The sequence below is a fragment of the Erpetoichthys calabaricus genome, chromosome 2, assembly GCF_900747795.2.
Source record: "Erpetoichthys calabaricus chromosome 2, fErpCal1.3, whole genome shotgun sequence".
Lineage (NCBI taxonomy): Eukaryota > Metazoa > Chordata > Cladistia > Polypteriformes > Polypteridae > Erpetoichthys > Erpetoichthys calabaricus.
Window position 1 is genome coordinate 45,996,778 of NC_041395.2, and position 68,027 is coordinate 46,064,804.

At 38.1% G+C, this 68,027-nt stretch overlaps 1 protein-coding gene across 1 annotated transcript; it reads left to right on the forward strand.

The window, feature by feature from the left end:
- The first annotated feature begins 6,430 nt into the window (after positions 1–6,430).
- LOC114645263 (RING finger protein 212B-like) lies at positions 6,431–52,025 on the forward strand. The gene is made up of 14 exons (XM_051922483.1): positions 6,431–6,576; positions 13,979–14,086; positions 17,447–17,499; positions 26,693–26,767; positions 26,966–27,081; positions 27,254–27,314; positions 30,988–31,016; positions 35,060–35,106; positions 40,709–40,739; positions 44,216–44,270; positions 50,024–50,078; positions 50,526–50,565; positions 51,663–51,689; positions 51,959–52,025. Exons 2-14 carry the CDS (start codon positions 13,984–13,986, stop codon positions 52,023–52,025), a joined length of 759 nt encoding a protein of 252 aa, XP_051778443.1. The 5' UTR covers positions 6,431–6,576; positions 13,979–13,983.
- The last annotated feature ends 16,002 nt before the right edge of the window (positions 52,026–68,027 follow it).

The following is a 68,027-nucleotide window of genomic DNA, read 5'->3' on the forward strand; positions in this document are numbered from 1 at the left end:
GACAACCATGCAATTCAAATGCGATGCTGGAAATATTCTGTGCTGACAGAAACCGCATATGTGCAGGTCAGACATTCTCTTGTTTTTTATCCAGCTGATGAGACCATCCAACCAAGTTCTTTCTAAAAGTATAATATACAAAGATTTAAACATTTCAGATTTAGGTTCTGAAATTCACAATTCATATTATTTGGGGATAAAATATTTAACAATATAACAAAAAATCCCATAAATTAAACATTTTGTAGCCATGTAGCAAATAAAATTTTGATACTTAGTTGTATTTGTTTGTGTATGACTTGGTGTATACATTCTTTCTATAAAATGCAATAAATTTGCACTGTTTTGTTTCTACTCAAATTACAACTATGTTCATTTCAGGTATTGTATTTTGATTTTGGAAATATGGTTTTAAAGGCTGTTACGCTAAATAATGATACAGGTGTGTCCTTTTTCTGTACCATGAGCCATTTTAAAATAAATCATCTGTATAATTAATATAATTTAATACAGATTTTTATACATTTGCTTTTGTAGCTTTATTTTCATTCATACAGAACAGGCACAGAGCAGTAACATCAGCTATATGACTTGGCGCAGTAGAGTTGGCTAACCTTGCAATCTAATCCAATGCCATTCCTTAGGAGAGATGCCTAACAGGAAAACAATGTATATCGCTAATTACTTACTCCTTTGCCATATCCTCCTGAATTCTTTAACAAGTTTAATACAGTTGCAAAAGTTCCCAAGTTATATTGTGTTCCCTTACACAGTGGATAACAAACCTCAAAAGTGTAAATGGAGATCATAAGAGATGATATGCTTTAACAGCCAGTTTACCCTGGCCACTACTTGCTGTGTGAAACTCAGACCAAGAGTCTTGAATTTATAATTGTAGCTTAATGTTAATTATTCCCCCTATTGGTCACCACATAGCATTGTTCGAGATCTCTGAAAACTTTAGAGAGGATATTGGTTTTTGGTATACTTTAAATGTTGCACATTAAATACAGATATCATGGAATGAAATTTACATATGCTTAAATTATGTCAATTGCTGAAATGTTGACCAGTGTGAAATGTTCAGTATTCTATATGCAGCTGGTAAGGAATTACGCTGTGTGATGCTCCCACACTATCTTGTTTTGTCCTCCCTTAGATGTCAAAGGAAAGCCTCGAACACAGTTAGTTTGAATTAGAGCGGTCATTTCTTGCATTCAGCTAAAGAATCTGGCAGTCTTGGCTTGTGACGAGGCCTTTCTGTACATTGGCTTTCTTCTTAGCCTGCACTATATATACCAGTTACATAGTACAGACTTACTGTAATTCAGAGTTAATTAATTTTAACAGTCTAGCAGGGTTCATTGGTTGCCACTACTGTCTGACATTTTCAGGTTTGTTGGGTTGATTCTGGATCTGTTGTTGTCTGTTCTCATATATATTTTGTTTGTCCTTTGTGAGGCTCTGAGTCAGCTCCATGCTCCCTTGTTGCTTCTGGGAGCCTCTTCAACCCGTAATTGTCAATAGTCATGTACCGAGATGAACCAGGCAAATGAGGATGCACGCTTTTTGCTTATGCACCTTTGTGCAAACGTGGTCAGTGCTTTTATTAAAATCAATCCAAAATGGAAACCGTGCAATGTTCAATCCATTAAACAAATGAATAATCCATAAAATCAAAAGTGTCCAGTGAAGGTTAAAAATCCCAGCAAGAAACTTATTTTCTGTAAATACGCACAAGCACTGGTGCATCCTTCTTAAACCTGGTGTCACCTCTGCTTACCCCTGATGGGATCCTGCAGCCAGAGGAGACTCCTACCGATAAGCCCAGCCAACCTTTCAACTGGGTTTGGGCTCCTGCCGCCATCTGAAACTCCCAGTTAGGCACCACCCAGGGCCTTGCCCCTCCCAACTCCCGTTGTCATTCCTTGGCCTTATGTGGGAGCCCACTAGAGCAACAAGTCACTCTAGCTACCTGAAGATGCTCTGCCGGAGTGACCCTCTTTAGCCCCTTTGAGTGCTGGCCATGTGCTCCTCCACAGGACTTTACCTGGCTGCCTGTCTCCACTATCCTGAAACGCTAGCTTCTCATGATTGTTGGATCTCGGTCGGTCAGTCAGTCATTATTTCTTTCTGTCTGTCGTCTTTTGTCCCAACCCCTGTGCCATGCGGCTTATTTTATGCTGGCTGAGTGGGTGCAGGTGTGGTACTCTGTCTATTTCAAGGTGTGATTGTGGCATCTGACTCATCCACCTGTGCATTTGTATGAGTACACGATCAGCCAAACACCCCAATCAAACCCGGAGTGAAGCATGCTTGTGTACACCTGCACCTAATTGGAGCCTGCATGCACCAGGATGTGATTGTTTAAAACACGTGCTTTGCCACAGCCCTTGTGTCACAATTTTACAAAAAGTTTACTTAACATGCAGGCTTGGTTAAATAATGTGCAGTAGGTGGATATGTATGCTTGTGTGCCAAACGTCAAAATCAATTGGTTAGTATGGTAATTTATCTTGGGGCATCAACAGATACCACCAAATATACATTGGTAGGTATTTAGGGGTGACCAGTCAACCTGTGATTGTTTGTCCTCAGAATGAGAAAGAAGGTCAACATGAAATTGGGAGAACATGAAAGACTGCATGGAATCAAAGTTGGTGGAGCCCAAGTGTAAAAGAGAGCTGCCGAGGTGAAGTGTGAGTAATTTATTAACTCTCTCTTCTTTTCTTGCTGAAAAGGGTAAAATAATTTATATATTTATACAGTAATTGGTCAATTTATGTCTACCCATCTACGGATGGCTAACCTAAAGTCTTCTAAGGCATAGATTCAAAAAGTCTTGGAAACATTTCCCACAGGATTTTTGTTACATGTTTACTCTGCACCATCATTTAATTCTTTTCAAAGTTTTAAGTGCTCGATACAGTACATACTGTTAGCCTCTTATTATCTCATTTCAAAGACTGCCCATTGAATTGAGATCTAGGGACTGAGCAGGTCATTGCAGAAATCACTGTCATAGCTGTGGAACCATCTTGAGATGATGTCCCCTTCATTTTATCTTACTTGAAAAACGGTGGGCCGTCACCATAAAGGGATACACTTGGTCAGCAACGATGCCAAAGTAATGCTATGGTGCTCATTAAGGCCTAATTTGCTCTAAGAAAACATTCTCTGTACCAATACACTACCACTGTCATCATGTGTTACTAAAACAAAGTAGAATGGATTCATGGTTTTGTGCTGTTTACCCCAAGTTACGACCCTACTGCTTGTAAGTTGAAGTAAAAATTGATATGTCATACCAGGCAACATTTTTTTCAGTCTTTGATTGTGCAGTTGGTTCTCATATGTCCACTGTAGCCTCGTCTTTCAGCTCTTAGGAGTGAACCGCAGCATGGTCTTTTGCTGCAGCAGCCCATATGCTTCAAGGTCTGATGTGTTTTGCATTCTGTAATGCAGTTCTGTACATCACTATTGTAAAGCTTTTGTTAGCTTGTATAAGTCTGGCTGTTCTCCTCTGACCTCTATCTTGAACAAAGTATTTGATCCCTGGAGGTGCCACTTAATATGTGTGGGTGAAATACAAAAAAAATGAAAAATGTAAGTGTAAATCTGACACTACTGCACTTTTGTAAATAAAAACAAAAACAGTTCTGCTAATTTAACACAGAGTTCAAAAAAACAAGAGTACAGTGACTGACTGCTTGAGGAACTGGTTGGAACAAAAAGCTGCAGCCACAGGGGACACCGAGGACCAAACATTGAGAGCCACTTGACTTAGATAACAGATTCTGGCAATTTTAGCACGTAATAAAACAACTAACCCTCTTGAACATGTATCATGCTATATTGCAATTGAATTATTGGCTGTTTGGCAGAGCAGGTGGGCATAGTAAAGTGGCCAAACTGTGCATGCTGATAGTAAGAAAGACAAATGTGTGGACTCAAGATACGGCCACAAAAGAAATTGAAAAGTAAACATACTAGCAAAGGGGGAGCATATCTACTAAGGATCAGACATTTTGACTGCAAGTCTCCAAAGTAAGTAACAGAAAGGCCAGGGTGAAACAGAACAAGACCCACCACATGCAAGTATTTGTCAGAAACACATTTTTTCCGGGTCCTCCCTGCGTGGAGTTTGCATGTTCTCTGTGTGGGTTTCCTCCCACAGTACAAAGACATGCAGGTTAGGCGCATTGGTAATCCTAAATTGACCCTAGTGTGTGCTTGGTGTGTTTCTGTGTGTGTGTGCGCGTGTGCTGGCGCTCTGCCCGGGGATTTGTTCCAGCCTTTTGCCCTGTGTTGGCTGAGATTGGCTCCAGCAGACCCCCATCACCCTGTGTTAGGGTATAGCGGGTTGGATAATGACTGACTCACTTTTTTTTCCCAGAATGCATGATTTCTGTTTCATTGTTCTAGATTTATGGAATCAAAAGTCCAGCCCAGATGCACTGAATCATTACCTGAGAACGAGTCGCATGATTCTCGTTCACTTGAGATTCTGTAATATAACGTTTTATTTTAATTATGCATCTTAAATATGTTGCCATGCTTTGTGAATTTAAATAGGACAATGTCATGAATTATCGTCTTAAATATATACGTTTCATAAACATACACACTGGCTAAATATGCGCAATATAGCAGATAGCATGGAAAATCCAAATAAGTAGGTGGTGCATAAATAACTTCTGCCTCATCGCACATATAACATTACGTGTTTTTGTTGCGATCAGAGGTGGTTCCCACCCCCCGGAGTTTACGTTTGTGCCAGCGTCTAATCCTGAAAATGAATCGTTTCACATTAACGGGTAGTTCAAAAGAATCTAGTATATTGTGAATTAAGATTTTAAATAAAGTTGTCGTAAACCAGATAGCCAAGGTAATTATATGAACAGCTGGGGGGAGCGAAAAGCGATAGATAGTAAATGCGAGTAATAGTGACGGGCGTCTTTTGTAAAAGTTCTGTTTCATGTGTTTTAATAAATCCAAAGCCTTTGTGAGTTCAATTCACGCTGAATCTTTTATTTAGAATAGAATAGAATGCCTTTTATTGTCACTATACACATGTACAATGAGATTAAAAGCAGCTCCTCCAGTGCAGACATATACAGTGTGTAGAACACACAAATAAATAAACAAATGGTGCAAAAAGTTGCAAAAAAAGTTCTGCGACGCTATATACATATGGAAAGAATAATTATTGCACTATTGGGTTATTGCACATTATTTAAATAATATAAAGAAAAGTGCACAATAATGATCATGTGCAGTGAGTAGTGGATGCTGGACCCTGAGAGTAATGATATTGTACAGTACAGTATACAGATATTGCACAGTTATTATCAATACCATTTAGATATTGGATATTGCACAGTTGATGGATAGAAGGAAGTCCAGGGGTTGGGGGGTTAGACTGTGTAGTCAGTGCATGTGTGAGTTGCTTTAGGGAAAAAACTGTTCTTGAGTCTGTTTGTCCTTGTTGTGATGCATCTGTAGCGCCTCCCTGAGGGCAACAGGTCAAACAGATGAGAGCCAGGGTGGGAGCTGTCCTTGATGATGTTTTTTGCTCTGCTGAGGCAGCGGGTGGTGTAAATGTCCATCAGGGAGGGGAGAGGGCAGCCGATGATCTTCTGTGCTGCCTTTACTACTCTCTGAAGCCTCTCCCTGTCTGCCATGGTGCAGCTGCCCTACCCTACTGTGTTACTACTCTCTGAAGCCTCTCCCTGTCTGCCATGGTGCAGCTGCCCTACCCTACTGTGATACAGTACGTCAGTAGGCTCTCGATGGACGAGCGGTAGGAGGTCAGTAGCAGGTTGGAGTCCAGGTTGTGCTTTCTGAGGACCCTCAGGAAGTGTAACCGCTGCTGAGCCTTCTTGATGACTGCTGTGATGTTGTCTGTCCAGGAGATGTCAGCGGAGATCAGGACGCCGAGAAACCGGAAGGTATGGACCCTTTCCACGCACTCGCCCCCTTTGCTGTAAAGTCGGTGCTGTGCCTCCTGAAGTCGACAATGATTTTTTGGTTTTCCTGGTGTTCAGAGAAGTGAATCAAAGCAGCCTTTGCTAGTAAGTACAAGGCAACCGGATTTTTCATGGGACTGTTAATTTGTTTACTACAACAGCAGCATGGAGTGTATAGCAGAAATCGCCCTCGACTGGGTGCCAGATTCTTACATGTTCCGTTACATACCAACACACAACCATACCGGCCCAGGTCTGTGAATCAAATTTAAGTAGCAGGGATGCAAGTACTATTTGAAAAAAGTACGCAGATACAGGTACACAATTTTAACAACATCTAAAAATGATGCAAAATGATCTTCAGGTAGTCCGGACAGCTTTGTTTTGATGCTGCTTGTATTATTTTCTTTATAAATAAAGTTGTTTGAAACAAGGCGCGCGCAGTTTGTCTGGAAGTCGAAAATGATTTGTCACGCCCATTTTACTCTGGTCTGCGAGTAGATCGTATTGGGCGGTCTACAGCAATATCTACTTGTAGCCCGAAGCCACAAGCCGGTCCGGGAAGTAAACAGGTGGCGAAGACGCGGGGTGTCATTCAAATTATAAGGTAAGAGAATAAATGGCACTTACTGTTTGTTTGGGTTTACGGTTCCATTTTCTTATAAGGCAATATTAACGCAAAGTGAGGAAATTACTGGCGTTTTATTTAACAAAGCCATGTGTTAATGACACATTTTACGAAGGTTTGCGAAAGTTGAGCTTTTGCGCTGACTGGTAAAGAAGCTGCTGCTTGTTCTTTTTTTTTTTTAAATGGGGACTTTGATTACAGTATAAGTACAAAAGGCGGATACAGTTGACATTATAGATGAACTCTAGATGGCGCTTTTTAGATTGACAATGAGTATAACACGTCTGTGTGTAGAACTATTAACTGCTTACGCTTCAAAGCACAAAACAGAAATGAAATCAGCAAAAAAATATATATAATTGCAGTGAAATGAAATAATAAAGAAAAAAGGGAATATATAGAATGCATCTGCAGTCATCAAGATGTAAATAACTGCAAACTGAAACATATGAAAAAATATACCGAAGCTAAATAATTACAAATTCAAAAGTAAACTGCAAAGTACCGTATACAACTATACCCTGTATAAAGAAATACATGAATAATAAAATGAAAGGACCAAGTAACATACGTAATGAAGGGAGAAACAGGAGGTTGTAAAAAATAAAAAAGAGTAAATAACAGAAATATGCGCATGTTTATTGTATAGAACAAAGCCCCGGGTTACACTCGGGGGATATTACAGTCCAAGTTGAATTTCAAACCAGAAGCCTCAAAAATGAAACCTGAATTGTGTTTTTCTGCAATTAGTAGTCTGGAATAAGGCTGTGTTCTTAAAATTATTCTGTGCCCAAAATGCCTACATGTTTTGAGAAATCAACTCAAACAGCTTGGCAACACCATTATTAAAGTAAAAATACCTGCATTGTTGTTATTCAAGGAGCAGTGGTGAAGGCCTTAAGCACATGTATCTGGTCCTTTGTAGGGCTCAGCAGCACTGCCAAGCTGTAAAGTGTGTGTTGGGTGCATTCACCTATAAATAAGCGAATTTGACTAAACATTTATAAAACACAAGTATTAAAGGCATTGCTTATTTTAAGATTCAAGGAGGCTGATGATGATATTTAACTTTTTTTTGTTTTGTTTTTGTGTAGTGTAATGAAGCTGCCGCGTTTTGACAAAGGAGCACTCCAATAAATTACTTGCCCATGGTTTGTTAAGAAACTAGGTTTCTGCCTTAACTAAATTATTAACTTTAATCCAGTTGTGTGTGCATGCAAACACACTCATTGCCAGCTTTCAGGTCCCCAAATAAACCCTCAAAGAGACAGAAGAGATGAATGCAGTTAGTTTTGAAGGAAGGTGTACACTCTGGTGACTGGAGGAAGGTCACTTCTATTACAGATCCAGTGCCTGCTTATAGGCATGTTATTTTGTCCATCACATCCAGCCAGAGTGAAATTCATGGTTACAAGCCTAAAATTAATGTCCTTTTGGGCACCTTTTATGTGAAGGAGCATTTACAGTGGTGTCAGTTCAACTCTGATATACATGTTTGTTATCCGATGAAATAGAGGGCTGACCAAAGAGTTGGTGTGAGCTGCAGTTCAGCCATTCACTTAGGAAGTATGTGGGGTGGGGTGGTGGGGCATGCTGCTGGATTCCTGCATTTCTGTTAAATTTGCTGTCTTAACAGGCCTTGTGTGCCACTAAATGCCAGGCAAAATTGGCAATGCCCATTTTGTCCTACAGCACTCAGCAATTTGTTATTTGACCATGAAGTAAGAATGAATGTTGCCTGTATGAATTACAGCAAATAGCATCAATAACATGTTATTTATTTAACTACTATAGTATATTCATTTAGGAAAAACTTGGTAACAATAATGCAGCATCACGGTTTTTACTTTAACAGAAAAACACTATTAATTGAACCCTAATTTTTAGAATCAGTCTGTTAATGCTGTTAAACATTGCTTTAATCTGTTTAACAGCTTAGTCATTAAAAAGACCAATCAAGAAAAGGAAAATAAAATGTAATACCTTCATGTCATCAAAACCATATTTGTTCCAGTGTCCATGATACTTTTTTTCTCTTTGGTTCTATTAAACTTAAAAATGTAAAATTAATTTATCACTCATTGTCAATATATGTGTTTAAGGATGAAGCCACATACCACCAAAACTTTATATCCTGATGATGTTTATATTCTTACCCTATTTCTCTAGGATTGCATTGAATTCCAGCATTGCATACACTTGTGGAGAATAACAAATATAGTGTAAATACATTTGTAGCCTGTAGTTAACATGTGTCAACAGTGTTTATTGTACATGTGACATAACAAATAATCATCATGTGCAAGATCACATCTTCATATGGCTCTGCTTTTTGCTTGTTTATTTCAACCACCTACCTAAATCTATGGACTTTCTGTTTTTTGGATCTTTAGTGTTTCTTTCAAGAAAGATATAAGAATAAAAATAACATTTATTTATATAGCACATTGTCATACATGAAAGTAGCTGAAAATGCTTTACAGTAGTACTAATGAAAAGTACTGTACATAATACTTTGATTCACTTGGAGGAATTCAGCTTTACTTCTAGTTTACCCTTCTGTGTCTACTGGTGTAGGGCTGGGCAGTTGTCCCTCATAAGGGTTAAATAGGAAATTTTTAGACTTACTCAGGTTAGTGTGGGTTGCCAGGCTCAATAAATTGGAAATTAATGGATTTAGAACGTGTTTCCATGAGATCAAGTGATCTGCAGAATCACTTGGAGAATCTGCTCAGATGTTAATTTTAATCATACTTCTGCATAGAAGCAAATAATAATTGTACAACCACCTAATCAAAAAAAAATATGCAATGAGATGTTATGTTCACTAGGGATGTCCTGCTAACCAAACATATTCAATCCATTATTGAATGTAGTAAAGTGACAGGAAATTACCAGAGGTTCCTAGATTTTCTCAAATATCTTGTTATATGAGGGTCTAAGATTCAGGGTAAGGTCCATCTTTTAGTTCTTTTGGTCCATGACACATTGTTTGCAAAGATGTCTCACTATTGCTATCTGAATATTTAAAATTTTGAAACTGTATATTAAAGTGCATAAAGTGCACTTTCAGAAATGTTCACACTGTTTTATAATTGCTTTTGGAAGTAATAAAAATTTACCTTCAGGTTTAGAAGAGCAAGTCTCTCTGCTGCCATTTCATTATTTTCTACTTGTGAAGCCTAAGCACTTGCATAGAGCTTGGCATATTTTGAACCACATCATCTTTTCTGGCATAGTGACTAATCAAAGGGGCCCAAAAATCTTGGAAAAACAAGGAAATGTTCTTTTTGTAATCATCCAAAAATCGTAATTAAAAGCATGCACTGACCAAGTGATGATTTCAGTTTATGATGCAATGTTTTTTATAATAATTTTGGGTGTATTTTGTACTTTATATGGTTTCTAAGGTGAAGCCTAAAAAAAAAGTGAAGAACTATTTAAAATCATTGGTTTGGCAGAATGCCTAGTGGAGGTTGGGCAATCTTCTGGCCTGGAGCCCCTGTAGATTTTTTTTTTTTCTCCAGCATCGAGATAAGGTTTTTTTTTTTTTTTTTTTTTTTTAAATCATTGGACTGTCATTTAGAGACTTACAAAAACAATACTATAGTTAAGGACTCTACTACACTTAATTCACACTTACATGTGATAGATATATAATTATTTTTATATATTTATTATTATTCTCTAAATTTAGTTAGTTTTTCTTTGTATGTAAATACTTTTTTGACTTGTTGCAGAGATCTTTGAGCTACATCCTTTATATGAAAATATGCTATAGAAATAAAAATTGTTGTTTCATTTCTTTCTCTTAGACACACAAGGTATGATACTTATCAACACACATAAAAGACTACTTATATTTTCAGGATGACAGCAAAGTATTTTATATCCATTAATGATTAATACTTTACAAAGACTAAGGACACTTTTTTGCTAATCCTTGGCAATAACAGATCTTATTTAATTCCATGGCTTGTTAATGGAAGGTCAGGTCATTGCAAGTCATTCTTACATTGTAGACTTTTTTCCTTTCTAAGTATATCATCCTATTGATTTGAAGCATACAATGGATGAGTAATTTTGAGTCCTTCAGTTTTTTTTTCTCTTCAGTTTCCTTCTTAGTATTTTATTAAACCAAATAGTTTGTGACAAATACACACAGGTGTAAACCGAGACAGGTCAGATGGGGAGCTGCTGGTTCCTTTGTCATTTGCATTTTACTTCTGATAGTTAAAAACAGGGAAAGCAGCAGTTTAAGACTATATTAAGCAATTAAGGGTTTGAAATGTTAACAAGTGATACAACTGAAATGAAGCAGAAAAATGTCACTTAAGCAATAAGTGCTTTATCAGCAATAATTGGCTTCTCATTAAGCAATTGGTTTGAAACAAAAACCTGCAGCCCTTCAGAACCAATATTGCTCACCACTTGTAGGTGTTTGTATGCTATTATGACCTCCTTAATGTCCATGTGATCTACATAGTGTGTATTGCTTTATATTATCTAATGACACAGAATATTTTAAGGAACATAGCTTCTAAATTTACATACATAACAATACAAAAGCTGATAATGGTTTATATTTGTTGTTTTGCCTGCATTTACGTTAGCCATATAAACTACAATAAGGATTGTTTGATTTATTCACTTTTGCTGAAGAAGGCTTAACTTGCATTAGTATAAATACTGTAGGTCATACATGTCCATAAGTAAAGTAGGAACTAGTTGGAAATTTCTGTATTATAAAATAAGAATTCTTATTGAAAAATATTCTATATTTGCTAAAGATGGCCCAAAACAATTTACTAACTGTACATAACCAACATGTGGAACTTTTCAAGTTTACAAACAAAAAATTAAGTAAACTTACAATGTTAAAATTATTTACATAGTAGCAAAGCATGTGAGTAGTTACCTTCATGCTGAAATGCAAAATTAAAGTGATTATTTAGAAATTAATTTGTACTGCTTACAGATTACAGTGTCATAAACTATAGGATTTTGTACACATAATTATTTGTGGCTGCTTTCCAGTTAATGATTCCGTAAAGAAAACACACTTTATGTAGACACACTATGCAGACAGGTTGCTCAAATTTTTTTCAAGTTAAACAGCTCTAGTCTTATGTTTTTACAGTGAAATCAAAGCAGCTTTTTAAGTTACCGTACTTAACAGAAGTAGTTTGGAAAATCTCTGATTAATCCTTGATTATCCACAACTTTTAGGTACATGTTAACTGTAGTTTTCTGTTTAGCTAGACAGCAATTTGTACATTAAATGTAATACAGAAGACATACAAAGTAATCTTCTGTAGACTACGGTGCTTTGCCCATCCTGGGTTTGGTTAACCGGATATACAATTTTAAGAGATTGTTACTTTCATGGGAATTGTTTCATATGTATTGTTTTCACTTTTACTTAAAACTTTAGTTAAAACAATATTTGGAATTAACTCTTCCTCAAGATCGCATTGAATTTTGATTCCGTGTTGGACTTAACATCGTGACAACGCAACGTATAACTGCCTGTGAGTGAATATCGTTTCTTTCTCTCTAATAAATAAAACAAGTTTTTCGAATGTTTGTCCATGCTCTTTCTTCTTCATTTAGTCGTTGACGTGTCATCTAGAACGTATAAAATTATTGTCCTGATAAAATTTATAAGAGCTGAGAGTGCAGGAAGCGTGTTTGACAAAAGCATTCACACGACTGAGGTTAAATGACTGTGGTCTTGTTTGAAAATAGTAAGTAGGGCATGACTTGAAAGAATCTCATGTTGAAAGTCTCACGGGATTTCATACCACGCCAGTGTTTTTGGAATCTTTTAATTCTTGCTGGCAACACGAATTAGATGATCTACATGTCTCCGACTTAAAGTTTAAATCCGAACAATATATTCAATCTCTTTTCACTGTTCCATTATTTCACTGAGTAATAATTTCTATTTGTTTACACTAATGCGATCATTCCTATCCTTTTTTTGAGACTTTTGAATTTTCGTACTTCCATTATCTCTAACCTGCTCTGCATGTATACCACGCCAACATTTTTGAATTCTTTACGACATTCTACTTTGTCATCTACTCTTTGTCCTTTATTTCGGGCCCCAGGTGTGGACTCATCTCTTCTTCTTACAAGATTTTTTTTTATAATAGATAGATTTGATTTAGTATTGTAAATGAACATCAAACTGTGTCCCTAATATCAAACTCTACCTTGAAGTTTCAGTCTGCATGTCATAGGGAAGATTATCCAAAAAGTGAGACTGTCTCTACTTCAGGGATAGGTTATTAAAAGCAAGAGATTTAATTTGCTTGTTAGAAGTAATTGGAACCCAGATAAGAAAGTGAAGCAGAACAGCAGTAGTGTGGGTGAAGCGAGAAACACAAGTTCCGAGTGGGCAACAGAATTCTGGATAAGATGCAAGTCTGTCAGTAAAGAGCAGCAATAGTCCAGCCTAGTTAAGTAAATGAACATCCTCATTTGCATTTTCTCATTTGGGCTTTGAAATCATGGCTACAGTTTTGCTTTTACATATAATGGAATCCACTGCACTGTAGTAATATCAACAACATACTGTATATTGGAGACAAGTTTTTTCTGTGCATTCATATTGTCAGAATATAAAACTGCACTAAAAAGAAATTCTTCATCAACCTTATTTAGTTTAAATACAGTGAGTACACACAATAATTTAACAGTTTAACTACAGAGGTGTTATCTCTGCCAAGCCCTCAGTTGTACTGCCTAGAGGTGCCGGTCTACATCTTTTAAACCAGCATACCTGGAATAGGCAGAGAGAGAATGAAGTTTGCTCTCACTAGCTGGAAAACATCTTTATGGCTTGGAAAGAAGCAGAAAAACCTTTGACTTCTGATTTTGCATAATACCCCTCTGCATTCATCATCTCATAATCTGCCCCTGTCAGGCTCTCAGAATGGTCACACTCAGGGCAACATTACAGAGTAAAATAGTTGAAATTTCTTTCTAAAGAACTACATTCTGTAAAGCTGTGACTGATTTAACCTGCTCAGTAAACTTATTCCTTAAACCAAACTCTTTTCAGATGAATAAATAATGCAGCCAGGTTATTTTTTAAAGTTAATAAAATATGCTTCACTTTAGAAGGCATTTTCATGTGGCAAATTAATGTATACAGTGGTTGTGAAGAAATAACTTTGACTTGAACAATACTGAAGTTATCCATTAAGATAAACAGCATTTTTGGTATTAAACAGAGATGGTTCTGCTGTCATGCATTGCTGAGCTAGAGTTTGACTTCCTACACTACTTTATTGAAAGGACAGTAGCTTATTTATTTCTTTATTTTTCTTAAATATTAAAAATAATACTTACATAAAAGGTTAATTTATTTTAGAATATATGATGGATTGGTTCCACTGCAACAAGTGCTTCAAGACAGAGGGAAATACATTTTATGTGTCCAGCTGTAGTCACATCTGCTGTGAGGCTTGCATCTCCAAAGGTAACCACTTTTGTCGGAAACATTTATGTGAGTAATAACACAAGTAATTTGTGTGATAACTTCATCATTAGCATATTTAGAAAATATTGATGACACAGCAATTATAATTTTGTGTCTGTATGGTTTCCTATTATTTATTTTTTTAACCTGAGACATTCCCCACTTCTTGATCAACCCTAAGTGTGTGTTATTTTCAAATAATTGCATTATTTTTTTAAATAACTAAGTCCTTGGTGCTAGTCCAAATGTGGAGGAACACAACAAAGGAACTTTCTGCTATTACTATATATACAGTAGTTTCAGATTAGTTTTTAATTTATTTATAATATCTTAAAAGAACAATTTATTACTTGGGTTTTCCTCCCTTTAAAAAATAGTTGTACTTATGCAACTTTATTTAAGTGACAAATTTTATTTTAGAGTTACGAAGACTATAATATAAAAAATTCACGTTAAATCGTAAATAGCATTTTCCTAGTGTATTGAAACTGTATTGATCATTGAAGTTTTACTTTTATAAATTTAATTAAAAGTGGACAAGTTCCCTGTCAGCTTCATCTATTCTTTTATTACTCACATGATATGAATAATGGCTTCTAAGGATGTTTTATGGTTTATCTTACTCCTTATTTTAATAGGCTGCAATGCTGAAAACCACAAGTGCACTTATTGTAAAATTAACACTTTGAAAGCAGATTAATAAATAAACAACAAAATCATCATTATAATAGCATTCAAACGAAAGCCATTGAGAAAGCCTGCACATAAGGGTTTTGAGATATAACTGATAGAATTTCCAGGAGTTTATGAAACTAAGGTGAAATGATTATGAAAGTGATATAAGGAGTATCACAGAAATAAAACTTAAGAAGATAAGGCTGAATTTTTAAGCCAGGTCAGGTAAAAATGGAGATGGGTGATAATCATGATGTTCAGATTTTCTGTAAAGCAGAGAATTGCAGAGTTAAGGGAAAAATGGCCTATAGATGTTAATTTGCATGTGTTGTAGTGAAGAGAAATGAGCTGATATAATGTGGACATTTTGTATGAAATATGAAGAATAACTGGTGGGTTTAAGAATGACCAAAACTAAGAAAAAGTGCAGTTAAAATATGAAAATAATTTTGTAAAACCTTTGTGTAATAAACATTAGAGCCTTTTACTGGTAAGATAAAGGTATTCATTGGTTGCACCTTCAATCTCATTTCAGCTTACCATCTAAAGGTGAATGGACAGACTGAAAGATTGAATAGGGATGTAGAGAAATTCCTCCAGTACACTATCAATGCTTTTCAAGAAGTCTTGATTGCCATTGGCTGAATTTCCCCATCAATGTACTTGACCATTCATCTATCATAATGTCCCTCTTCGAATGACTTCATGGTTTCAAAACTCTATCAGTGGAGTGCTATTTCTTCAGCTGTCCCTAGATGGTAGAGTGCTGTTCCTTGCTATGTTGTGAAATTGAGAACTATGGTCAGGGATAATTGAAAGATGGTGAAAATCTGTGCCAAGCAATATTTTGGACCATAAATGTAGCATGTCCTCTGAGTTTTGGGTCTGTGAGAAGGTGTAGCTTGCTATGTTGGGTGTACGACTATAAGTTTCTGTGACAGTATGGGTGGGCTCCACCCACTATCAATAACATAACCAAAGATGGGCCTCTGCAAATGACAGTTACAGTTAGCAAAGAGTTAGTGCAAAAAAGGCGATAAATGCTTTTATTAAATTCCCAACCAAATCCAAGTGTTCAAACCAGTGCAGTGCTTTAATATGTCAATACATATAAAATCCTTAAAACCAGTGATTGTGGCGGTTAAAATCCTAATAAATAATCTGTTAAAATTCTAAGACAGGAAGCTTCTTAAAATCTCAGTTCCCAGTGCATCCTTTTAAAATTGACTTCTCCTCTGCTTTCTCTGCATGAGGTGCCGCAGCAGAGGAGATTCCCAACTGGCAGTCATAGCCATCCAAATTCTCTTGGATTTTATCCCTACTGCCAATGACAACCAGCCGGGTGCCACAATGAACCACGTATCTCCAAGGCCCGTGTCCCTCTTGCCATCTGTGGCCTCAGCAGGGCACTGCACCAAACCTCCCTGACTTTGACTCCCGCTGCCTTCCCCAGACTTACGCGGGAGCGAGCTCCTGGTCACTTCAGCTCTGTGAGCCGCTCAGCTGGAGTGGCCTTCATCAGCCCCTGAGTGTCATCCACACGCTCCTTTAGGGACTTCCTCCTAGCTGCCTGCCATCTCTCTCTTGCACCCGCTTGCTCCCGTTCCGGCCTGCTTTTCTCTTTTCTTCAACCTTCATCTCCCTTCAGTTCTTTCTTTTCCTTTATTCCTGTTTCGATTCTTTTCTGATCCCCTCCCTGCTGTCCAGGCTCCTTTTTATGACCTACCTAATTGGGTGCGGGTGTGAGGCACTCCCCTCTTATGCGTTAATAATGAGGCACCTGACTGATGCTGGCATCCACACATACATATACAGTCAACCAGGCACTCCAATTGGAGCCTGCACTTCACTGGGTGCAATTTATTTGTTTAAAATCAGCACAGCGCCATCCCACAAAGTAGCTCCATGATTTTTGTCTTTTTCTATTGCAAAATGTATTTGTCCAGTATCTTAAAGATTTGCTCTTCCTTTCTATTGCATTGTGTATTTCTAATTTCTTGATAAGAGCTAGAATTATCTGGTCTCAGTCATCATTCTGCTGCCACAGTCTTTCTATTCAAGTAGAAGTTGAATAGGAATATGAGTTCATCACATTCTTGATTCACAGTGCAAGGGTTGAAAGGTGGGATATTTGGTTCACTGATGTGGTTATGGTCCAAAAGAACATTTGTGGGTTCCATTTCACAATCTTTGTGCTTCTACTCTGTTACAATCTTTTCATTGTCACTATCCTTATAAACCTGACAGATTGTGTTTGGAGCATGCACCTTGAGAGGAGGGCTATTATATGATTTCTGTTTTCTTTTTAATACATTTTTGTGGTATTTTTTTCAATTTTGTTATTTTCACACAATGCCATTTTATTTAACGCGAGTTGCCATTTTGAACAACCATCTCTAAAACATTGGTTAAGGCTGCTGGTGGCATCCCTGGAAGTTGCACTGAGCTCTGGGTTTTGACCCTTATTGGCTAAGGTTTTCTTTCCCAATTCATCTGGTTTTAACTCTGGCAGAGCAGCTTCCTTGTAGTTAATAACTAAAGACTTAGCTGTAAGGACATATTGTCTTATAAGAAAGATAAGAGTGACACATTTGTAATGTTTTAAATAATAAAATACTGCTCCTGGATGATGAAGATACATATGTAATATTATTTTTTTTGTGTTTTCTTTGTTTTTTTCTTCAGACATCTGCTGTATATGTGGAACTGCCTGCAGATACCTTCAGCTGTCTAACAATGTACGTTTCAGTGAAAGAGACTGAGCAAATCAGGTCACAAACTATTTTTTAGGCATATATCAGGATAAGCAATGGTTTTGTTATTTCTCCTTTATTTACTTGTTTTTTCTTAATGTATTAATTGACCATTTTATAGTATGCTGCAACAATTTCGAGCACATGTTCTGTCTGCCTGTCTTATTTTTGTTAGACTTAGCAGGAAAGACAATAGATTTTTTAAACCTAGTAAGGTTGATGTAGTTTAGTTTTATTTTTTCATTTTCAATTGATATTTGGTATGCTATTTACTTAAAATTTGTGAGTGAGCTATGTCATTGCCAGGTTTGTTTCCTGTTTTTTTTTTATTTTACGTTTTATTGTTGTTATTGTGGGGTTATTTTATGAATTTTTTGTTAATATTGTTACATTTGTTTATTATTTATTTAATGTATTTAAGCTTTTAAACTGTTCCTTGTACTTTTTGAGTGGAACCCCAAGGGGGAAGGCCACCATGATGTTTCTAATATGGGACCGCCCTTATCTTTTGTATTGAGTTTGAGGAGATGGTCTCAGTAGACTGACATTGAGGTTGGTGGAAAAAAGAGGTTGTGAGTATTGTATTGATTTTTATGGTTTTTGTGGTTTGATTGCTTCTGTTGTTTTGGATTCTAATTACTGGATAGCAAATTTGGTCTTGTTTGCTTTGGATTGCTCTTCAGGTAAATCATTCTGCTCTAATTTTAACTTTTCCTTTTTGAATTCTGTGGAAGAATTTTTCATTGACATTGGTTTATTCTCCCTGAAGGGTATTTTTGTGTTTTTGGGACATTTAAAAGTATTTTTAAACCTTTAAAGTTAGTGCCCCTTTTTAGGTTTATGCAGACATGAATGCCTGTCTCTTGAGCTTATGGTCTGGCTGCCTGGGTAAGGTTTTTTTTTTTTTTTTTTGAGGCCTGTTAACTCCTTTTTGGCATTTCACAACGAAATGCATTGACCTTCTATTGGTCTTTATCGTGTTTTATTTGTCTTACCATATAGAATATTAATACATTTAATTGGAATTTTCTGCTTTTGATCATTCCTGTAATATTAAATTTAAATGAAAATTGTATAGATGTTTCTAAATAATTTTAAATGAAAAAACTGAAATTGGACTATTCCCAAAACATTTATCCCCATTGCTATGGCGCCCTCACATAGGCACTTTTCCAAACAACCTGTCTTTAAAAGTCCTATAATTATTTGAACAGAATCTCCCTAAGTATAATAAAGGTCTTTTACACGAACTTAGGTTAAGGTGGCAAATCAGTTTTCTTGTACAAGACAAGTTTTGACAAAATTTTCATCTTGATAACGAAGTGATAAAGAAAATCTGCAATATTTCTTTTGAGTATTGAGTCATCTAAACCAGGTATCCAAATGAGAAGGACTCTAGACAAAGAGGCCTGGAGGTGTATTAAAATATGTGTATTTCTTCATCAGTAAGTATAATTTTATAAGTCTTTATCTAATACAGAATTACTTCAAAGAGATATTTAAAAGTTGCATTTTTCTGTAGAATATTTTGAAAAAACAAACTGTTTCATGGATTCTGAATGTTGTACCAAGCAATGCTGTTTTTGCATTAAGGGCCAGTGGAACATAGATCCACTGTGTCATAAGATGGAGTCCGAACCATAGCGAGAATGGGGTTTGAGGCACCAAAAGTCTTCACTGAACAGGTCAGGTCTCCTATTCCTGCATTGGTAAGGCCTTACCACCATGGGCCTAATCCCAGCTTTACTGCCTTGCCTCAGAGCTTGCAGGCCAAAAAGGGATTTAAGCTTTAAATATATAGTACTTAAAATGTCCCAAATACTGTATATATTTAAAATCCCACAAAAGAATGATCAAAAACCACAGCTTGTACAGGTAAGGGCAACAAAGAATCTTGATAAATGGAAGATTTATTTACATTTCAAAGATACAAAGAAAAGCTCTCAAGAGCAGAAAAGAAATGTAAGGAGTTGCAAAAAGGCAATCGAAAGGCAAATGAGTGCCAATATGCAAATCCAAAAAAAAGCAAGCTAAATAAAAAATAAATAAATAAATAAGCACAGTATCTAGTGTAAGTCCAACAGACTTCAGTCTGAGCTTTGTCTCTGGCTTTCACCTAAATGCCCAAGTGAGTACTCCTTTATAATGATGTCAGGGTGGCCCCACCTCTTGGAGCTCCACCCACAAAGAACATGGGAAATAAGTAAATTTAAAGCAACACTACATAATTATAAACCAGGAGTCCCCAACCCCTGGTCCACGGCCCGGCAACAAAGACTCACTCAATGAAGGGCTAGAGCAAAATGGCTGCCCCCTTCATGGAGAGCACCTTTCAGAACGCTAGGCGGGCCGGGCTTTGCAGCGGCGCAGAGAGAGGAGAGAGTATTACAATTAAGAATTTTTATGGTCCCGACAGTTTCCCCATATGACACGAGTCTATAGAAATCTTGTTAATACGAAGTACATTCAACAGATACTTTCATTACAACGAAGTGACCTTAAAATACTTGAATGAATCATACATGGAGCAGTTTATCTGTTGCTGTGACAACAGCAGGCTCACAGCTCTGCTGTGTCTCTCAGCCAAAGCAAACAGAAAAGATCTTGATGGGTGATGCAAGGAACATTGTAAATGCAGGGAACATGATTACTTGGCCACTAACTTGGGGGTATTTTTCATATGTGGATTACTCGTTTAGCCGGATGTAATTGTTGACGATTTGGCATGATCCTGGATCTGTCGGTTTTTCGAAACTCTTGCTGGAAGTGTTGTCATAGCAACACATCGTAATCCACAAACCTGCTCGGAGCAGGTCTGTTCCATGTAAACAAGGATTAGCTTACACACTTAATCAGTAACCGTGCGTGGAATTCATTCAGTCATGACTTCGCCGTTCATGAATGAGCGACCAATTGATATCGGTACGCAAATTATAAGAAGAGAATTTCATATAGAGAGGGGTTTGTGCGATCGGCAAGATTCTTTATTGCTCCCGGAGGAAATTCTTTTCGAAAGATACCGCTTTAGCCGAGGGGGAATATTGTACCTCAAAAATTTATTAGGACCTTATATTCGAAGTCAAACTCGGTGAAGTCGGGCTCTCACAACCACACAGACAGTATGCATTGCTTTGAGGTTTTTTGCAAGCGGCACTTTTTTATATATTGTAGGCGATGCAGAAAATCTATCTAAAAGTGCAGTTTGCCAGGCAATTCGTAAAGTCTTTTTGGCTCTGAAATATTTCCTTCGGGTTTTCATAGTGTTTCCTGGACACCTGCGTGTGCAGACAATAAAAGAGGCGTTTCATGTCATTGCAGGTAGGTAAAACACAGGCAAAAACACCCACAGTTCCATAAAGAATCTCACAATCAGCCTAACATTCTCATTACCAGGATTTCCAAATGTGATTGGGGCACATGGGACTGATCAGAGTGGAGTTTGATTTGGAAAATGTACCTCTCCTCCTTATGAATAATTAGACACAGTGTCTTCATCAAATATTTGACCTTTGTCAATATCTCGTTGGTCAGACACAGGTTCTAGGGATATGACATTCCCTGCAACTGACCCCACAAAAAAAGAGGGCTATGTGAACATACATATGGCACACATTGAGGACAAATATATGCAATGACCATCCTTTACCTGAAATGAAGTGACCACTGCATCCTGCCACTGGTTCTGAGGAGGAGCTTCCCCATGGAATGCTCTCAGAAACAGGACAATGGACATTTTGCTGGAGAGCCAACTCTTCTGCAGGGGTTAGGCCTGGACCGCGTGGACCTCCACCTGTTTTTTGCTTGTCTGCCTTCTTATTAGCTTTAAAGTTAATGTTCTTTACATTATATATGATTCTTTATGTCAACAATTCTTTAAATAGTTATACCAATATTTACCAGTTTGAAGTATATTGTTGTACTTCACTTTAACCTGTTCCCATGTTCTCCTTGTGCTCACGTTTGATCTGGAATTATGACATATTAAATAATAATTAATCTGACACATAGGAAATGAAACGCTGCTTTCAGTAAGCACAATGCACACGCATTTAATTTGTCGGCCACTTTTTGCCAGCCGTCTTTTCTGGTTCGGGCTGCTTTTGCAGTGTTACCCCTTGTGCATATTAAATCTTGAAATTCTTCATGTCCTTCGAATGAAAGGTCTTGCTCCGCTTGTGTGAAAAAAAAATGCGCCCGTTCTTTCGTCATTTTGTTACAGCCTATCAAAGACTTGCTGATCATGTTTTCTAGACTCAATATATATGGGCTTTTCAGTCAGCGCGGGCGCGCGCATTCATCTCGGATGATTAGATCCAGCTCGACTAATCTACTACATGGCTGCGTTTGAAAAACTGACTTATCCCGGATGAGTTTCACCAGCATTAACTCATCCAAGATGAGGCATCTGATCTCGGATGATTTAAGCGACGTACGGAAAATACGCCTCTGGTCACAACCCTGCTTCACTGCTGTGTCTGTTTATAGGAGAGTGGCAGATCCCGCTACAATAAATAACAGTGCTGTTCCTGTTTCAAGTTGAATAAAGCTGGTTTTGCTAAAGTACTGAGACTCAGTCTCGTTTTTTGGGGTGTAAGACAGGGACTTATATCGTAACTACGATCTTTTAGGATTCGCTTCTGTGGCGCTTCACTGCAGCTCTGTGAGACTGCTGTTGCCCTGCCCCGGCAATGGACAAACAATCTTACACAGACCTCACAATATGAACAGGCATACAGTAATCCCTCGCTATATCACGCTTCGACTTTCGCGGCTTCACTCTATCGCGGATTTTATATGTAAGCATATCTAGATATTTAACACGGATTTTTCGCTGCTTCGCGGGATTCAGCGGACAATGGGTCTTTTTACTTCTGATACATGTTTCCTCAGTTGGTTTGCCCAGTTGATTTCATATAAGGGACGCAATTGGCGGATGGCTGAGAAGCTACCCAATCAGAGCACGCAGTTAAGTTCCTGTGTGCTGGTTGGCGCAGTGACGGAGCACACAATTCAGTTCCGCTGCGTTAACCAGGAAGTCTCGTCTCGCTCATTCAGCATCAACGAGCTCCTGCTACTGCTTCAGGGGCCATGCCAAAGCGCCAACGGAAGATGCTAACGATTTCCGAAAAGGTAAAAGTTTTGGATATGTTGAAGGAAGGGAACAGCTACACCGCTGCAGGACGCCATTATGGAATCAATGAGTCCACGATTCTTTTTTATTTAAAAAGCAGGAAAAGAATATAAGATCTATGGCCGCAGTGTCCTTTAACCAGGGCGCAAAACGAGTTGTAAGTGGATGTAATAAGGCGGTAGTCCGGATGGAATCTGCTTTAGGGATCTGGATTGAAGACTGCCAGAAGAAGAACAACTGCGGTGCTACACAGTCGCCTGAAGAGGCTCCTTTAGAAGAGCTGTAATGCTCTCCTTTGTTGTGCAGTAAAATTAAACTCATCGTTATCGGACAAGTCACCGTGTCATTGTTGGTGAGTAACAAATTAATTTTCTACGTACAGTACTTATTACATGTGCATAGTTTAGTATCACTGCACACACATTTTACTGTATACAATTTTTCTTGCATTGTACAAATTTATTGCTGGTGGCCTGCCTGTCGTAATGGCTGTAACATATGTGATATTGGAGACACTCAATATCTTTAAAATAATATTTAGGTTTTACTGTATATAAACAGTGTGTTTACATACATAATTTCAATGACTCTTACCTAATATCTAAGAGAATACAAAGGGTTTATGCTGTATAACTGTGCGGGAAATGTTTATAAGAGTGTGGGTGAGTTTATAAGGGCTTAAAATATATAAAAATAACCATATGAACATATGGTTTTTACTTCGCGGATTTTCACCTTTCGCGGGGGGTTCTGGAACGCAACCCCCGCGATCGAGGAAGGATTACTGCACAGGCACTATTGGGCACCCCACCTTTACCCACTCTGCAGACTCAGCAGGAGTAACAGCTGGTCTATAGGACACTCTTGTCCACTTATTTTTGAGCGAAGTGTTGATCATAACGTGCTGATTCCTCTGGTAAAATCACTGGAATATTCGTCCATAGGCACTTTGAAGTTTGGATTATTTAAGACCCGATCTATCTCTAACAAAGCTCTGCTGATTGGTGATTTTACTTTAGACAGTAAGATGGACTGTGTATCTTATGGAGATTTGGCAGCAACCGGGTGATTATTTTCATCTAAATCAAGCGCTCCCTCCGGGGTTTGTCTGTATCTCTAAATGTGGTATAGATTGGAAGCAAAGCAATGTACCCCTTATGTACCTACTCAGCCCAATTAAAATAACATGTTAGCCAGTAGACCATCACCACTGGGATTTCCACAGGTACTCCGAAATTGACAAGGGGCAGTTTCTACCACATATTCATCAAAGCTAGTTACTTGAACAGAAAATAAGTGGGAAAGTTTCCATTTACCCTCACAGGTTGCAGCCAACAGAGAACAGTTCTACGAGGGCTCATGTTAAGGTCAAAAGATGCAAGGGATTGTCAATGCGTGTTACCAGTTTTTAATCCAATGCAAAGGAAGATCTGATGCAAAAGGATAAAAAATGAGTAAAAAACAAATAGAAAAATACACAAACAGAGCACCGGCGAGCAGTGGCAGACAAAAGCACCAGCGTTCACTTCCAGTTTTGGCCACCACCTGTTCCCCTAATCCAAGGATCTACCTAATACTTGGAATCATAATCAGACTGGCATCATGAGATCTTAATGTGCGTTCCTGTTTGTAAGTAATGATAAGTTCAGATAAGTAAGCCGGACCTTGGCCATTTAAGGCTATATATGTTGTTAATAGAATTTTGAAATCTGCCCTAAACTTAACTGGGAGCCAGTGTAAGGATTTAAGAACTGTAGTTATGTATTCGTATTTTCTTGTTGTTGTAATAATTCTTGCAACAGTATTTTGGACTAATTGGAAGCTGTATAAAGAATAATTTGAACATCCAGTGAACACCACATTACAGTAGTCAAACCAACTAGAAATAAATGCATGAATTAATTTCTCAGTATCCCACATATTTAGAAAACACCTTGATTTCCCAACATTTTTAAGGTAGAAGAAGCACGTTTTGGACAATTTTGTAATGTGCGCTTTCAATGACATGCTAGAGTCAAAGATAACACCGAGATTGTGAGTTAATTCAGTAAAATTAATGGTGATTCCACCTGAGTTAAATGATGACAAAATATTGCTGTGATCAACATTATTCTCTCCAATAATTAACATCTCTCTTTTATCTGTGTTTAAAGACAAGTAGTTCTCATCTATTCACTCCTTTAATTCATTAACACAACAACATTGGAAAAACTTCTTTTGGTCTTAAAGAAAGGTATAGCTGGGTGTCATCTGCGTCCAAGTGAAAATTAACATTATGTTTTCAAATGATAAATCCCAGTGGAAGCATGTAAATTCAAAACAATAAAGGTCCCAGTACTGAGCCCCCCAGAACACCATGTTTAACTTCTATGTATAATGATGGAGTACTGTCAGCACATTTCTGTATGTACTGGAATCGATTTGATGAATAAGAACTAAACTAGGTAAGGACAGTGCCTGTAGCCCAACATCATTTCCCAGCCTGTGTAGTAAAATAGAATGGTCAATGGTGTCAAATGCTGCGCTCAAGTCTAACAACTTAATTACAGTGAAGTTTCCTTCATCAGATATCAGAATGTCATTTACTACATGCATTAGTGCCATTTCTGTACTATGACCAGTTCTCAAATAAATTGTGATGCGTAAAGTGTGACTAAAGCTGATTGGTGACGACTTTTTGAAGTATTTTAGAGAGAGAGGGTAAATTTGATATGGGTCTATATGTGAGACCAGATCTGACTTTTTGAGTAATGGTTTGATGAATAACACTTTTAGTGCATCAGGTACTGTGCCATGCATAAATAAACTATTAATAATGTTAAGAATAGGTATGCAAGAACATCCATTGCACTTTTTACTAGTTTTGTTGGCACTGGATCTAGGGAACAAGTAGTAGGTTTCATTTTAGAAATTAAAGTTAAGACTTCCTGCTCTGTTAGTGGCTTAAAATTTCTAAAGTCTAGAGTGCAAGGCGAGACAGGGTCTGCCAGGCTAGTATGCGGTTTGCACTGTGATGCTGAGATCTGGGATCTTATATTTTTAATTTCTCTCTAAAGAAGTTCATAAAGTCTGTACTATTAATGTCTGTTGGTATTTTGCACTGTAGATCTGAATTCCCATTTGTTAATTTAGCCAATGTTCTAAACAGTACACGAGGATTATGGTTATTGTTATCTATTAGAATAGTAGTCTGAGTGAGCTTTAAAGAGAGCTTTTTTATATTTTTAACACACTCTGTCCATGCAGTTTGAAAGAGCTGCAGCTTTGTTGTTCTCCATCTGTGCTTCAGTTTTCAACAATCTAATGTAAGAGCTTGAGTGTTCTCATTAAACTAGGGAGAGTTTCAATGTGCTTTGATCACTTTTGTTTTAAGGGGAGTCATTACCTTTGGCGTTTATGAAGAGCTACATGCATGTGTGAGAGACACTGCTGCTCTGTGCTTCTGTACATAGTGAAACCAATTTATTTCACACCATCAAAAACTATGGTGAACTACAAAGGTATTTGTGCTCAAAATGGTGTCTGTAGCAAAGGTAGTGGTGCCCTCCAAGCTCTTATGTTGTCTCAACTTTTATGTTGGTCCTTGTTATGCTTCAGCCAGAGGTTGTTCACTGGCTTATGTTTATATTCCATTTTTGTTGTTGTTTTTAAATATTATTTACATTCACAAGTTTTCTCTCTCTCTCACTCTTTCCAAACACTATCTAAGGCATGACTTATCTTCTTCCTACCAGTTGAACCTTTGCCCTATCTCACCTCCTGATGCAAAACTCATGAGGCTGTTTTAATTTCCTTGCTAGGGTCACTCTCTGTACTAGTCTTTATTTCAATGCTTTTATTTCTACACTGAAAGATAAAAACAGAGGTTTGGAAGTAATTAAGAAAATCTAATTTACAAAATGCTGAAGGTAAATACCGTCTTCAAACTGATATTTCAACCTATGTTACATTCTTTAGTTTTGTTTTTTTTTTAAGAATTATTCAATAGGATCCTTCACCTACTTTATAAAATCCACTTGTGTTTTTTTTTCTTTTTTGTGTTTACAGCTTAAAACACAAGAAAGAGTATACTTCATGAATCCTGTTGAAATGGGTAAAAAACAGTTTGAGAAAATTACACAGGTTGGTGCTTTTGTATGCGTATCAATGAATTATTAAACTGCTGAAATTCTCTAAACTTTTAATAGCTGAATGCACTCATTTACAAACTGTAGGCACTCCACAATGACACAACTACTGTAAGTAGAGATGTTGGATGTAAACTTTTACATCTGTCACTATGTATTTGTATAAACTGCTAATGTACATTTCTGGCATCAGGTGTCAATTTTCCAGAGGCAACAGATTGAGCGTGTTTTGACATTCTTCAAGCAAAAGTCTTCTAAACTTGAAGCAAAACTCACTGAGGTTTGCAAGCACAATTGCTATCTGGAAAGGTACAAGACAAATAACTACACTGAAGTTAAATATAGGAGAAATTAGTAATAAGATAAAAGCAAATGGGGGCATTCAAACTGTTTTGAATGGAACAATGCAAGTTCCAAGAAAGAAGTGTATTAGGACATGAAAAAAGAAATGTTATAAAATGTCTATTTATTCCAATAACAGACAGCTAGAAGATCTAAAAAAAGAAAACTGTGAACTGAAAGTAATTTTGTCTCAGAATAAGGTAAACCTTTAATAATAAAAATTTGTTTTATATTTCAGTTTTCCGTATGTCATTGTTTTTATTGCATGCTGAAAATTGCAGAAATAACAATGCATTTGTGTTGTGCTTTGTGCATTGTTACATACTCCCAGCTTAACATCAGTCATAAAACCATCAATCAATAACTTAAACACACTCAGAAGTATAGTGGCAGTTAATGAATACACAGGTGTGTCTCAATAAATTAGAATGTCATCGAAAAGTTAATTTATTTCAGTAATTCAATTCAAAAAGTGAAACTCATATATAGATTCATTACACACAGTGTGATATATTTCAAGCATTTATTTCTTTTCATTTTGCTGATTATGGCCTACAGGTAATGAAAACTCAACATTCAGTATCTCAGAAAATTAGAATATTACATGAGACCAATTAAAAAAATGATTTTTAATACAGAAATGTTGGCCTACTGAAAAGTATGTCCATGAGTGCACTCAATACGTGGTCGGGGTTCCTTTCGCATGAATTACTACAGCACTGTGGCGTGGCATGGAGGCAATCAGCCTGTGGCACTGCTGATGTGTTATGGAAGCCCAGGATGCTTTGATAGCGGCCTTCACCTTGTCTGCATTGTTGGGTCTGGTGTCTCTCATCTTCCTCTTGACAATACCCCATAGATTCTCTATGGGGTTTAGGTCAGGTGAGTTTGCTGGCCAATCAAGCACAATGATACCATGGTCATTAAACCAGGTATTGGTACTTTTGGCAGTGTGGGCAGGTGCCAAGTCCTGCTGGAAAATGAAATCGGCATCTCCATAAAGCATGTCACCAGAGGGAAGCATGAAGTGCTCTAAAATTTCCTGGTAGATGGCTGTGCTGACTTTGGACTTGATAAAACACAATGGACCAACACCAGCAGATGACATGGCCATCCCCAAATCTTCACCGACTATGGAAACACCACACTGGACCTCAAACAACTTGGATTCTGTGCCTCTCCTCTCTCCCTCCAGACTCTGGGACTTCGATTCCCAAATGAATTGCAAAATGTACTTTCATCTAAAAAGAGGACTTTGGACCACTGAGCAACAGTCCAGTCCATTTTCTCGTTAGTCCAGGTAAGACGCTTCTGGTTCAGGAGTGGCTTGACACAAGGAATGCGACAGTTGTAGCCCAAGTCCTGGATACGTCTGTGTGTGGTGGCTCTTGAAGCACTGACACCAGCCACAGTCCAGTCCTTGTGAATCTCCCCCAAACACATTTTTTTCTTACACTCAACTTTCCATAAATATGCTTGGATACAGCACTCTGTGAACAGCCAGCATCTTTAGCAATGACCTTTTGTGGCTTTCCCTCCTTGTGGAGGGTGTCGATGGCTGTCTTCTGGACAACTGTTAAGTCAGCAGTCTTCCCCATGATTGTGTGGCCTACTGAACCAGACTGAGAGACCATTTAAAGGCTCGGGACACCTTTGCGGGTGTTTTGGGTTAATTAGCTGAGTGGACTGTGACACCATGAATCTACAATATTGAACTTTTTCACAATTTTCTAATTTTCTGAGATACTGAATTTTGGCTTTTCATTAGCTATAAGCCATAATCAGCAAAATGAAATGAAATAAACACTTGAAATATATCACTTTGTGTGTAATGAATCTATATAATAAATGAGTTTCACTTTTTGAATTGAATTACTGAAATAAATTAACTTTTCAATGATATTCTAATATATTGAGATGTACTTGTAAACCAAGTGCTACCAAAGGCCAAACACCATAATACAGGAGAAAAATATATTTAATGTCTCTAAGTGTTAAGGTAAATAGCTGGCCAAACCTCATATGATCATAAATCATGGGCTGTGCAAAGCATCTGCAGGAGTGGGGGCCACACAGTTCCCCCCTCTTGGAGGTTCAGAGGGATGAAGGGATACACCAAAATTATTGCAAGACTCCCTATCACAGTACTGGAAGCAGTATTCTTCCATGATATAAAGAAAATTAAAGATAATTGAAAATTAAAATGGTTACAAATCTCAGATTTGTACTGGCATTAAAACCTAAAATGCAGAATTGCTTCATTACATTATGAACTTAAATAAATGTCTCCTAGTAAGAAATGTTAAAGGTTACTAATTACTATTACTCACTAAAACTATCCATCCTCAAATGTTCTTTCTCTCTACTAGATTCTCAACAAAAGCAACTTGGCATGCACTATAAAAATTGATAATTGGTTTGTTGTACTTCATTCTTTTTCCTCATAGCTTAGCTATATTGTATAATCTGCATTTTTTGTTATTTCTTCAGTATTTTCTCTATTGTACATGTGCACTGCTGCATATCCTCTCTCTGACACACTGAGTATCCAATGAATTATTCAGCAGTAGTGTGTCAAGAAAAGCCATGGGGACCCCATTACACCAACAGTAATACATCTGCATAGTGCCTCACTGTGACTGTAACAGCCAAGTCAGAAGTTTTCTTTCTTTTGAATGTTTTTGCTTTATATTCATTCTAGTGTGTGTACATACCAAAGTGTGTGTGTTTATTAATTTACTTACTTACTTAGCTACCTATTTATGTATTTATTTAAAGAGCCTCTGGGGGAAAAAAAAAAAAATTTTCCCCTGGGAACAAAAAAAGTTCTGTCCATCCATCCATCCAGCCCCCATGCCTTAAATCCAAAGTTTTGATTTAACAAAAAATATAACATAATTTAATCAGTTTAGTTCAGATTTATTATCACAGGAAAAATAACAATTATATTATTTTTTGAATGCTTGATCCCCGGCAACGCATGCCACTTTCCCCTGTGAATCTGCTCCCTAGGTTGTTTAAAATATAACAAAATCCAAAAGGGCAAAAAGTAGGCTGTGTGCAAGCCTGAGTGTTCGTAGCTCCTGTAAACCTTGTTATAAATAGAATAATCATCACATTCCTGAGAAGTAACAGTCAACACTGACTGTAATGACACAACCACTGCTATCTCTTTTGTGTCTATGCTTAACAATGCTACCAAGAAAATGTGGAGAAGAGTAGAGAGAGCAAAGGTAGATAATTGCCTTATAATGTTCCTTAATATGAAAAAAGTGAAACAACAGAATTTGTAGTTTACCTTTTTTTATTTTAGATATAACTACAGTTTTATCATAACCATACTGCTGCCCAAATCCAAATTTCCTCACTCAACGTCTCTTTGGCTTCTCTCCAATGTTTACATGATCTTTCTTCACTCCCCTCCAATCCTGTTTATTTGTAGTGTTTTCTGGCATGTTCTTCCTACATGTTGCACCTCCCTATCTCTGTTTAGTCTGGCATCCATACTGACTCACACCGTAAAGCCTCCTGGTAAATGCATCATGGTGTTTTCACAGAGTACCTTCCTGGAAAAGATTGTTGCAGCATCACCTTTGTACATCTGCTCATTATTATAGAATGATTGAAACATGCCCACTGTTATAATGAAATATTGGGAATGCCCGCCCACGTTGAATTTAAGTAGATGCAGCTCATTATAAATTGCAAATATAAATATTAACTACTCTATAGCCTTTTCTGTTTCAGAGCATATAAGCATATACTCCCACTTAAATTTTTTTTCAGTGCTACAGCCAAGTAAATTTTGAAAAAAGTGATGAATGTCTGTACAGTAAGGTAACTTTTTTCTTCTTCTCTTTTTCACCATTATAGATGTCAGCAAGTGTTTTAGAGTCTGGAAGGTAAAATTATGAAAAAAGTGGCAAAAACTGTGCACTTTTAAAGTGTCATAGTATGAAATAAAATAGTAGTAAGGTTATTTTTCTGCCTATTATAAATCTATTCATTAATAAATATTTTTAATTGTTCTAGTTTTGGCCAAAAGTTCAAAAGTAGCAATGCACTTCATTGTTTGCTAATGTGTATAATACTCTATGCAATGACATACAAAGTGGCTTAAACTAGACTAAAACATGTCTTCTGCATACCAACTATAAGGTAAATGCTTTTTTGATGTAAATATAGATTACTTTCATTGCAACAAAACCTATAAAGAATCTAATGCACATAGATTATTAATTTTCTATTGATAAAGTCTTGGTTTAAAAAATGTTGAGTTATATTAATTTTAGTTCTTGATTACATTAGTACACAGGCTCTGAACCGCACAGTAAAAAAAATTGTAGGATAATGCTTACCTCGTACATATGTAAAAATATCCCGTATGTATGGGACACTTTCACGTACGTATGAGATAAAGTAAGATTTAAAAAATTACAAAAGTGCGCTTTGGGTATTCCGTACGTGCATGAAAACATCTTGGTATCCTGTAAGTGCGAGATATTTTCATATATGTACAGGATAGGGGTATCACATAATTTTTTTCATTGTGCGATTCAGAGCTATGTAACCCCAAAGCGCACTTTTGTAATTTTTAAATCTAATTTCAGCTTGTACGTATGTGGAAGTATCCCTTACATACAAGATATTTTCACGTATGTAAGGGAAAAGGGTTATCCCATTATTTATTTATTTATTTTTTTCATTGTGCGGTTCAGAGCTTCCATATTACAGAGGTTTGAAATATATACCATGACATTTTTGTGTCACCTTTCTGATTGAACATTTGTATAGGCTGGAGCCGAACAGACACACTAAGGCCTTCTACATACAGATGTCTGAACTGAGCATTTTTCTGTTTTCTGTAGTGTCACATGAGAGCTGATTGAATGCAGAGCTTTTTTCTGTTCATTGCAGTGAAATGGACCATCCACATGGGCTTTCACCACTTTCGTTTGGTCAAATGTGCATTTGGATGGCATCAGAAAAAACGTTGCATGCAGCTTTTTCTTGGTGTCAATTTCTGCCAAAATCCTGATGAGTGCAAAGAAAATATCTGTATTGCATTTACATGCCGTTCATTTAATGTTCTGGAGGACTGGATATGTATACACACACACATATATTATGGTGTTGTACCAGCTTCAGCAGGTAATCTAAACAGAAATCGTCGTCTTTCTTTATGGATGACACACATGCTGTGCAGTCAGAGCATGAACCCTGTAACGCTGGCAATGTTTTCTCTGCCTACGTTACCGTATCAGGAGGATTTTTAACACAAGAAGGTCAATGTTCAGGTCTAATAAAGCCAACTGATCCATATTTCGAAAATCCAATGAAAGATGAACCTCAAACCTTACAAGTTAAAAACACTGGACTTCCTGATAATTGCCCCCTCCCCCTCCCCAGGTAAACACACAAAAGGGCAATCTCGGCTGTAGGTTGCTGTTTACCAGAGGCAAATTAATGCAAATATAACTCATATTGAAATCAATTAAGTGTCACTGCAAAACGCAACTTAAATGGCTAGGTTTTTCAGAGCGCATTCATTTAACCTAGATTTGAACACCTGTGTGGATAGGGCCTTACTTGGTTTTAAACTAGACATCATTTATACAGGTTCAACAGTCAGAGTTACTTTTCAAAATGTCTATTACGTTTTGACATGGAATTAACTTTACTGTTTTGTTTTTTTCCTTCCTATTTTGTAATTGCAATTTAATACATTTCACATACTGTGCGCTTCTTGTTAATACAATCATCAATAAAATTTCCATTATATCTGTGTTTATAAAAATCTGTTTTTACTATTGACAGATGTGTTGAGCTGAATGTACATCGATAGATTTAGGATGACTGACTGGAGGGACGGGAAGCTGTAGTCAAGTGTAGTGGATAGCCTCCCACCATGGGACCATATGAACAAGATACTTTGGAAACCAAACTTTTGACCCTGGGAGTCCCATTGGTTTTTTTTTTCCCTGTGTACTATAGTTTCCACACCAGAGCCACCTATTCCCTCATTGCCAAGTGAAACATTCGAATGGGCTAAAGCCAGACTAGCAGACAAAATGACCAGAGCTGAACATTACTTACCCAGGCAATGCTACATACTGCTTTTATGTTTTTGGGTAAGGCTTCATCAAGACTGGAAGCGGAAGCATAGCACAAAGGAAAATCAAAGAGATGTTGTTGTTTAACTTCTGCTGTTGTATTCATAGTTTAAGCACTACAAACTGTCCACCTTGAAGTAAGAGGACGAGTCAGACGTGACAGTGTTCATTGTTATAAACCAGCAATGAGTTACTGTAATTCTGTAATTTGGACCCAAAAAAGACAAATACCCAACTTATGAGATCGGAGACACTGAAAAACAGACATTGTGGACTACAGATAGGACAGCTAAGATACCGACAAGTGGGATAGTCACGAGGGAAGCTATACCTAGATTAGTATAGAAATTGGTAATGGTGAAGTCTGCTGAAATGAATGACGCAAAAGTTGAAAAAGACTGTGATTTTAAACCATTTAAAACGAGAAGGAACAGACATTAATTTTCACATTCCTGCTAGTAAGGAAGGATGCCAGCTGTTTACTTGCTGGAAAGGGTGATTAGCATACAATAGCCATAATTCAGACACCTTAGTTCAAGAGTAGACAGAAGAGGGACATAACATTTACTGTAATGAGGCTAGTTCTCCCATAGAATACAGTAATCCCTCCTCCATCGCGGGGGTTGCGTTCCAGAGCCACCCGCGAAATAAGAAAATCCGCAAAGTAGAAACCATATGTTTATATGGTTATTTTTATATTGTCATGCTTGGGTCACAGATTTGCGCAGAAACACAGGAGGTTGTAGAGAGACAGGAACGTTATTCAAACACTGCAAACAAACATTTGTCTCTTTTCCAAAAGTTTAAACTGTGCTCCATGACAAGACAGAGATGACAGTTCAGTCTCACAATTAAAAGAATGCAAACATATCTTCCTCTTCAAAGAAACAAACAAATCAATAGGGCTGTTTGGCTTGTAAGTATGCGAAGCACCGCGGCACAAAGCTGTGAAGGCGGCAGCTCACACCCCCTCCGTCAGGAGCAGAGAGAGTTAGAGAGAGACAGAGAGAGACAGATAAAAAAATCAATACGTGCCCTTTGAGCTTTTAAGTATGCGAAGCACCGTGCAGCATACTTAAAAGCTGCACACAGAAGGTAGCAACGTGAAGATAATCTTTCAGCATTTTTTGACGAGCGTCCGTATCGTCTAGGTGTGCGAACAGCCCCCCTGCTCACACCCCCTACGTCAGGATCACAGATAGTCAGCGCAAGAGAGAGAGAAAGAAAAGTAAGTTGGGTAGCTTCTCAGTCATCTGCCAATAGCGTCCCTTGTATGAAATCAACTGGGCAAACCAACTGAGGAAGCATGTACCAGAAATTAAAAGACCCATTGTCCTCAGAAACCCGCGAAGCAGCGAAAAATCCGCGATATATATTTAAATATGCTTACATATAAAATCCGCGATGGAGTGAAGCCGCGACAGGCGAAGCGCGATATAGCGAGGGATTACTGTAGTGTTAAAAATCCAGATCAACTTGCTGTGCTGAAGTGCAGTCAGGGCTCTGTTTCGTTTCCCTATATATTCTCTTCTACGAAATCTTCCCTTCCTACAACAGAAAAAAAATATTGATAGATGTTAACTGAAGATGTTTTCAGTTTGCTCCATACTATTATTTTCATGAGTTTAGGCTCCTAGTCAGCATCAAACAAAGCTAAACATCGAAGGCTGATGGAATGCTAGTACATTTTATTTTATTAAAACTCATTTTAAAGCAATTATGGTAGTTTTTAATTTAGGCCATTATCTAATAAATGTATCATGTGGATATGCAAAATGTTTGTATAATGTACAATTAAACATGTGTGAATTCATTTTGTTTTCTCTTTATAGATTTAGCAAAATTTTAAAACCTATTGCTATCACATCACCAACACCAGGTGAGAAAAATTACTGTGGTCTGCTTAACGTTTAAATTATTTTAATCTAGTATATACAGCATGGAATTCAAGTCTGTGATCATAACATTCCCTGCTGTTTGAATTGTATGTTGTGACCTTTTATAGTGTTTCTTTAAACTTAAACTGTCTTCAAACGTAGAAACACAAAGCTAATGCTGGTAAAATAAGAAAGATCTTATTTATTAAAAGAAATGAAACAATATTAGGGATAGGTGACACAAAGAGAGTAATATAACAATACAATTAGACAAAAAAAGAAAGTCCAGTGCCTATCTGGACATATCTAAACAAGTATAGCGTACCTAGTTAGCTCCCCATGGGGTGACAAGTCCACTTCCTACTGTAAATAGAACCACTTAAGCATTCATTCCCACCTTCCAACCCTTCCTTTCCATCCACTCTGGCCTCTTCTTTTCTCCTGTGGCAAGCCCTTGCGTACCACTCTGCTTTTATCTCCAACCTTCTGGAACTGAGGACCTGAAGGGATTTTAATTTATCCCTGTTATCATTTCTATTTCAAAGCCCAAAGTATTATGAGGTTATGGTTATTAAGAGGTTATTATTAGAGGTAATGGATGCCACAAGGGACTCCTGAGGCCTTTTTTCCAGGTCTCCAAAGCAGATAAACCTGGATCTTGGACATAATTTAACAATCCTCTGTTCTGTCACCTATCCCCTCCAAAATAGTTACAGTGGTACCTCTGGTCACGACCGTAATTCGTTCCAAAACTCTGGACGTGACCCGATTTGGTCCCGACCCAAACATAATTTCCTCAAAAGATTGTATGTGAATACAATTAATCTGTTCCAGACTGTACGAACTGTATGTAAATATATATTTTTTTAAGCTCAAAAATAGTTAATTGATGCCATAGAATGCACAGTGTAATCCATATTACTAAACGAGAATGGTAAACCGGTTATGGACGCAGGGACCTGCCCGTGGACGCAAAAGACATACTGCGCAAGTGCCACACAAAGCCGCCCCCCCCCCCCCCCCCCCACCAGAGTGAAACGGGAGAGACTACGCGCGTGTGCAGGTGCCACACAAAGCCCCCCCCAGAGCAAAACGGGAGAGACTACAAACCGTCAGAGTAGGAAACAAAGTAAAACGTCATAAAGAGGTTAAAGAACAGGGACAAACACATGCAGAGCAGGTTACAGAACAAAGCCCCCCTGCCCAGAGTAAAACGAGAAAGACTACGAACCGTCTGACATGCCGCAAGCAGGATAAAGCGAGGTCAGAAATAAAACACAGAGTAGGAAACAAGCCCACCCCCAGACCCCCAAGAGCAAAACGGGAGAGACTACGAACCGTCAGAGTAAAATGTCATAAAGAGGTTAAAGAACAGGGACAAACACATGCAGAGCAGTTTACAGAACAAAGCCCCCCTGCCCAGAGTAAAACGAGAAAGACTATGAACCGTCTCACATGCCGCAAGCAGGATAAAGCGAGGTCAGAAATAAAACACAGAGTAGGAAACAAAGTCAAACTTTATAAAGGGATTAAAGAACGGGGATGAACACATGGAGAGCGGGTTACAGATGATGAAAACTGGAATGCAACAGCTTCAAAAAAACCTAGGCACGAAACACATGCACACCGAGATACAGAATATAAAGGCAGAAACAACGACAGTTAAATGTCCACACCACACAGCGGGGGAGGACCCGGAAGGTGCAGGCGCCTACGTCGTGCGTCAAAAGGCGCGGTAAAGTACAAAAGGCAAAGGCGCCTACACAGCATGGTAAAAACTGACATAATACGGCAGGCGCAGGCGTCGCCGCCATATTGTGAGTGGCACTAATGCGTGGTGAAAGCGCAGGAGGAGACATAGTAAAACAAGAGGAGTCAACGCCCCGCCCCAGAGTGAAACGTGACACAGTACGGAGTCCACAAAGGTTCATACATCAAACCCGAGATGGTACGGACACGCGTCTGAAACCGCGGAAGCAAAACTGTCTCGGTCACAGTATCGCAAACAAATGAAAATTATTAGTCGAAAAAGGGAAAATATATTCACCACGGACCAAGTGTCATTAAAACAAAAGCAGAATAAAGCAAGATCAGAAATGAAAGACGAGTAGAAAGCAAAGTAAAACGTCATAAACAGGTTAAACAAGGGGGCCAAACACATGGACAGCAGGTTACAGATAATGAAGACCGGAATTCAAAAGCTTCAAAAAAAAAAAAGCTCGACTCCTCGATCCTCACACGTGGCTGCCCACCGGGCGTGGGTTCAAAACGCCGGGGGTAGGCGAGCGAAGCGAGCAGGGGGCGGAGCCCCCTTGCAGTAAACTAAATGTAAAAACATTGAATAACATTGAGAAAACCCTTGAACAACAGAGAAAACTAACATTGTAAGAGTTCTCGCTAGACCCTTACGAATTGCTGACAGTGAACACTTTTTTTTTTTTTTTTTTTTTTTTTATGAGTTTTCAGCACAGGGAAAAAAAATTAAATGCCACTTCTCTTGCAAAACTTTTCAAACCATCCTCTACTGGCTTTAAACTCCTCACTTTCGCCACTCAAAGAAGTATTTTTTTTTTGCAGCAAATCACCTTGAATCTTCCTGGCTTTCTCGCATATGATCGCCTCGCTTACGCTATCCCCTGCAAGTTGCTTCTCGTTCAACCACACTAGCAACAGTTTTTCCACCTCTTCCAGCACTTGAGGCCCTGCTTGGTTAACATTGTAACTCCTTTAGCCACATCAGCTACTTTGATAGGGCCTTTATACGCAAACAAAAGAAAATGGGAAACTAAGAATGGGAAATCCACTGGCGTGTATGAATGCACATAGGGAAATTGGCCGCCAGTGTTTTTGTTCACCACCAGAGCATGTGGTCGTGAACAGATGCAAAATTTTGGCAAACTTTTTGATCATGACCTGATTTATACGTGTTCGGAAACGTTCCTGACCAGAGGTTCTACTGTATTTCTGGAGATTCTTCCATTAATTAACATGAATGTATTCCTGCTACGGCAGCTTAATTTTGGCGACTTCTCTGAGTAACCGCACAAGAAGTTGTAATTACGTTCGTAAGCCTGTCTGCTTTTACAATATGCAGACTGGTATGCAAATATAAATTTGACAAAGTTGTATTTTGGTTTTTATTTTATTTTTTTAATTGTTTGCTAATAGCAGTGTGTTTTGATCTCCGTATCATAAGTCTTCTATTGTAATGCATATTTCCAGAAATATAATTTTGACGCTGGGAAGGATCAGTCTCTGCATTCTCAATTTACAGGCTAAGTGTTGGCACTTAGGAGTAACATCAGGATGGTCCTACCTCTAGGGGTTCCAAATAAAAAGTTACATATCCAAAGAAATATATAAATATGATATATACAAAATAAATACTTAAACAATGCAATATCACGGAAAAACAATGCAGATAAAACAAAATTAATAACAACAAATGAAAACTTGTTTTTAAACAGATATATTAAACAAATGAGAAATAAACTTAAGCCAGGGCAGTGATCCTTACTCAACCACAACTGGTAGTAGCTGAGATGGCTTGGGTAACACACCTTCTACAGTGCAGGGGGAATGTCTTTATTCAGGTTTGGGAGTGGTTGAAGTGAAAGAAAAGATAATTGATCATACTACAGCACCCTGAAAAGCCAAATGTATAACTGCAGACAAGAAAATTATCTGAAAAGTAAAAAAGCTATCAGTGTTGGAAATAATTGCAAGCAATGGGTAAAAATTCTTCCAAATTAAATAATTTAGAGTCCCTTAAAATACAAGGACAGAATAAAAAAATCCTTTAAAATTGTGCAAAATATTAATATTTTAATATGTATAACTTTCATATGAAATGTTTAAACTGGCTTTGATACTCTCATTCCATTTAATGTTATGCGTCACTGTCTTGGGTAAGAGAAACAGACAATGATAAAGAGTTGGGGTACCAGCCTGGTCACCCCATTTAATTTGAAAAAATAAACCAAATACAGGCAATTTCTATGAAGTTGTCTTTGCAGACACAAGTTCAGAGCAGAACTATCACAAGATGGCGGACCTTCCACTTTTGGGTCCTTCCAGCTGGAAGAGGATGAAGAGATGGATGGGGCACCGTAAGTGACATCAGAGGTGTTATAGCTGTCAGTCATCTGGTCTGGAGAGGCAGGAAGAGAGAAAGGCATTAGTACACAGCACCAACCCTTGGAGCAGTGGTAGAATTACAGTCACTAGAGCCCTTCAGCTGTCCCCTATGCGCATGCACGTGACACTTGTTAGAAGAGAAATCCCCCAAGGCACAGTTTCTTGCAGACTGCTTTAGGTTTTCCTCCAGGATTTTCCTGTATTATGCTATATTCATTTTACCCTCTACCATCAGAAGCCTTCTAGGGCCTTCTGCAAAGAAGCATCCCAACAGTATGGTGCTGCTACCACCATGTTTCACAATGGGTATGGTGTGTTTGATAATGTGTAAAGCTTAGCTTATGCCAAACATGATGTATTATTTTGTCTTATGGACAAAAACCTCAATTTTAGTCTCATCAGACTATACAGTAGAACCTGCCTCTAGATGACTTTAGAGTTGCCCTTGTCCTCTCTGCCAAACTCTAGCTCTCTTTCAATTTTTAATTATTCATTTAACTGTGTTTCAAGAGATATATGTATCATTTGAAAATATCTGTTTTGATATTAGGCCTCCGACTAACCTTGTAATAAGTTAGTGGCAAAATAAAGTAGCAATATCAATTAAATCACATAGTGACTGGTACACAGTCCAAATGGGTCTTGAGTCTTCAAAACGTAAATTTTCTTCATCTTGGTTATCAATATAGGTTAGGAGTATATATTCAGCACTCATCAGCTTATCTGTTGGTGTCGAGTAACAGACTCATAATTGCTGGTTCTATAATTTGGACTGTTTCAAATTTCTAACTATTATAATTGCAGATGTGCATGTAAATTGTTTTTCAGATGCCCAGGTTAACTTTTTGAACAGCTAAACAGCTCCCCTCTAGTTTTTTAATCAATGCTGCCTTTCTTTGGATTAGCTGCTAAACCTTCTTAATTCAGTCTGTTACGGTGCACATAAAAAAGCAGCAAAGGCAAAGGGTTCCTAGGGCACTGAACTACAAAATGTAAGATTTGTGGTTCACACTATCAATTTACTCTTTGACTCTGAGCAAGGTACTTCACCTGTTAGTGCATTAACTGCAAGAATATGAAAACAATTTATACTAATAATTTCTGTAGTTAGGATATAGCGAGTTGGATAATGGATGGATGGATGGATTTTTATTACTGTTATTTCATACAAAAGCATCACCTACCTAAAAAAGTAAAACAATGTTTGAGAAATTAGGAGACTGTGGTGAGCTGAATTACAACCTTCTGCAAAATGACTAAGCCAACTAATGTGGAAAATGAATCTCCGTTAATCACAAATATTTGGTATTGTTACTAATAAATATTACATTTTCCATGGATTAAGTGCATGTGCTGTATATATATTGATGGTAAAATGTGTGTAACTTAATATATAATATCAAGGTTTTATTTTAAAAAGAAAAAAAAAAACTCATCATTAAAATGTTTTTTCATTTTTTTTTCTAGTGACACCAATAAGGAGCAGTTATCAAGTCAGGTAATTATAGAAATGTGTTATACTTATGAACTTCTTTATCACCATTTGAGTCTTTGTCATCTTCCAATTGACAATTTATTAGCAGGAAAGTTAAGAGTCAAAGTTTTGGAGATTACAATAAACTACCGTATCTTACCCTGAGCTAGAAGATCTAAGAAGAGTGATGAAAAACACTAATGACTAAAAATAAAGAAATATTCTTTGACAGAGCGACACTCTGTCAAACTATGTATTAATGCCATAAATAAGTAACTCTCTGGTAACATTTCACAATGCTTACGTAGCACATTACTAGGCAGGAATGCAAATTCCATGAACATGGATGTGCGCCTCATTTTCACATGGAGTTTGAAATTAGTAATAACTAATCAATAATCCAGAACATTTAAAACAATGAAACTGAAAATTGTGAAATGTTATAAGTGAGATGATATAGCACTTTTGAAGGCTAACCTCAATGTGAATGTTTTTCTTATTATTGTTGTTTTTTTGATTACATGAACACATTTTTACCTAGCAGTTTACAAAAATTGCATTTTCATACAGTTTTACAGGAATTTTTTTTCTAAGTAAAATAATATTTGTTTTCCAAAGGTGGGTAAAATATAAGCAATTTGGCGTAGTAGGATTTTATGAAACTTATTTGGTGTTTTATTATTAAATCAAGAAATATTGTTAATACACTTATTATATTTTAGATGCCCTTATATTCTCTGAAGGATCTAGTACCTTTTGAAAAAGCACTGCTAAAAGAAAATAATAAGACACTAATATGGTTGATGTTCCTGCTGGCCTCTCTATTCCCCTTTTTTGTTTAATCTATAAAACATTTGTGTGCAAATATTTGATCTTTTTTGCTCTGTACAAATCTTTTATTCTGTTGTATAGTTTAAATAAACATAAATGCAAATTTTGAACATGGTAAGGGTAAATACACCCATTCACTTATCACCACCTCTTTTTTTCTTCTTCTTTCGGCTGCTCCTGTTAGGGGTTGCCACAGTGGATCATATTTTTCCATATCATCTTGTCTTCTGCATCTTGCTGTGCATGTCTTCTCTCACCACATCCATAAACCTTCTCTTAGGCCTTCGTCTTTTTCTGTTGCCTGGCAGCTCTATCGTTAACATCCTTTTCCCAATATACCCAGCATCTCTCCTTTGCACATGACCAAACCAACACAATCTCGCCTTTCTGACTTTGTCTCCCAACTGTCCAATTTGAGCTGACTCTCTAATGTACTCATTTCTAATCCTGTCCATCCTCGTAACACCCAATGCAAATCTTAACATCTTTAATTCTGCCACCTCCAGCTCTGTCTCTTGTCTTCTGGTCAGTGCCACCATCTCCAATCTGTATAACATAGCTGGTCTCACTACTGTCCTGTAGACCTTCCCTTTCAATATAATCTGGTACAAATGATTAGAACATCATAGAGGAAACTCTTATTTTGCTCTTTGCTCTTATTGCTCTTTATAGTTGAAATTTTTTTATCACCATGCCTACATCAAAAGGGCTCTTTGAGGCCTCCAGAAAGAAGGATATAAATTACTTTAGTCTGGGAAGGGATTTAAAAAGATCTCTAAACAATTATAATTTGACCATTCCACTGTCCTGGTTCAGAAGATTTCTAACAACTGCCAGCTACTTCAGACCTGGCCACCCCCTCATCTACAGCCCAAGAGCTGGACAAATATTGTTGAAAGAAGTCTCATAGAACCGCAAAATTTCATCACTGGACCTACAGGTAGCTCTTGCCATTGTGCATGTCAAAGTTTACTATAAGAAAGAGCCTCCAAAATTATCTACCTGGGAGATGTGCCAGGAGGAAACCTTTGCTGTCCAAGAAAGAACATGTTGGGCAAGTCTGAACATCTAAGCAAAGACCAGGGCAGCCCACCATCACAGAATCCACTGTGAATTCTTATTTACACCATACACTGTGATTCAATCTGTCAGAAGATTGAAGCTCAAGTGAAAGTGGACCTTGTGACATGATAGTGACATTAAGCATAGCAATAAATCCACCAAGGAATGGTTGAAAAGAAAGAAATGCAGGGTTCTGGAATTGCCAAGTCAAAGCTCAGATATGAATCCCATTGAAATGCTGTGGAGGATATGAAATGGCATGTAAGACACCTCTCAAACATCAGACAGCTGAATAATTCTGCATAAAGGATGGGGAAAAATGTTCTCCCAGTTTATTTTAGAGTCTAGGTAGAGAGTTTGAGTTTTTTTTTTCTGCCAAAGTGTGTATATATGTATATACAAGTGTATATAAATGTAAGCTACTAAAGTCAAGGGTTTACTTACAGTACTTTTCCCAAAGATGTGAATGGCATATCTGTCTGTTTTTTTCTGTGTGTTTTAACAAAACTGTGTCTTTATATTCTTTATGTACTTAGTAATTAGTATAATCTATACCTGTTTTACTATTGTATTTTTCATTGAATAAATTATTGTAAAGTCAAATTTTCATTTTTTTCTAATACATCACCTTTATGTAAACATAATGTGTAAATGAAGGTCAAATCTTGATATGTCCATATGTTATGGGTAGTACTTACTTTTTTATGACTGTATACATTATTTACAGTATAATGTGAAAGATGTTTATTCATCCATGAGTACATTAAAAAGTACAATGTTAATTACTAATGGCAATCTTTTTCAAATTCACATTAAATATTATAAGACTTGACATGCAATTCTGTAGTTCTATTCTATAGAAAATGTGCTGAGTAATGTCAATCAAGTTATATTACCGTAAGATGATTTTTTTTCCAGCTTGAATACAACTAGCTCAAAATCCCAGTTGTATATTTCTACTGATTTTATTTCTGTATTCTGTGGCCACCAGGGGATACTCCAGATCCCCAAACACCCAACACAATTAGGGTCTGGACACAAATATAGCAAGCACATGGTTTTTATTGTTGGAAACACTTCCATTTTTTTTCCAAGTGATTCCCATTCCACAAATAAAAGACACAAAGCACACAGCACTCTCTGTAACTTTGTTTTTCATCTTCTTCCTGCTCTTCATCACAACCTCCTCTGCTCCTCCCAGCTAGCTTTGTTCACCTCCTCCCAACTCTAGCTCCCAGAGTTATTGCAGGTAGCTTCTTTTATGTAATCCCTGGAAGTACTTCTGCGTCCCAAAGTTCTGGCCCGGGAGCACTTCAGGGTAGGAGCCCGGTGAAGTAGAGCTTGCTAGTCTCGTAGCACCCAAGGGACCCAACAGGACTGAGCCAAAGAGCTCCAATTCCCATGATACCTTGTGGGAATCCAGGAGGACTGCCATCTAATGTTTCGGAGGAGACAATGCCCTATGCATGCTGCCTCCTCCTGTCCTTCCACACTGAGGGCGTCCCTCACAATATGTATGTATTCTGTGTCCTGCCTAGTTGCAATGAAAGTTCAGCAACATTGTATCTTTTAATGAGAGAATAAATCTTTTTGTGTGTATGTTTTAGTCGCTCCTACTCGGAGGAATCTCTTGAGAGGCACTTCCAAAATAGGCCAACAAATGTAAGTAATTTTCTACTGTACAAAATCAAGCTGTTGTAATTCATCATTTGTTCTAAGGAAGTCTGAGAATATTTAGTTGGCTATAGACTTAACAGGCCCAAACATAGCGTTTTTTTCTTTAGTAGCTTCAGACAAACTATGCAAAAGTGTTCTCTTAAATTTGCAGATCAGTAATTTTGATGATGTTCTTCATATATTAAATGTTCTGCTACCATCTCTATTTTGTCATGCAGACTTCATTTTGTCATCTTCTGTTTTTTTGTGTATTACTGTTCATCACAGGGAAGGGATGCCATTGTTTTATTTTTTTTTATTGTATATATTCCTGCACAAGGTAGCGGTGAGAGTGTTTTTATCTTTTTATTGCATATGTTTGTTTCTTTACACATTTCATTTATGTTCTTCAGTAAACATTTATTCACATAAGACGTCTTCATATATTGAAATTAACTTTGGTAAAGTTCATCTATCCTATTCAGATCCTGTTTTCTCAATGAAAGATAGGAAAGAATCAAGATAATATAGAAGTTACAGTTTATCAGGTATGATAAGAACTTAATGTAACAGTTGTTGGGTGAAGATGCTGAAAAACACTAAATATATCTGGAGATGTACTTCAATGAGTGAATGTAAGTTTTTCTAGAAAATTGTACTGTACTGGCTTATGATCTTGTTCCCAGTGTTAAGTGGTAGGCAAGTTTGTATTCTGTCAGATAATTCAAGATAAGGTGAGCTAGAAGTTTAAAAATATTTCATGACAGTTTGCTAATAGTGTGATTGAGCTCAATCTTGCATTACACTGAAGGGGATATTAGTGAATAGGGATGTTGGATATATTTTTTATATTTAACAAAGGAGAAATAAAATCCAATTATTGAAAAATGTTTGTACTTTCAGAGTATATGTAATATTCTAGATCCAGCATCCTTGAAAATATTTCTATTGATTTTTATGACATTTTTACAAAGCTATGATATTACACAATATTCATCCTAGCTAACATAGTAATTACCATTATTATTGTAACAGCGTTTAGAAGTTATACAGTATCAGCCAGAGAAGAGTCACCCAAGTATGATCATGGCATTGCATCACTAGTGGCAGGATGATAAATGGCATGGCTACATCTAGGGTGGTAAAAGATGAGAAGTCCTTTTAAGGATAATGAGCCACCTCAATGAGCCATGTAAACAGTAGAGAATCCATGCATTGAAGCTGTCGGCCGAGAGACTGACACCTCTACATCTCTACCACCAAATCTCCATCTGCTAAGATCCATTAGTCAGGGTGTGTAGGCACTGGCAGAACTTCAGGTTCATGGAGCTGGTGAAAAGTGTAGAAGCCACTGTCCCCAAGTGAGCTGTGAGAAGCAGGGCTGGTGGTAAGAATGCGCATGCAAAGAGCAAGGTGCACCAGTGGTGGAGGGAGAGTCTCAAAGCTGAGGTCCAGACCTGGAAAAAAGTTTGCAGGTCCAGTTTAATGAAGGAACATAGCCAAGAGACAGGTGTATCTGCATTTCCATACAAGGAGGTTTGCCTCCTTACTTACAACTGACCAGCGTTGAACATCTCTGCATGACAGAGCAGCACTCAACATCCCAGCTGTGCAATTTGGGAACACAGCACTCACGATCCCTACTGATGTGCCTTTGGGCTTCCTGTATAAATGGTGCCTATGCACAAAAATCACTTCTAGATGTGTAAAAACTAAACTTGCTGTAAAGCCATGCACATTTTCACGGCAGCCTCACACAATGTGTTTACAGTTTTGTGCTTGGTTTTACAAATGGAGTGGCAACCAGCATCAAAGCAGTGTTACTGTTTCTGTGTCGTTTCCCTTTCATTTTTAGATTCACATACATGACGTGGGCTGCATCAAATACACTGAAATTAATTGCATATTGTTTACAATTTTAAGGCACTTGATTATAATCATTGTGTAAGACAATAATGGTGCACGGAATGGCCAAGCTATTCCAAATACCACAGCTGCTTTACCGGTGTTACTCTCAGTACACCACTGAGAGTATTAACCCATTGTATGTGTGTGGTATCACGGAGCAGATCGGAAAGCCCTACAGCGGCTTGTGGCAAAAGCGCAGAGGATTATCGGGATACAGCTTCCAGCCCTGGAGGAGATTTATAGCATATGCTGCCTCTCTGGAAAAGCCACCAGCATCTGCATGGATTCCACTCACCTATGCCACAGTCTATTTGAACTTCTACCATCCAGCAAAAGCTTCAGAGCCTTTCCTGCACTGACCTCGAGGCACAGAAACAGTTTTATCCCAAGAGCTATAAAAACACTCAATCAGTCCATCAGGTGCTCCCAGTAGAACTTTTTGTACTTGTATCACAAATACCTCACTGTAAACGTGCACTACAATAATGTTGCACAACCTGCACCACTTTATGAACCATTGCAATATCTGCACTATATGTACATGTATATTGTACTTATGCTTTCATATCCTATATTTTTCATTGTTCTTTTATCGTATTTTTTTTTTTTTTTTATTATTATTTTAGAGCAAAATAAGTTTATGGAGAAGATGCCTATTGGATCCCATTGTACCATACAATGACAATAAAGCAGTTCAATTCAGTTCAATAGAAGAGAGCGCATATTTCAGATAATGATCCCTAGCTTCTAAGTAGATGTAGATTTCCAAGAACTATCCTTTCATTTTCTTTCCCCACATAGCCAATCACCACATAATAAGCATCTTCATATTCGCTACTGCTGCGTCACCATGCCGCCACTTGTTTAATACATGCTTTAATCCAGTTCATCATGAAGATGATATCAAGTATACATCTTAGTATTCTAAAATGTTCAGAGAGCTGTAATGTATTCAGTCTGGCGATCACTGCCTGCATGCTCCTGTTGGCGGAAGAGAAAGGCTGTATAAGAAGCATGTAGCAATTAACAACTGGATCGGGGAACACATAGAATATGAAGCATTTAACGTGCTACTTTAGTTACAATGGGGTTTGAGAAACTCTAGTTAATTAAACATCGACTTTAGAATGAAGTTTACTACGTTCTACTTTAATGACAAACTACAAGATTAAAGTGGGAATTTCGAGATTAAAGACATCAAATAGTACATTTTTCCTTGGCAATACTTCACTGAGCAGGACTAAATTTTGCATTCTTTTAATTTCTTCCTTTTTTCCCCACATGCTTTTTGCCATTGTCTTCTAACAAAACACTAAACGGAAGTGGATATTTATATTGATTTGCATATTCAAATAGGTGAAACTCTAGGGGGAGTCGGGGAGGGGATGTAGACGTATGAATGTGCGTTAAAATTCACATTCATTGGGATTTATAAAGGGGAAGTGTGTGGAACTTTGCTTATGTACAGTTTTATGCATCTGAATTATTTTTGTGTGTATGTACATATCCAGTTTTGTTTGTACACCATGTTTTAGTGTGAATTTTACACACTGCGTTTACATATGAGTCCACTTGTCACCAGTTGCACAACTGAAGCAAGAGAGAAAACCATGCTTTTGTTTCACTGAGTTTCTGCACTGTTGTAAAGAGTGGAAGTGGTTGCTGGGGACAGCAACTTCCATGGAAGGGCTATGTAACGGCACTGACAAGTTACATTAACCAGGAATGAGTCACGCTGGTATTACCGCACCAGTGGCAGGGGTGCGTATATAAATGGCAAGTCTGCAATGTCTCATGCTTTTCCAACTAGTAGGGCAAAAGTTAAGCAGTCCTTTTAAGGATAGCAAGCCACCTCAAAAAATTATGTGAAACCCAGAGAATCCATCCATGAGCCAACGCAACCTTATTATTATTATTATTACTAAGATTTTTTTTTTATACTGGCTTAACTAGTGTGACACTCCAAAGCCAATGAAAAAGCCAACTTACTAGATCCATATGTATGGAATCTACTGAACAATTAATAATGGAAACCTTCGACCTTAAGAAGTTTGACAAACAAGAGAAGGCCGTTTAAACCATCAAGCTGATTTTGCTTGATTAATAGTTAAGATGTCCCAATATCTCATCCAGATACTTTTAAAAACTTATCAGAATGTCCACTTCAACTACATATCTTGATAGTTTTTTTTTCCAGATTCCCACAACTCATTGTGTGAAGAAGTGTTTCCTGTCTTCAGTCTGAAATACAATTACTCTTCATTTCCACCGGTGTCCTAAAGTGCATGGCTCACTATTTAATAGCTTTATCAATACCTTTGGATTAGGCCGCTGTGCTGTTTTTTTTTTTTTTGCTGAAGACTAAAGAGGTTTAGCTCTTTCAGCCTGTCAGACATGTCCGTTACTCCTGGGATTCTCTCCTCTGCACAGCTTCCGGTGCTGGTATTTTTTTTATTGCATTGTGACTTGGTATGAGCAAACCCTGTGGAGTTCACTTTATGAAAACTTTCTAGAACTTTACCAAACTTATGAAAATGCATTGAAGTCGATGGAGAAGGAGCAACTGAACTAATTTTGAATGGCTTATAACTGTATAGTGCTCTTTTAAGTCTGCCTGAGGGCTAGGGAAGTATCTGCCAAATATGATCAATTTTTGTGGATCAACCATTGTAACACACACAACAGAAGACGCAGATAGAATAATAACCACAAACAAAATAAAACAAATGGCCAGAAACAAGCAGTATGTTTGCATTTACAGAATTTCAATTTTCTGGGGCACTGATTTGCAGTGTCATTCAACATTTTTTGTAGTTCCACTTGGCACATCTTTTGCATTGCCTTGTAAATAGTAATAAGTCTTTCATTATTATTTCACAGGGTCTTTTTTTTTAATCTAGGAGGTGGAGGGCACCTTTAAGGTTTGTTTTGACTTGCCACCATGCTGCATTGCTAAGTATACATGCATTTGACTGGCATATGCAATTAGCCACTTGGTGTGGTGGTGAGTGAATGAGCACACAGGAATCTGATTTATAATGTATATTCCATGGCAGTGCTTGATTTGTGCCAGTTGGCACTTCCCTGTTTGAGCTTCAGAGTACCAGCAGTAAATACATGTGTACCGGCAGAACCAGAAAGTATTTTCATAATATTCTCATTATGGTCAGCTAATGTACTCCTAAAATTAGAGAGAGAGTGAAAGACAGGACTGGCTAGTTGAAAGTTGTGTGCTTTATACAGTATACTGTTACAGTGAGCTGGTAGGTTAGTCACTCCTCCAGAGTGACATGTTTGAGACTGGCAATGAGGCTGTTTTTTTTTCTGGTTGCCACTTTTATTTTTTGTTCTCCTTTTGCTCATTCTCCCTTGTATTTATTTTACAATAATTATGCAATTATATATTATTCTATCCTCCTTGGTGTCATTCTGGATAGGGGGATTGTGGCGAGAACACTCCTTTTATGTTCACACTCAATATTTGCTTCTCTTTTTAAATTCATAACATTTTTGCCCAGGTAACTTTTAGAACTGAATTGTTATTTTTTTCTTAAATATTAATTAGCAACAATTTAAATACATTTGCCTGTTAAATAGTAATTTGCTCACCATTGCCACAGGTTTTTTTTCTTGAGTCACCTGTTGCAGGGTAAATTGTATGTTAATTGGAAAAGTTTAAGGAGGTATTCTAATATAGTTTATAATTTTTTATTATTAAATAGCTCTCTTTTATTTGAATACCTTTTTTATAATACGGATTTTGAATATACTGCTTAAATTTTCTTTTAGTCATCCCTTTTGCGACGACGCAATACTTTACTAATGAGTCTTTTGTTCATTCTTATTATTAGATGCAGACACCAGGCAGCTCCATGTTGTCAGGAAGTAGCAGCACTTATGACTTAAGTAAGTTATTTTTTCTTTTATCAAATGAAAAATCTATCTTGTATAAAACAAGTAGTTTTAACTCTGAGGTATAATTAACAGTAAAAACAAATTGAAATATTAGGAAACTAACTTAAAAAATTTTGTAATATTTTAATTATATGAGAACATATTCAAATTATTAATATTAATATTATTAATATTCATATTAACTGTTAAATATTGAAAACAATGTTTTTAAACATTTTTTTCAGCTCTTTAGCTCTGTCAGTAAAAAGAGTATTATCAGTTAGCTGTCCTCACTGTTCCAATTGTTTTTTATTTGAACATTTCTGAATAAAAATTGCACCTCTGGAATCATTCCTTATAAATTACTGCTTTAACAATTATTAGTTGCATTGCCTACAGATACTGCATATATTATGAAGTTTTGCTTGGTCTTTTTTAATATTTGTGTTATTTCCTCAGGGACTCCAAATACTATTTCAGGCAGAGATGCTAGTTTCAGGTACATTTTGTTGTTCCATTGCTTTCTTGATTAAGTCCCCGTTGTTTGATCCTCTTGCTGTCAGATGCTTGAAATCATTCACTTGTTAGCAAAAGTGAAACACAAAATTTAAAAAAAGCAAAAAAATGTAAACACTGTCCAAAAGCATATCTGTACAAACATATGGCTGTTTTTTTTTTTTATATAAAGTTTTTCAGGTTTCTTATGTTTTGTTTGAATATTGTCAAGTCATTTGGTTATTTTAAATATTTTAAGATATGAGTATTTCTTACGTAATTAACAACTGATTAATTATTTGTTACCTCACAGTTCCAGGAAGCTGGTATAAATATATAATAAGCCCAGTCACTGTTTGTGTAGTTTTCATGTACATTGTTTTGGCCTTCTGTGGGTAACCAGGTTTCCTTGCTTAATCAAAATAAGTTTGTGGTTTGTTGACTAGCAATCCCTAATAATAGTGTGTAAGTATGTGCATGCCACTTGATGAACAGACATCCCATTCAAAGTTAACTCTTGTCTTGCAACCAAATGCTGCCTGAATGTTCTGTCTTCCTGTGACCCTGTAATGAAAGAAGCAGGTTGAGATGATGAATAGGTGTTTTGGACATTGTGATAAAAAGATTAAATATTGGAAATTGGCAAAGGACAAACCAGCTGGTTAAAATCAATTATTTAAAAAAAGAGATTACTTTCAGTTCCTGTGGTAGACAGACATCAACTTGATTTCAGTAAACTTCTAAGGCAAAAATTCTGTAAGATGTTTTAAAAATTGCCTCCACCTCTGTTGAAATAAATTGTATGCAAATGTTAGTGTAATTAAGACTTCTGAGCTGTAATCTCACTATGATTTCCTTGTTTAAGATACATCTAAAAGGGTCATGGCAATCTCTTCTAAAACATGGCAGTCTCCTTCCACAAAATAGTATATTACAGCATAAACAAAGTATTACATTGTTCACTTTCATCAGTAGTTCTGTGCATGGTATGCTAAGCATTTCCCAATATTTTGTCCCTTTAAGCGCTTTAGAAATGTATAGTCCATACTGTGATACATCTATTTTCATACTGTAACTTTTTTCTTTTTTTTATCTTACTAGATTGAAGAAGAGACAAAATGAAAATTGGTAATGAATTAGTAAAACAAATATGTTTAGGATTCTAGCCAGTCATTTTCCACCTCTTCTTTAGCTGTGCTAGTGTAGAACCAAGCATATATCCTGGCAGTAAAGATACAAAGCAGACCCTTACTTATGGAAGAGAATCACTCAAATCCACAGTCACACTAACAAATTCACGTGATCGTAAAAGGAAAATTAAATCCCAGAAGGAAACATTTAAAAGTATACAGGATTCATAATCACGATAGTTCATTTTTTGATATTTTTTATTTCAGCATGTCTCCTTCTGTTAATCTGCTTCCATTTGACATGATTTCTCAGCTTCAGCAAAGAAGAGAATAATGTGGTAAGTTACTAGCTCAGCAATTCTAAAGACAGTATTGACTGCACAAACATGCATCTTAACAAGGCCTGATAGAAACAGAAGAGGACACTACTGTTTTCATAATAAAGTGCATATTTATTGCGACAGACTATAAGGCAAAGATTCAAATGGTTACATAACTAGCATTGTCCTTCATACCAGAGTTTGGGGGGGTGGGAGTGGGTCCTGAAGAGTGGTAATTTTTCCCATTTAATGGCAAAATCAATATAAGACTAGCATGATATATTAGACAAAGCTTGTCTGAATTAATTTGATATAAACATATAGTATAAATTGTAATATAAAAACATACTGTGTGTATACTGTCAGCAAATCATATTAAGAATTATTATTTAAATGTGTGGGAGGCAAAAAGTATTTTCACTGGATAGCATGGGTTTTTATCCATTTCAATCCATTTAAAGCAGTGTGCAATTTTGCCCGCTGTATAAAATGTATTTGCTTCCTGTTACTCTGAGTGACATTCAGCAGATCTGAAAAATGAGTAACTATATCAGATCTTTTGAAACTCTGTGACTTTTGTTTAGTTATTGCCTAAATAATAGCAAATACTAGTATTCCTTGTAAGACATGATGCAGCATTAGAGCTTGAAACACTATTGATATTGTACTCTTGCACCCTTTTTTCTACCATTACATGTCTTTTTACTAGTTCCAAACCTTTTGAATCATTTAGTCTGTCCTCATATTCTTTGGTAAATATAAGCCAAAAAAAAAATCTCTAGGAAAGAGATTTTGGTTATATGCCTGCCCAATACAGTATGCTTTATCTGCTTAAAATAAGCTTAAAGCTGAATATTTTATATTTCAAAATTTTAATATTTCATTATGGGTGGCACAGTGGTACTGTTGCTGCCTTGCATTATGGAGATCAGTGTTCTCATCCTGGGTCATCCCTGCGTGGAGTCTGCATGTTCTACCTGTGTTTTGTGGGTTTCCTCCAGATGCATTGGTTTCCTTCCACAGTCCAAAGAGATGCAGTCTAGGTGAATTGACAATCCTAAATTGGCCATATTGTGTACTTGGTGTGTGTGTGCCCTGTGATGGGCCGGTGCCCTCTCTAGGATTTGTCCCCTGCCTCATGCCTTATGGTAGCTGGGATAGGCTCCTGCAGATCCCCACGTCCCTGTTTGGGACAAAGCGGGTTAGAAAATGTCTATTTCATTACATGATACAGTGGATAGATTGTTTATCACGGATTTATTTTACATACCCATTATGTCCAATTCAGGGTTGCATGGACTGCAGTCAATTCCAGAAACAAGCCCTGAAAGTTCATTGCAGAGCATGCTCACTCAGCACATAGGAATTTAATTTAATACAATAACAATTACGACTCTCCATTAACATCAAAGACTAAAATTAGTATTGGCTCAGTATACAGTGGATTTTAAATAAATGTCTACCAACAAAAAACAAAACTTACTAATTACTTTTACTCACTCAGAAGCACTATCCTGTTCTCTTCTTACCATTTTCTGAAAGACACCCTTTCCATCAGCTACAAAAAAAAAGAATCATGCTTCATTCTGTTTAATCATGGTTTGGCTCCATCAGTTCATTTCTTTTTTTATCTCCTCTTTTTTTAACTTTTTAAAAATTGTTAATAACAATATGCAGGTGGACAGCAGTGTTGGCAATGCACTGATTAAAAAAGTGTAATTAGTTTATCTAGATTAACAATGCTGCTGTATATTTTTCCCTGTTTCTAATTGCACATCGTTTCACCAAGAGGAGATTCCTCCCCCTGCTCTTTTAATTAGGCTCAAATCACAAAGCAGAAAACTCCCCTTTCCAATGCTGTCGTCGAGGAACTTAAAAATGTAAAACTGGGTCCCAAGGCCACAATGGCTGAGAAATACAGCTCCAAGATAAAAGCTATAATCTAGTGAGAAAATGGTATTGTTATCCCAAATTGCTTGAGGGAAAAATGCAGCAGTTCCTACCTTCTTGTTTGTTGATGGTATTATTTAAGACCAGCTCTTAAAAATGTTATACATTCTAGATGGCATGTGAACAACTAAGTTATGAAGAAAGAGCAATGCGTCGAAAAGAGACACGAAAGCATTGGAGAGAAAAAAAGGCTAAAAAAGATGCACAAGAAAACAATAATAATCTATGTGCAAATTCAGAAAATAAGGAAAGTAATAATCAGATCAGCTCGGGCGTCCCACGAGAGACACTTTGATGTCCTGCGAGAGAAAGCAGTGAGACTAAAGGACAGCTGCTGTACAGGCTTTTAAATGATCGACACGCAGCACGACAAGCAGAAGACGCAGCTCGGCAGCAGCAAGCAGAAAGACAGCAGCTGATCTGTCCGCATCTCCTTAGTGTGCATTGAGCCTAGCTTTGCTAATCTTCTCACACCATTTCTCCACAGTCTCAAATGACTGCACTTCATTTAAAACTTTAGCCTGTTTTTAAGCCCTTCCTCTGTTAAACTACACCATCTACCTTTGTTGCTGCTTGCTCAGGTTTTATTCTCCATCACCAGCACTTTATTTTGTACTGTCATACTTCCTCCATTGTACGACCTTACAATTCTTTCTCTTTCAAATGGGATCTTCTACACATTAGAAAGTACAGTGGAACCTCAGTTTGCGAGTAACTTGGGTTACGAGTGTTTTGCAAGACGAGCTAAAATTTTTAATAAATTTTGACTTGATAAACGAGCGAGGTCTTGCAATACGAGAAGTATGTATATGCTTTGTCTGCTGAGTGTCATGTGATCACAACTGAGCTGATGGTTGTTGTCTCTCTCTCTCTCTCTCACACTGCGGGATTGTGGGCAATCGTCTCCTATTCTCCATCTGAGTCGGCGTGCCTCACTCATATAGTCAACATCCGTATGAGTGTATACTGTTTACTACAGCATTGTGACTCTGTGTGTGTGTGTGTGTGTGTGTGTGTGTGTGCTGTGACGTGCGAGTCCCCGTCCTGCACCCCAAAACATGAAGCTGAGTCTCAGTACTTTAGCAACACCAGCTTTATTCAGCTTGAAACAGCAACAGCGTGCTTATTTATTGTAGCGGGATCTGCCACTCGCCTATACACAGACACAGCAGTCAGGCAGGGTCGTGGCCAAGTAATACTGTGCCCTGCGCATCTATATACTGTATATATAATTCACTAAGCAGCCGACCAGGGCATGCAAAACAACCATGGGATACACACGACATAGCCACGCCCACCGACTCTAAGACCATGGGACGAGAACGCCTGCCCGCCCGCCCGCCTGACTGTTACAAGCATTCACTGCAATGTACTGGAGTGTAAAACTATCGCAGCAGCTAAGCTTTCAGCCACGTGAGATTGAGCAATAACAGGTCTGTGATGCCCTCAGATGTCCGGGGCTGTACGCGCGCTACACTGAATGGATCAACGTGTGTATACCCGGCGCCGAGAGGCATGGGTAAGCCGTTGAACCCGACCGGGGCTTGCAATTGTTCCCCACGAACGAGGAATTCCCAGTAAGTGCAGGTCATAAGCTTGCACTGATTAAGTCCCAGCCCTTTGTACACACCGGCCATCGCTACTACCGATTGGATGGTTTAGTGAGGTCCTCAGATCGGCCCTGCCGCGGTCGCTCGCGGACTCTGGCGGAGCGCCGAGAAGACGATCAAACTTGACTGTCTAGAGGAAGTAAAAGTCGTAACAAGGTTTCCGTAGGTGAACCTGCGGAAGGATCATTACCGGTTGTGCCGACCCGTCATTGGACGGTTAGGACCCGAAACCTCTCGGGCCCACTTCCCCGCCCTCTCTCCGGAGAGGCGGAGGGGGCGGAAAGGGCATCCTCCCCCTCTCCCCCCGTTCCGCCCTCCGCGCCCGACTGCTGTCCAGCCCCATCCCTCACTCTGGGAGGTGGGGGCGTGGCGGCGGTCCTCCAGTTTTCAGTCACGGACAATTGTATGTTGCTCTCACCAGAGTTCCATCTTTTCATTCACTTAGTTGTATCCTCAAACCCACCCCATTTGGACAACTGTGTCTTTCAGGAAGTGTTCACCCATCAATACATAATTATGCAGCGTATGCTAAGCCGCGGGTTGGCTAGTTAATAATGTTCCATGTTCCTTGTATCACCCATCGACGGCAGGCGCTTATAGCATGTCCGCGATCTTTTCGGATTCGCTTTTACGGCGAACTGCTACAGCGCTGGGAGACTGTGATTGCTTTGGGATGCTCTTCCACGTGTCATCCTGTTGGGTGGAATCCCACAAGAGTTTAGAAGCTCACTCACACCAGCCATGATTCATTTCAAAGGTAAAGTGCAGGTTAATTTGTTTTATGTATTTTTACTTTATATTTTGTATTAATCATTTTTTATATGAATAGTTTTGGGTTGTGGAACGAATCATCTGAGTTTCCATTATTTCTTATGGGGAAATTCGCTTTGATATACGAGTGCTTTGGACTGCGAGCACGTTTCCAGAACGAATTATGCTCGCAAACCAAGGTTCCACTGTATATTTGGCTTTCCCTTCTTCCACTACAATAAGTCAGTCACAAGCTGATCAACTTTCTTCAAAAAAATGTCTTGACTGTTACCAAATCTGAATCCATGGCAACGTCTACTATCCTCTTCCCTTCTCCATTTCTCTCCCCTACTCCTTACCCCCTGTTCCCTTTGTATCATCTCTCTACTATTTTCCACATGCCCATTTAGATCACCACTAATATCACTTTTTCTCTCTCTTGTACTGCTCTAAGCTCTTTATCCATTTGTGCCTTGAAAATATCCTTCTCCTTTTCCTCACTGCCCACTTGAGGAGCATATGCACAAATGACATTAACTACAGTCTCACCAAGGCCCTGCTTTACATTCTTCTTATTAACACTGACAAGAATTTCTTTTAGTTCTTTGGATACTACTATACCTACATCATTTCTCCCTTGCTCATTTACTCCACTGTACAACAACTTAAAGCCTCCTCTCAATTCTCTTACCTATTTCCCCTTCTTTCTTGTTTCCTAAACACACTACACTGCCCACTTTCCTCCTTTCCATCAAATCTGCCAACTTTCTTTCTTTTCCAGTCGTTGTCCCAACACTCAGTATCCTCACTCTTACACTTGCTTACTTCTTTCCCCTCCTCTGTCTTCTTCTTCTTCTATACTATCTTTTTTAGCTAGGTAACCCCTTGGCCCAGTAGCTCTTCTTCACTTGCCACAGGGGTCAAGTAAAGGCCCATCTGCGTTGCCTATGGGATACTCCCTAGCATTTTCCAAAGCTGACTGGAATGATTCCACCATTAAGGTTTTGGCTAAAGTTTTATAGCCAGATGCCCATTTTGAAACTAATCCCTTCTATTTATCAGGGCTTGGCACCGGCACCAAGTTCAGGTGGTTTGCACCCCTGGTGGCTAGATTTTCTTTTTTGCTGTCATCCAGAAATATTTCCTTTGTATGCCATCCTTCATAATTCTATTATTACATCTGTCCCAGTCAATCAGAGATGGATTACGGATCTATCATTTTCCACTTCATTGTGTTGTAACACAATTTTTAAAAACATGAAAAACTCTTGCAGAAATTCTAATTATCAACTCATCCAAAATAGTTATTTAGAGAGTTTTTCGCTATATTAGAAAGTGTTCCCTGATGGGTTTAGCTCCTGGCCCAATCTGTCATCAGTGTTCTCTTAACACATGAGGTACTTTTCTCCACATGTTCTGGGAATGTCCCACTGTAGCAATTATCTAGGCCTCAATTGCACTTGTAGTTCTTCCATTTTATCTGTTCCTTGCTCTCATATCTTTCAACTCCTTTCAAATTTCTCTACTCTCTCCCTCTCTCTCTCTCTTTTTTCATCAACAGCACATTATTTCAATAGCTACAATAGGAGCCAAATTTCTTATACCTTCCTGATGAAAGAACCCTGACCTTAGTGCTTTCTTTGTCCGGAGGTCCTCAGTTTGTATCCTTGCTCTGTTGGAACTGTCAGCTGTGCAGATCAATGCTGTATTGGCTCAAAATGAGAGCAAGCTTGTGATCCGACTTAATTTGTAAATTTTTCTTTTCTCTTCTCTCATTCAGCTGGATGTGTGGGCCTCTGGACTTTGTCAGTGACCTGTATGTTTTTATTAGTCTATTTTTCTTTTTTACTCAGTTTCTTTGTATAGTTCCAGGGTAGAGTGGTGGGGTTAAAATTTATATATGAAAATGTTTTCCTTTGTTATCCTCTTTCTACAGTATATTTGAAATCAAATAAAAAAAAATTGATAAGATAAAGTTTAATTTATATAATGCTCTTCTAACAAAACTGTATATGTTAAACAGAATGGTTAGCCTCAATCATGTTTTAAGTTGAAAGAACTATGACAGCTGATAGCAAGTTAAGGACAAGTATTATGGTATTTTGGATCTTCTCCTTTCGGCCGCTCCCGTTAGGGGTTGCCACAGCGGATCATCCAAAATTGTTACCCACATATTGATTTGGCAAAATTTTACACCAGTTACCCTTCCTGTCGTAACCCTCCCCATTTATCAGGGCTTGGGACCGGCACAAAGAGAAACACTGGTTTGTGCATCCCCTGTGGCTGGGTTATTATGGTATTTTGGATATGGCAGAAAATTAGCTTAAACCTCCTATTTCAGATGCTGTTTAATGCTGGACAGATTACATCTGATATGATAAGATGGAGTGGAAAAAGCAGGGGAGGATTTGGATAGTTATGTGAATTAAATATGCTAAAAAAGTGAGCATATTATAAGACTTTATAATGCAGTCTAAATTTGTACAAATTACTACTGACTGGGAGGGGGTGATATCATCTTATTGATGCATATTTTTAAACTTGGCAGGAGAAATGAAATGTTGTGAACATTCTAAAGATGAGTCATTCTGAATTTTGGTGTTTTTAATGAGGCAACAATTAATGGAACAAATGTCTGAATTTCATGTTCCTTTTGTGGACACAGCAGGCTGGACCTGCTGTACTCAAATGTTAATAATGCCTTTAAATGTAAAACTGTGGTAGATATGGACAGGTCTCACCATCTTACTGCTACCTATACAAGCCTGTTATTGACAGCAGCAGCTCTGCACTATCAAAGCCATGCATATATATATATACAGTATGTGTGTGTGTGTGTGTGTGTATGTACTGTATGCATTTGTATATACACTCACCTGCCACTTTATTAGGTACACCTTTCTAGTACCGGGTTGGACCCTCTTTTGCCTTCAGAACTGCCATAATTCTTCGTGATATAGATTCAACAAGGCGCTGGAAACATTCCTCAGGGATTTTGTTCCATATTAACTTGACAGCATCACACAGTTGCTGCAAAGAACTGTCAGTGGTTCCCTAATTCAGTGTTGGAGCCCCACTATTGCTGCAAGTTTTTGTCATGAGCTGCTCTATTGGATTGAGATCTGGGGCCTCATGTGTAAACTGTGCTTCCGCTCGTTTCCATACTCACTTCTAGATGTATGAAAACTAAACTTGGAGTAAAGCCACGCACATTTTCATGGCAGCCTTATGCCGTGCATATGCACATTTCTGCTTGGTTTTGCAAACTGGTGGCACCCAGTGTAAAGGATGTGCTACTGTTTCTGTGTCATTTCCCTTTCTTTTTTAGATTCACCTCCATGATGTGGGCTTTATCAAATATGCCGAAATTAATTGGATATCGCTTACAAATTTAAGGCACTTGCTTTTAGTCATTCTGTGACAATATAATGGTGCACATAATGGCCAAACTGTTCCAAATACCACAGCTGGATTTTTTTTCTTTTCTCTGCCACTCACTGGATATTTACCCTTTTTTTGGACCATTCTCTGTAAACCCTAGATATGGTTGTACGTGAAAATCCCAGTAGATCAGCAGTTTCTGAAATACTCAAATCAGACCATCTGGCACCAATAGCTGTGCCATTTTCAAAGTCACTTAAATCACCTTTGTTCCATATTCTAGTTTGAACTTCAGCAAGTTGTCTTGACAATGTCTGATTGCTTAAATGCATTGAGTTACTGCCATGTGATTGGCTGATTAGATATTTGTGTTAACAAGCAGCTGAACAGGTGTTCCTATATATATAATGGGTTTTTTTTCCTTGAGCTTTTTAATTTACCCTTGGAGACAAATAGTTTACCTTGTCTAATCTAATCTTATTTATTCAGGAGTTAGACATTCCACATTTGGGCTTTGTCAAAATTTATTTTGTGATTTTGAAAAGCATCAGTGAATTTCAGAATGTATTTCTGAATGTGATTTCTTACATTTAGAAACATCTTTAATATCTGCAGGAACAGCATTCAACAATGGGAGAACACAAAGTATCTGATAAAGCAACAGAATGTGATTACCAGCTTTAAGTGTTACATAAGAAGTAAATACTATTACCAAATACAGAGATCCCTGGAACAATAAGCATGCCCGAGTTATTATTCCCTTCCATGTACTGTACACGTCACTTCTCCTCACTTACTTGTGAGGTTTTTGTGAAGCCACAAACCTCAATCAAGAAGAATGTTTACATTTTATACCCCTTGCTAATTCTAGTTTTCTTTTATTGCAATTGTAGTTTCACAATGTAGTTATGCACTTAAAAATGTTATACTGACTTTAGAAGAGTGTCTTAAAATTTGCTTGATTGGAGAATTGAAAATAAACAGTTATATACATGTATTACTGTACAGTATGTTTTGTTTTATTAATGTTTACATAAATTTGACATTACCAATATGAAAAAGTGAAGGTTTGTACTCTTAAATTAATAAAACACTCCTTGTGCATTTAACACATTTAGTATCTTGTCTTTATGTATTGAAATACATTTTGCTACTACAGTCTATCAGAAAGGATGCTGAATTCTGTGGTATTTAAGCAAGCTGAAAGCAATAGGTTTTTTTTTTTTCTTTCATTTTCCCCCCAGACCACTGCATAATAGTCTATATCAGTGGTTCCCAAATTCAGTGTTGGAGCCCCACTATTGCTGCAAGTTTTTGTCACAACCAGTTTCTGTTTTTCTTTAGACTCTTACTCTTAATAAAATAAACTGCTGTTTCCTAGTTTGTGTTTTGGTTGCCAATTTTTATTGAAATGTTGCAAGTATTTTTGTATGTTACATAGAGATACCACTATGTTTTTTTTTTTTTTTTTTTTATTTTTATAATCATCATGATAAATTTCGTTTAACTTTCCAAAGTCCTTTAGTTATATAAGCCACTGTTTTCTAATGAACAAGCCAGTGAGGGAACATCTGCATTTCAGCATTCAGTATTTGCTCCCATGTCTGCTCTGCTAGTTGTTAATTGTACTTAATAGGTTGTAGTTAAAGGAGCAGAATAGGAAGATGAGAAAAGAGGTGCCAGGAATGCTATGGCAAAAATACAATTATTTCTAAACTAATTTTACATATTTTAATCTCACACTGCTGAACTTTTCTGAATTCAAAATAAGTAAAGAAAAAAGCCAAGCTAATTAAACACTGAGATTAGTAGTAAATACCATGACTCACTGATTGGGAAACTGGTTGAGATGAAACCTGCAGCCATGGGACTAAACTTGGGAACCACATACCTACATGCTATTTGTTTTTTTTTGTTTTTTTTTTGTCTTTTTCTCGAAATGGTTAATTACAAATGAACCTCCACTGCTGCTTTAAACTGCCACTGCTACTGTTGCTTTAAAATAAATTCCAATCTGTAAGAGTACTGGCTTCTTCCAGACCCCTGAATGTTCCAATCCTTGATCATTTGCTACAGTGAAACCTGTCTACTACTACCTAATAGATAATAAATTGATGATGAATAGTAGCATTTCGTCATGTGGACTGGATGAACTAAAATGTTTGTTAATTACAAGTTGCTACATTTTACATAGAAATAAACATGTTGCAAAAGCAGTGGCAGAACTATAATCACTGCCTTACTTTTCTGTTCTTATCCAGTATATTGGAATTTGCATTTGTGCTTGCTTGGTCATTAAAAGCAGGACATAAATACAATGGGGAAAATCTAATCCCATGACATGCAATGTTCAAAATGACAGACTATAGAAAACAATACGACGAGTCAAAATATGTCAGAATTTAGTATTACATATTAATGGAAACTTTAGGCAGTTTGAATGTTGTTCAAGCTTATTTAGTTTCAAGTTATATATCTATTTGAACCAATGTTATAAAACTTATCCTTAATCTAATTTTTATTAAGTATGTTAACTCTATATACTGTAAATAAGAAAGAAGACTTGAGAAAAAGGAAAGACACAGGAAGACTGCATCACGGGATAACCCTGACCCATCTCCTTATCAAATGAACTGCATTGAGCAATCTCAGAATTGTGGAACTGAATGAACTGTTGATCTGCAGTGTTGCAGCAGTTGTAGCCACATTGATTACCGTCTGCTGGAATATAAGGTGGGAGAGAATGGAGAAATTAAAAAAAAAAAAAAAATGAACACCTGAGATGATGTGAGGATGTCTTCCTGATTGGCACTGACAACCTTATTTAAAATCAAAAGTTTGGGTCCCTGCTGTCACCCATGTCTCCTAGCAGGGCACCAGGCCAAGCCTTGCTCCTTCAACTCCTGCTGCCACTCCTCTGTCCTAGGCAGGTGCCCCTGTGAGCAGTAGACTATATGACCACAATAGTGCTGACGTACGTCTAGTGAACTCTTGGCCAGCTCAGTCACTTCTGTTGTGGGTACTGCAGTTGTGATTTTTGTTTAGTAGCGAGAATGTCACAGAAAACAAAAAAGTTTACGTTTCAGTGTACAGATAGTTGTTATGTACCTTTTATAGTATGTTCAGCTTCCAGTAAGTGCAACAAGGTACTTCATTTTCATACGTTTCCCTTCGATGTGGAATCCCAATCGCAATGGATCAATGCTATCCGGAGAGAGGTTGACAGTTAGTCTCCATCAACGAGTTTGTAACTGGCATTTAAAAAAAAAAAAAAAAAGTTATTTTGTGAGCCACGGTCTGAGACAGGGTGGCAACTTTTGATTAACAAAGCGGTTTCTGCATTGAGTGAGTGGAACAATTTCTCTGTTCCAATTTCAAGACTGAGGGATCGGGACAGGAGAAAGCAACTGATGGAGGATGATTGATAAAATCCTTGAGGACCATTACTATGCTTCAGCTCCACATCGAGCAGTTGTCAACCTAACAATTGATGAAAACTTGTCTGTCAGAGAAGAGATCCTGCAGCTGAAGAAAGAAATTGAGACCCGTACAATGGAAGCAGTGGTTTGGTGTTTACCGTTTTACTGGCTCAGATGGAGACATTCGCCTTTTTACAAGGTAAGATGTTCAGCAGAGTCATGTTGTTATGTATTAAGCTTATATACATATTCACCCGTCCCTCAATAATGTTTAATGACTAATCTTTGAAATTCTGTTTTTTTTTTTTTATATATAAAGAAGCCTAATGTAATCACATATTGTATTTGTCCCATGCAAGTTCATAGTAGACACAAGTTTTTAATATGTCCAGACCTTACCTTCGTAATTGTGGATGTAGCTTGAAATATTATAGATTGGAGCCCATTCTCCTTTTTAGCACCTGATGTTTGGCTGAATGTTTAAATAATCATTTACCGTAAGTCTGATGCAGGCAAATAATGAAGCAGTCGGGTGAAAAAATGCCATAGCTAGTCTGTTTTGATATCGGCGCCGGAAGTGAAGAAGCTGGCTGATGCGGATTGCAGAAGAGAGAGTGCATATAGCCTATTGGTCACTCCAGTGTTCTAAAATCACTCAGCAGAAGAGATGGGATGTTTTACGCTGGGGCTTCAAAGCTATGCTTACAGTTTTGAAACTTTACAACCATGTGACTGATGACATCCGAAGCTTCTAATGTCACTGAAGCGCCCGCCGCGCTCTGACTCCTTTGAAGCTTTGTGCTGTCCCACATACTATGGCAGTGCATGTGAAACTACTGCTTGTGTCTTAAACTCAGAATATGTTGAATTAAATTTGGAACCCAAAAGTGTGGATTCTGTTATCTGACAATAAATACCATGCTATACTATTCTTCTTTACTGGAATCTATAATGTGTCATTAGTACTGTAGTGTAATGCAGGCACATTTTCTAAACTTTCTTATGTGTGCCCAGTTCCACAAGAACATTCCCTAAACCCTGTTATGATTCTGTTTGTCCCTTAGGGCAATTATTCCCCAAGTACTAATAGAAAATGTTAATCTTTCACATTGCCTCACAGCAAAGAAAAAAAAAAGAAATCAAAAACCAGACTTGATAAGGCTGTCATATAATTATGAATCAGTTGTGGCTTATAATGTACGGTACATTCTTGAGTACCATACATAATTTGTTTGCCAGCTCTGAGAACTGATGCATTTTTGTTGTTTACATTGACATAATAACGTTGCCGTCAAGCTACATCAGTCTACTCCTGAGTCTCCAGCAGTATTAGTATGCGTTCCATCATACTGTAATGACCCGATAACAAGGAATACTGCTGAAGAGACATCAGTAATTGTATGCACTGCTGGATGCTAAATCGCCATCTCAAACTCCCGTTGTATGGCTTTTGGTAGTATCCGCCGCCAGTGATCAAAAGGGTTCAGGCGTCAGTCACTGTCCTGCAGTGATGTACCGATTGTGTAGTCTCTCCTCCAACGCCAGTGATCAAAAGGGTTTAGGCGTCAGTCACTGTCCTGCAGTGATGTACCGATCGTGTAGTCTCTCCTTCACAGACGCTCTTCGAGGGTGGCCTCTAGGTAGCTGTCCTGGTCCTTTTTCATGTCACTTATTGGTCACAGCTCTGCCCTCTTACTCAGCTGTTACATGGACCTCATCTGTGTGGTTTCCTCAGGGGTCCAGTGTAAGTCCTTATCCCAGAGGGTAATACAAAGTCTATGAATTGACGCAGCAGCCATCTATGTCACTTTGCCTTTATGGAACTGGGGATTCTTCCAATGTTCCAAGCACTGTGCGGTCGGTGGCACTTGAGCTTCAGCTGGCAGCTGTAGATGATGCCAGCAGTTCTGGATTTATTACCATGTTCATTTCTGGTCCTTCATCTGCAGTGCCTTGGTATGGTGTAAAATACCCACCGACGTGAAGGTAGCTGTTGCACCCAGTAAACACCCTCCCTATCCAGGCGCTGCCCAGTTTAGGTGACTGTTCTTTTTTTTCTCCTCTTGAGGCTATATACCTGTATACTATATAAGGGATGTCCTCATATGTGCAGGTCATAATGTTTCTTGTGTTTTTGCCCAGCTTCTTGTAGTCATGGCTTGGCAAAGTCCTGGTCAACTTCTATCCTATCCTGCTGCTTCGGAGCATATTCAGGATCTAGGGCTTCCCTTGGATGGTCAGGAGGGGTCTTCCAAATATGGGAGAAGCAGGGGTCCTGAAATCACGGCCTAGCATCAGTAGCGTGGGTGTGCAGCCTGTTGATTCTTGTGCTGCGGAGTGCCATGCTATCTGTATCAAATGCAAATGTTGGTGCCATTCACGTTGGTGATGCACTGCAACCAATGCCAATTGTGTAGTTAGGGTGCGCACACAGCACTCTGGGGGTGGAGGGGTGTAGTGCAGGTGGTCTTCTCACACATTGTCTAGAGCACAGGTTTTGAAATTTTTACCTTGATCGGAGTGCAGCTCTGCTGGAGTCCCAAACGTACTGATTATGCCTTCCATCAGAGCCGCTGCTACCATTTCTGTCTCCTGATCTGGTAGTGGGTAGGATTCAGGCCATTTTGTGAAGTAGTCCATTGCCGCCAGGACGTAGTGGTTACCTCTGGTGGATTGGGGAAATTGGTCCAGTATGTCCAAGCCAAACCGCTCCATGGATGCTTCCACCCAGTACTGGTGAAGGGGTTCAACAGATTGCCCAGGCAGGCCTTTCTTTGCTGTGCAGAGGTCTCAGAGGCGGTAGAAACCGTCCAGATCATGCCTGCACTGGTCTCATTAAAAACCATTGCCAGAGGTGCTTCAGTGTTCTTTCTGTGCTCTAAAATGTCCTGCCCCAAGAACTACGTGTTAGGCTCTGTAGCACTCCTTTCAGCATATCCCATGGCACCACAACCTTCCAATGTGTCTCTCCAGTGGTGGGGTCATGCCTTTGTCGCTGCAATATTCCATCCTTAATGTCTAAATTGTCCCATTGGGAGCAAAGTCCCTTTATGGCATTGTTCTCTGGAGCCACCTACTCCCAGGTGGGGAAGACCCTCACTCAAATTAGGTCAGGGTGTGTTTATTGGCACTCGCTTCATTCCCCCGCTGCTTCTGGTAAAGTCAGTGACCAGTTTTGGGATTCTTCCTGCGTGATATGCTCCAGTTCCCATTCTTCTATGCGAGAACAATACTGACAGTCTCGTGCTGCACATAGTCTTCATAATAGTGCATCTGTGTTGTGATGTCGGCCTCCTGCCCGATGTCTAATATTAAACTGAAATGTTTGTAACCACTCCAACCGGTGAGCCACCCGTCCTTTGGGCTCGTGGAAGGATACGTCATGGTCCATGCATATCTCACACCTGAGGCCACAGAGGTTTGATTTGCTGGATGGCTTCCACCAGAGCTAGCAACTGTTTTTGCATCACACAGTAATTTCTCTCGGGTTTACTGTGTGAGCAACTAAAAAAAAGCCACCACCCATTTACGTTGTGGATGCCTCAGAGACAGCATGGCTCCGTTGCTGACACGGCTAGCATCTGTATCTAGTATGAAGGGCCGGTCTGGGACAGGTGGTGCCAGTATTAGGACTTGGCCCAAGGCTGTGTTCAGCCGCTGGAAAGCTTCCATTTCTTCTGCTGGAGTTAACATACGGCGGTATCGAACCAATGACCGTGTACTAGCAAGTCATCCAAGTATAACAGACATGGTGGGTAGGGAAATTCAGCTAGGACATGATCCATAAATCATTCAAAAGTGGCAGGGACATTGCATAATCCAAATGATAGGACATGGAAATGGCATAGGCTGCCTCCAACAGCAAAAGCCATTTTTTCTTTTGCATCATGGGCCAGTTCTACCTGCCAGTAACCACTCTGGATGGTGAGTGATGAGAATCAACTCGACCCTGCAATCGAATCCAAGGACTCGTCAATGCATGGCAGGGTGTATGAGTCTTTACGGGTGATTGCGTTCACACACCTGTAGTCTACAAAGAATCTCCAACTGCCACTATTTTTCTATAGACAGTAACAGATTTGTGAAATACTGAGTCACGATTTTAAAAGAACTCTTGCCGCATACATACAATAACAGGATAAGCCCAGGATTTCTTAATCTGTTGGTGTCCTGCTAGGTAACCTACTATACATTAAAGATTTTATGTTTTTACATTTTAGGAAGTTTTCCAAAACCCAGCCACAGGGGATGCACAAACCAGTGTGTTTCTTCGTGCTGGTCCCAAGACTACAGGTGAGCTCCACAGAGATTTGGACAGCTCAATAATTCCTGCGGCTAACATGTCTTTCAGCACAGAATCGGTGGCTGTACGGTGAGCCGGGTGAATCCGCCGGGGACTTTGCCTGTGCCAGTCTAGTGTCTCATCAAGTGGATCTGCCCCAGGTTTTCAGGGGGAAGTGGCAGACTTGTAGTGGTATTCGGCCAGAAGTTCCTTCAGCTGTTATTTCTGTAAGGGTGTCACTACCTCATAGTTCTTTATCCACAATGTTTTGAGGGTGCTGCTTCAAGTAGGGAAACACTGTGGCTGTGGCAAAAGGGCATCTACCTGGGCGACAGAGCAGGAAAGTGCCCCTTTCTGCCTCTTGCTTCCAAGCAATGAATGCTTCCCATTCCAGGAAGGTCAAAATACTCCTCTTAAAATCCAATTGTGCCCCAGTGTCCTTTAAAAAGTCCAGCCCCTATATACAAGTGTCTTGTATATGTCTGCCACCCAAACCCGTTGAGTTTGGCATTGTTCGCCAATGCAGAGATTTCTGTTTTCTTCTCATTCCCATCATCTCAAAATAATTCCAACTAGTGCGGCAGCAGTAAGTAGTCCTTCAAAAGATAGGGAGCTTCCAAGAAG

What these genes read in the sequence shown, in the direction of transcription:
- LOC114645263 (XM_051922483.1), top strand. Translation starts at nt 13,984, where the DNA reads ATGATGGATTGGTTCCACTGCAACAAGTGCTTCAAGACAGAGGGAAAT. An exon ending in ACCTTCAGCTGTCTAACAAT is followed by an intron (nt 17,500 to 26,692) that starts GTACGTTTCAGT and finishes TTGTGTTTACAG; the next exon opens with CTTAAAACACAAGAAAGAGT. An exon ending in AAGAGACAAAATGAAAATTG is followed by an intron (nt 51,690 to 51,958) that starts GTAATGAATTAG and finishes TTTTTATTTCAG; the next exon opens with CATGTCTCCTTCTGTTAATC.